A 72,089-nucleotide genomic window follows, 5' to 3' on the forward strand; every position below is an offset into this window, starting at 1 on the left:
GATAACTATACATATCACAGATAACTGTACATATCACAGATAACTGTACACATCACACATAACTGTACCCACCACAGATAACTGCATACATCACAGATAACTGCTCACATCACAGATAACTGCACACACCACAGATAACTGCACACACCACAGATAGCTGTACACATCACAGATAACTGCACACATCACAGATAACTGTACCCATAACAGATGACTGTGCACATCACAGATAACTGCACTCATCACAGATAACTGCACACATCACAGATAACTGCACTCATCACAAATAACTGCACACATCACAGATAACTGTACCCATCACAGATAACTGCACACATCACAGACAACTGCACTCATCACAGATAACTGCACCCATAACAGATAACTGTGCACATCACAGATAACTGCTCACACCACAGATAACTGCGCACACCACAGATAGCTGCACACATCACAGATAAATGTACACATCACAGATAACTGCACCCATCACAAGTAACTGCACACATCACAGATAACTGTAACCATAACAGATAACGGCACCCATAACAGATAACTGCATACACCACAGATAACTGTACACATCACAGATAACTGTACCTGTCACAGATAACTGCACACATCACAGATAACTGTACCCATAACAGATAACTGTACCCATAACAGATAACTGCACCCATCACATATAACTGTACACATCACAGATAACAGCACCCATCACAGATAACTGCACACATCACAGATAACTGTACCCATTACAGAAAGCTGCACCCATCACAGATAACTGCATACACCACAGATAACTGTACCCATCACAGATAACTGCACACATCACAGATAACGGTACCCATAACAGATAACTGCACCCATCACAGATAACTGTACACACCGCAGATAACTGTGCACATCACAGATAACTGTACCCACCACAGATAACTGCATACATCACAGATAACTGTACACATCACAGATACCTGTATCCACCACAGATAACTGCATACATCACAGATAATGTCACACTGCACAGATAACTGTACATATCACATATAACTGTGCGCATCACAGATAACTGTACACACCACCGATAACTGTACACATCACTGATAACTGGACCCATCACAGATAACTGCACACATCACAGATGACAGCACCCATCACAGATAACTGCACACATCACAGATAACTGTACACATAACAGATAACTGCACCCATCACAGAGAACTGCACACTCCACAGATAACTGTACACATCACAGATAACTGTACACATCACAGATAACTGGACCCACCACAGATAACTGCATACATCACAGATAAATGTACACATCACAGATAACTGCTCACACCACAGATAACTGTACACATCACAGATAACTGTACATATCACAGATAACTGTGCACATCACATATAACTGTAAACATCACAGATAACTGTACCTATAACAGATAACTGCACCCATCACAGATAACTGCTCACAGCACAGATAACTGTACACATCACAGATAAATGTGCACATCACAGATAACTGTACCTATCACAGATAACTGTACATATCACAGATAACTGTACACATCACACATAACTGCACCCACCACAGATAACTGCATACATCACAGATAACAGCTCACATCACATATAACTGTACCCATCACAGATAAATGTGCACATCACATATAACTGTAAACATCACAGATAACTGTACCTATAACAGATAACTGCACCCATCACAGATAACTGCTCACAGCACAGATAACTGTACACATCACAGATAACTGTACACATCACAGATAACTGGACCCACCACAGATAACTGCATACATCACAGATAAATGTACACATCACAGATAACTGCTCACACCACAGATAACTGTACACATCACAGATAACTGTACATATCACAGATAACTGTGCACATCACATATAACTGTAAACATCACAGATAACTGTACCTATAACAGATAACTGCACCCATCACAGATAACTGCTCACAGCACAGATAACTGTACACATCACAGATAAATGTGTACATCACAGATAACTGTACCTATCACAGATAACTGTACATATCACAGATAACTGTACACATCACACATAACTGTACCCACCACAGATAACTGCATACATCACAGATAACAGCTCACATCACATATAACTGTACCCATCACAGATAAATGTGCACATCACATATAACTGTAAACATCACAGATAACTGTACCTATAACAGATAACTGCACCCATCACAGATAACTGCTCACAGCACAGATAACTGTACACATCACAGATAAATGTGCACATCACAGATAACTGTACCTATCACAGATAACTGTACATATCACAGATAACTGTACACATCACACATAACTGTACCCACCACAGATAACTGCATACATCACAGATAACAGCTCACATCACAGATAGCTGCACACACCACAGATAACTGTGCACATCACAGATAAATGTACACATCACAGATAACTGCACCCATCACAGATAAATGTACACATCACAGATAACTGTACATATCACAGATAACTGTGCACATCACATTTAACTGTACACATCACAGATAACAGCACCCATCACAGATAACTGCACACATCACAGATAACTGTACCCATCACAGATAAATGTGCACACATCACAGATAACTGTAAACATCACAGATAACTGTACCTATAACAGATAACTGCACCCATCACAGATAACTGCTCACAGCACAGATAACTGTACACATCACAGATAAATGTGCACATCACAGATAACTGTACCTATCACAGATAACTGTACATATCACAGATAACTGTACACATCACACATAACTGTACCCACCACAGATAACTGCATACATCACAGATAACAGCTCACATCACAGATAGCTGCACACACCACAGATAACTGTACACATCACAGATAACTGTACACATCACAGATAACTGCACACATCACAGATGACAGCACCCATCACAGATAACTGCACACATCACAGATAACTGTACCCATAACAGAAAACTGCACACATCACAGATAACTGCACACATAACAGATAACTGCACCCATCACAGATAACTCCACACCACAGATAACTGTGCACATCACAGATAACTGAACACATCACAGATAACTGGACCCATAACAGATAACTGTACACATCACAGATAACTGCTCAAACCACAGATAACTGTACACAACACAAATAACTGTACACACCACAGATAACTGTACCCATCACAGATAACTGCACACATCACAGATAACTGCTCACGCCACAGATGACTGTACCCATCACAGATAGCTGCACACACCACAGATAACTGTACACATCACAGATAACTGTACCCACCACAGATAACTGCATACATCACAGATAACTGCTCACATCACAGATAGCTGCACACACTACAGATAGCTGTACACATCACAGATAACTGCACACATCACAGATAACTGCACACATCACAGATAACTGCACTCATCACAAATAACGGCACACATCACAGATAACTGTACCCATAACAGATAACTGCACACATCACATACAACTGTACACATAACAGATAACTGCATCCATCACAGATAACTGCACACACCACAGATAACTGTGCACATCACAGATAACTGTACCTACCACAGATTACTGCATACATCACAGATAACTGTACACATCACAGATACATGTATCCACCACAGATAACTGCATACATCACAGATAACGTCACACATCACAGATAACTGCACACACCACAGATAACTGTACACATAACAGATAACTGTACACATCACACTTAACTGCATACATCACAGATAACTGTACACATCACAGATAACTGCTCACACCACTAATAACTGTAAACATCACAGATAACTGTACATATCACATATAACTGTGCGCATCACAGATAACTGTACACACCACCGATAACTGTACACATCACTGATAACTGTACCCATCACAGATAACTGCACCCATCACAGATAAATGTACACATCACATATAACTGTGCACATCACATGTCACTGTACACATCACAGATAACAGCACCCATCACAGATAACTGTACCAAAAACAGATAACGGCACCCATCACAGATAACTGCATACACCACAGATAACTGTACCCATCACAGATAACTGCACACATCACACATAACTGCACCCATAACAGATAACTGCAACTATCACAGATAACTGCACACACCACAGATAACTGTGCACATCACAGATAACTGTACACCACAAAGATAACTGTACCCACCACAGATAAGTGCAAACATCACAGATAACTGTACACATCACAGATACCTGTATCCACCACAGATAACTGCATACATCACAGATAATGTCACAGATCACAGATAACTGCACACATCACAGATAACTGTACCCATATCAGATAACTGCACCCATCACAGATAACAGCACACACCACAGATAACTGTGCACATCACAGATAACTGTACGCATCACAGATAACTGTACCCACCACAGATAACTGCTTACATCACAGATAACTGTACACATCACAGATACCTGTATCCACCACAAATAACTGCTTAAACCACAGATAACTGCACACATCACAGATAACTGCACACACCACAGATAACTGCACACACCTCAGATAACTGAACACATTACAGATAACTGTACCCATATCAGATAACTGCACCCATCACAGATAACGGCACACACCACAGATAACTGTGCACATCACAGATAACTGTACGCATCACAGATAACTGTACCCACCACAGATAACTGCTTACATCACAGATAACTGTACACATCACAGATACCTGTATCCACCACAAATAACTGCTTAAACCACAGATAACTGCACACATCACAGATAACTGCACACACCACAGATAACTGCACACACCACAGATAACTGCACACATCACAGATAACTGTACACATCACAGATAACAGCACACATCACAGATAACTGTACACATCACAGATAACTGTACACATCACAGACAACTGTACACACCACAGATAACAGTACACATCAGAGATAACTGCACACACCACAGCTAACTGTACCCATCACTGATAACTGCATACACCACAGCTAACTGTACCCATCACAGATAACAGCACACATCACAGATAACTGCACACATCACAGATAACTGTACCCATAACAGATAACTGCATCCATCACAGATAACTGCACACACCACAGATAACTGTGCACATCACAGATAACTGTGCCCACCACAGATTACTGCATACATCACAGATAACTGTACACATCACAGATACATGTATCCACCACAGATAACTGCATACATCACAGATAACGTCACACATCACACATAACTGCACACACCACAGATAACTGTGCACATAACAGATAACTGTACACATCACACTTAACTGCATACATCACAGATAACTGGACACATCACAGATAACTGCTCACACCACTGATAACTGTACACATCACAGATAACTGTACATATCACATATAACTGTGCGCATCACAGATAACTGTACACACCACCGATAACTGCACACACCACAGATAACTGTACCCATCACAGATAACTGCACCCATCACAGATAAATGTACACATCACAGATAACTGTGCATATCACATATAACTGTGCACATCACAGATAACTGCACCCATCACAGATAACTGCACACACCACAGATAACTGTGCACATCACAGATAACTGTACACCTCAAAGATAACTGTGCACATCACAGATAACTGTACACATCAAAGATAACTGTATCCACCACAGATAACTGTGCACATCACAGATAACTGTACCAATAACAGATAACTGCACCCATCACAGATAACTGCATACACCACAGATAACTGTACCCATCACAGATAACTGCACACATCACAGATAACTGCACACATCACAGATAACTGCACCCATCACAGATAACTGCACACACCACAGATAACTGTGCACATCACAGATAACTGTACACCTCAAAGATAACTGTACCCACCACAGATAACTGCAGACATCACAGATAACTGTGCACAACACAGATACCTGTCTCCACCACAGATAACTGCATACATTACAGATAATGTCACAGATCACAGATAACTGCACACATCACAGATAACTGTACCCATATCAGATAACTGCACCCATCACAGATGACGGCACACACCACAGATAACTGTGCACATCACAGATAACTGTAAACATCACAGATAACTGTCCCCACCACAGATAACTGCTTACATCATAGATAACTGTACACATCACAGATACCTGTATCCACCACAAATAACTGCTTAAACCACAGATAACTGCACACATCACAGATAACTGCACACACCACAGATAACTGCACACACCACAGATAACTGCACACATCACAGATAACTGTACACATCACAGATAACAGCATACATCACAGATAACTGTACACATCACAGATAAATGTACACATCACAGACAACTGTACACACCACAGATAACAGTACACATCAGAGATAACTGCACACACCACAGCTAACTGTACCCATCACTGATAACTGCATACACCACAGCTCACTGTACCCATCACAGATAACAGCACACATCACAGATAACTGCATACATCACAGATAACTCGACACATCACAGGTAACTGCTCACACCGCAGATAACTGTACACATCACAAATAACTGTACATATCACAGATAACTGTGCACATCACAGATAACTGGACACACCAGAGATAACTGTACACATCACTGATAACTGTACCCATCACAGATAACTGCTCACAGCACAGATAACTGTACACATCACAGATAAATGTGCACATCACAGATAACTGTACCTATCACAGATAACTGTACATATCACAGATAACTGTACACATCACACATAACTGTACCCACCACAGATAACTGCATACATCACAGATAACAGCTCACATCACAGATAGCTGCACACACCACAGATAACTGTACACATCACAGATAACTGTACACATCACAGATAACTGCACACATCACAGATGACAGCACCCATCACAGATAACTGCACATATCACAGATAACTGTACCCATGACAGAAAACTGCACACATCACAGATAACTGCACACAAAACAGATAACTGCACCCATCACAGATAACTGCACACCACAGATAACTGTGCACATCACAGATAACTGAACACATCACAGATAACTGGACCCATAACAGATAACTGTACACATCACAGATAACTGCTCAAACCACAGATAACTGTACACAACACAAATAACTGTACACACCACAGATAACTGTACCCATCACAGATAACTGCACACATCACAGATAACTGCTCACGCCACAGATGACTGTACCCATCACAGATAACTGCACACACCACAGATAACTGTACACATCACAGATAACTGTACCCACCACAGATAACTGCATACATCACAGATAACTGCTCACATCACAGATAGCTGCACACACCACAGATAGCTGTACACATCACAGATAACTGCACACATCACAGATAACTGCACACATCACAGATAACTGCACTCATCACAAATAACGGCACACATCACAGATAACTGTACCCATAACAGATAACTGCACACATCACATACAACTGTACACATAACAGATAACTGCATCCATCACAGATAACTGCACACACCACAGATAACTGTGCACATCACAGATAACTGTACCCACCACAGATTACTGCATACATCACAGATAACTGTACACATCACAGATACATGTATCCACCACAGATAACTGCATACATCACAGATAACGTCACACATCACAGATAACTGCACACACCACAGATAACTGTACACATAACAGATAACTGTACACATCACACTTAACTGCATACATCACAGATAACTGTACACATCACAGATAACTGCTCACACCACTAATAACTGTAAACATCACAGATAACTGTACATATCACATATAACTGTGCGCATCACAGATAACTGTACACACCACCGATAACTGTACACATCACTGATAACTGTACCCATCACAGATAACTGCACCCATCACAGATAAATGTACACATCACATATAACTGTGCACATCACATGTCACTGTACACATCACAGATAACAGCACCCATCACAGATAACTGTACCAAAAACAGATAACGGCACCCATCACAGATAACTGCATACACCACAGATAACTGTACCCATCACAGATAACTGCACACATCACACATAACTGCACCCATAACAGATAACTGCAACTATCACAGATAACTGCACACACCACAGATAACTGTGCACATCACAGATAACTGTACACCACAAAGATAACTGTACCCACCACAGATAAGTGCAAACATCACAGATAACTGTACACATCACAGATACCTGTATCCACCACAGATAACTGCATACATCACAGATAATGTCACAGATCACAGATAACTGCACACATCACAGATAACTGTACCCATATCAGATAACTGCACCCATCACAGATAACAGCACACACCACAGATAACTGTGCACATCACAGATAACTGTACGCATCACAGATAACTGTACCCACCACAGATAACTGCTTACATCACAGATAACTGTACACATCACAGATACCTGTATCCACCACAAATAACTGCTTAAACCACAGATAACTGCACACATCACAGATAACTGCACACACCACAGATAACTGCACACACCTCAGATAACTGAACACATTACAGATAACTGTACCCATATCAGATAACTGCACCCATCACAGATAACGGCACACACCACAGATAACTGTGCACATCACAGATAACTGTACGCATCACAGATAACTGTACCCACCACAGATAACTGCTTACATCACAGATAACTGTACACATCACAGATACCTGCATCCACCACAAATAACTGCTTAAACCACAGATAACTGCACACATCACAGATAACTGCACACACCACAGATAACTGCACACACCACAGATAACTGCACACATCACAGATAACTGTACACATCACAGATAACAGCACACATCACAGATAACTGTACACATCACAGATAACTGTACACATCACAGACAACTGTACACACCACAGATAACAGTACACATCAGAGATAACTGCACACACCACAGCTAACTGTACCCATCACTGATAACTGCATACACCACAGCTAACTGTACCCATCACAGATAACAGCACACATCACAGATAACTGCACACATCACAGATAACTGTACCCATAACAGATAACTGCATCCATCACAGATAACTGCACACACCACAGATAACTGTGCACATCACAGATAACTGTGCCCACCACAGATTACTGCATACATCACAGATAACTGTACACATCACAGATACATGTATCCACCACAGATAACTGCATACATCACAGATAACGTCACACATCACAGATAACTGCACACACCACAGATAACTGTGCACATAACAGATAACTGTACACATCACACTTAACTGCATACATCACAGATAACTGGACACATCACAGATAACTGCTCACACCACTGATAACTGTACACATCACAGATAACTGTACATATCACATATAACTGTGCGCATCACAGATAACTGTACACACCACCGATAACTGCACACACCACAGATAACTGTACCCATCACAGATAACTGCACCCATCACAGATAAATGTACACATCACAGATAACTGTGCATATCACATATAACTGTGCACATCACAGATAACTGCACCCATCACAGATAACTGCACACACCACAGATAACTGTGCACATCACAGATAACTGTACACCTCAAAGATAACTGTGCACATCACAGATAACTGTACACCTCAAAGATAACTGTATCCACCACAGATAACTGTGCACATCACAGATAACTGTACCAATAACAGATAACTGCACCCATCACAGATAACTGCATACACCACAGATAACTGTACCCATCACAGATAACTGCACACATCACAGATAACTGCACACATCACAGATAACTGCACCCATCACAGATAACTGCACACACCACAGATAACTGTGCACATCACAGATAACTGTACACCTCAAAGATAACTGTACCCACCACAGATAACTGCAGACATCACAGATAACTGTGCACAACACAGATACCTGTATCCACCACAGATAACTGCATACATTACAGATAATGTCACAGATCACAGATAACTGCACACATCACAGATAACTGTACCCATATCAGATAACTGCACCCATCACAGATGACGGCACACACCACAGATAACTGTGCACATCACAGATAACTGTACGCATCACAGATAACTGTACCCACCACAGATAACTGCTTACATCATAGATAACTGTACACATCACAGATACCTGTATCCACCACAAATAACTGCTTAAACCACAGATAACTGCACACATCACAGATAACTGCACACACCACAGATAACTGCACACACCACAGATAACTGCACACATCACAGATAACTGTACACATCACAGATAACAGCATACATCACAGATAACTGTACACATCACAGATAAATGTACACATCACAGACAACTGTACACACCACAGATAACAGTACACATCAGAGATAACTGCACACACCACAGCTAACTGTACCCATCACAGATAACTGCATACATCACAGATAACTCGACACATCACAGGTAACTGCTCACACCGCAGATAACTGTACACATCACAAATAACTGTACATATCACAGATAACTGTGCACATCACAGATAACTGGACACACCAGAGATAACTGTACACATCACTGATAACTGTACCCATCACAGATAACTGCATACATCACAGATAATTGTACATATCACAGACAACTGCACACACCACAGATAGCTGGACACATCACAGATAAATGGACACATCACAGATAACTGGACCCATAACAGATAACTGTACACATCACAGATAACTGCTCAAACCACAGATAACTGTACACAACACAAATAACTGTACACACCACAGATAACTGTACCCATCACAGATAACTGCACACATTACAGATAACTGCTCACGCCACAGATGACTGTACCCATCACAGATAACTGCACACACCACAGATAACTGTACACATCACAGATAACTGTACCCACCACAGATAACTGCATACATCACAGATAACTGCTCATATCACAGATAGCTGCAGACACCACAGATAACGGCACACACCACTGATAGCTGTACACATCACAGATAACTGCACACATCACAGATAACTGCACTCATCACAGATAACTGCACTCATCACAAATAACTGCACAGATAACTGTACCCATAACAGATAACTGTGAACATCACGGATAACTGAACCCATCACAGATAACTGCACACATCACAGATAACTGCACTCATCACAGATAACTAACCCAAAACAGATAACTGTGCACATCACGGATAACTGAACCCATCACAGATAACTGCACACATCACAGATAAATGTACACATCACAGACAACTGTACACACCACAGATAACAGTACACATCAGAGATAACTGCACACACCACAGCTAACTGTACCCATCACTGATAACTGCATACACCACAGCTCACTGTACCCATCACTGATAACAGCACACATCACAGATAACTGCATACATCACAGATAACTCGACACATCACAGGTAACTGCTCACACCGCAGATAACTGTAAACATCACAAATAACTGTACATATCACAGATAACTGTGCACATCACAGATAACTGGACAAACCAGAGATAACTGTACAGATCACTGATAACTGTACCCATCACAGATAACTGCATACATCACAGATAATTGTACATATCACAGACAACTGCACACCACAGATAACTGGACACATCACAGATAACTGGACACATCACAGATAACTGCACACATCACAGATAACTGGACCCATAACAGATAACTGTACACATCACAGATAACTGCTCAAACCACAGATAACTGTACACAACACAAATAACTGTACACACCACAGATAACTGTACCCATCACAGATAACTGCACACATTACAGATAACTGCTCACGCCACAGAAGACTGTACCCATCACAGATAACTGCACACACCACAGATAACTGTACACATCACAGATAACTGTACCCACCACAGATAACTGCATACATCACAGATAACTGCTCATATCACAGATAGCTGCAGACACCACAGATAACTGCACACACCACTGATAGCTGTACACATCACAGATAACTGCACACATCACAGATAACTGCACTCATCACAGATAACTGCACTCATCACAAATAACTGCACAGATAACTGTACCCATAACAGATAACTGTGCACATCACGGATAACTGAACCCATCACAGATAACTGCACACATCACAGATAACTGCACTCATCACAGATAACTAACCCAAAACAGATAATTGTGCACATCACAGATAACTGCTCACACCACAGATAACTGCACACACCACAGATAGCTGCACACATCACAGATAACTGTACACATCACAGATAACTGAAACCATAACAGATAACTGCACCCATCACACATAACTGCATACACCACAGATAACTGTACACATCACAGATAACTGTGCACATCACAGATAACTGTAGTCATAACAGATAACTGCACCCATCACAGATAACTGCATACACCACAGATAACTGTACACATCACAGATAACTGTACACATCACAGATAACTGCACACATCACAGATGACAGCACCCATCACAGATAACTGCACACATCACAGATAACTGTACCCATAACAGAAAGCTGCACACATCACAGATAACTGCACACATAACAGATAACTGCACCCATCACAGATAACTGCACACCACAGATAACTGTGCACATCACAGATAACTGAACACATCACAGATAACTGGACCCATAACAGATAACTGTACACATCACAGATAACTGCTCAAACCACAGATAACTGTACACAACACAAATAACTGTACACACCACAGATAACTGTACCCATCACAGATAACTGCACACATCACAGATAACTGTACACATCACAGATAACTGTACCCACCACAGATAACTGCATACATCACAGATAACTGCTCACATCACAGATAGCTGCACACACCACAGATAGCTGTACACATCACAGATAACTGCACACATCACAGATAACTGCACACATCACAGATAAATGCACTCATCACAAATAACGGCACACATCACAGATAACTGTACCCATAACAGATAACTGCACACATCACATACAACTGTACCCATAACAGATAACTGCATCCATCACAGATAACTGCACACACCACAGATAACTGTGCACATCACAGATAACTGTACCCACCACAGATTACTGCATACATCACAGATAACTGTACACATCACAGATACATGTATCCACCACAGATAACTGCATACATCACAGATAACGTCACACATCACAGATAACTGCACACACCACAGATAACTGTACACATAACAGATAACTGTACACATCACACTTAACTGCATACATCACAGATAACTGTACACATCACAGATAACTGCTCACACCACTAATAACTGTAAACATCACAGATAAATGTACATATCACATATAACTGTGCGCATCACAGATAACTGTACACACCACCGATAACTGTACACATCACTGATAACTGTACCCATCACAGATAACTGCACCCATCACAGATAAATGTACACATCACATATAACTGTGCACATCACATGTCACTGTACACATCACAGATAACAGCACCCATCACAGATAACTGTACCAATAACAGATAACTGCACCCATCACAGATAACTGCATACACCACAGATAACTGTACCCATCACAGATAACTGCACACATCACAGATAACTGCACCCATAACAGATAACTGCACCTATCACAGATAACTGCACACACCACAGATAACTGTGCACATCACAGATAACTGTACACCACAAAGATAACTGTACCCACCACAGATAACTGCAAACATCACAGATAACTGTACACATCACAGATACCTGTATCCACCACAGATAACTGCATACATCACAGATAATGTCACAGATCACAGATAACTGCACACATCACAGAGAACTGTACCCATATCAGAGAACTGCACCCATCACAGATAACGACACACCACAGATAACTGTGCACATCACAGATAACTGTACGCATCACAGATAACTGTACCCACCACAGATAACTGCTTACATCACAGATAACTGTACACATCACAGATACCTGTTTCCACCACAAATAACTGCTTAAACCACAGATAACTGCACACATCACAGATAACTGCACACACCACAGATAACTGCACACACCTCAGATAACTGAACACATTACAGATAACTGTACCCATATCAGATAACTGCACCCATCACAGATAACGGCACACACCACAGATAACTCTGCACATCACAGATAACTGCACGCATCACAGATAACTGTACCCACCACAGATAACTGCTTACATCACAGATAACAGTACACATCACAGATACCTGTATCCACCACAAATAACTGCTTAAACCACAGATAACTGCACACATCACAGATAACTGCACACACCACAGATAACTGCACACATCACAGATAACTGTACACATCACAGATAACAGCACTCATCACAGATAACTGTACACATCACAGATAACTGTACACATCACAGACAACTGTACACACCACAGATAACAGTACACATCAGAGATAACTGCACACACCACAGCTAACTGTACCCATCACTGATAACTGCATACACCACAGCTAACTGTACCCATCACAGATAACAGCACACATCACAGATAACTGCATACATCACAGATAACTCTACACATCACTGGTAACTGCTCACACCGCAGATAACTGTACTCATCACAAATAACTGTACATATCACAGATAACTGTGCACATCACAGATAACTGGACACACCAGAGATAACTGTACACATCACTGATAACTGAACCCATCACAGATAACTGCATACATCACAGATAATTGTACATATCACAGATAGGTGCACACCACAGATAACTGTACACATCACAGATAACTGTACACATCACAGATAACTGCACACATCACAGATAACTGGACCCATAACAGATAACTGTACACATCACAGATAACTGCTCAAACCACAGATAACTGTACACAACACAAATAACTGTACACACCACAGATAACTGTACCCATCACAGATAACTGCACACATTACAGATAACTGCTCACGCCACAGATGACTGTACCCAGCACAGATAACTGCACACACCACAGATAACTGTACACATCACAGATAACTGTACCCATCACAGATAACTGCATACATCACAGATAACTGCTGACATCACAGATAGCTGCACACACCACAGATAGCTGTACACATCACAGATAACTGCACACATCACAGATAACTGTACACATCACAGATAACTGCACACATCACAGATAAATGCACACACCACAGATAGCTGTACACATCACAGATAACTGCACACATCACAGATAACTGCACACATCACAGATAACTGCACTCATCACAAATAACTGCACACATCACAGATAACTGTACCCATAACAGATAACTGTGCACATCACGGATAACTGTCCCCATCACAGATAACTGCACACATCACAGATAACTGCACTCATCACAGATAACTAACCCATAACAGATAACTGTGCACATCACAGATAACTGCTAACGCCACAGATAACTGCACACACCACAGATAGCTGCACACGTCACAGATAACTGTACACATCACAGGTAACTGCACCCATCACAGATAACTGTACACATCACAGATAACTGAAACCATAACAGGTAACTGCACCCATCACAGATAACTGCATACACCACAGATAACTGTACACATCACAGATAACTGTGCACATCACAGATAACAGTACCTATCACAGATAACTGCACACATCACAGATAACTGTACCCATAACAGATAACTGCACCCATCACAGATAACTGCATACACCACAGATAACAGTACACATCACAGATAACTGTGCACATCACAGATAACAGTACCTATCACAGATAACTGCACACATAACAGATAACTGTGCACATCACAGATAACTGTACCCATAACAGATAACTGCACCCATCACAGATAACTGCATACACCACAGATAGCTGTACACATCACAGATAACTGTACACATCACAGATAACTGCACACATCACAGATGACAGCACCCATCACAGATAACTGCACACATCACTGATAACTGTACCCATAACAGAAAGCTGCACACATCACAGATAACTGCACACATAACAGATAAATGTGCACATCACAGATAACTGTGCACATCACAGATAACTGTACCCACCACAGATTACTGCATACATCACAGATAACTGGACACATCACAGATACATGTATCCACCACAGATAACTGCATACATCACAGATAACGTCACACATCATAGATAACTGCACGCACCACAGATAACTGTGCACATCACAGATAACTGTAAACATCAGACATAACTGCATACATCACAGATAACTGTACACATCACAGATAACTGCTCACACCACAGATAACTGTACACATCACAGATAACTATACATATCACAGACAACTGTGCACATCACAGATAACTGTACACACCACCGATAACTGTACACATCACTGATAACTGTACCCATCACAGATAGCTGCACCATCACAGATAAATGTACACATCACAGATAACTGTGCATATCACATATAACTGTGCACATCACATATCACTGTACACACCACAGAAAACTGTACACATCACCGATAACTGTACCCATCACAGATAACTGCACCCATCACAGATAAATGTACACATCACAGACAACAGCACCCATCACAGATAACTGTACCAATAACAGATAAATGTACACATCACAGATAACTGTACACATCACAGATAACTGTGCACATCACATATAACTGTAAACATCACAGATAACTGCACACATCACAGATAACTGTACCAATAACAGATAACTGCACCCATCACAGATAAATGCAGACACCACAGATAACTGTACCCATCACAGATAACTGCAATCATCACAGATAACTGCTCACATCACAGATAGGTGCACACACCACAGATAAATGCACACACCACAGATAGCTGTGCACATCACAGATAACTGCACACATCACAGATAACTGCACACATCACAGATAACTGCACTCATCACAAATAACTGCACACATCACAGATAACTGTACCCATAACAGATAACTGTGCACATCACGGATAACTGTACCCATCACAGATAACTGCACACATCACAGATAACTAACCCATAACAGATAACTGTGCACATCACAGATAACTGCTCACACCACAGATAACTGCACACACCACAGATAGCTGCACACATCACATATAACTGTACACATCACAGATAACTGCACCCATCACAGATAACTGCACACATCACAGATAACTGAAACCATAACAGATAACTGCACCCATCACAGACAACTGCTTACACCACAGATAACTGTACACGTCACAGATAACTGTGCACATCACAGATAACAGTACCTATCACAGATAACTGCACACATCACAGATAACTGCACCCATCACAGATAACTGCACACATCACAGATAACTGTGCACATCACAGATAACTGTACCCACCACAGATTACTGCATACATCACAGATAACTGGACACATCACAGATACATGTATCCACCTCAGATAACTGCATACATCACAGATAAGGTCACACATCATAGATAACTGCACGCACCACAGATAACTGTGCACATCAAAGATAACTGTAAACATCACACATAACTGCATACATCACAGATAACTGTACACATCACAGATAACTGCTCACACCACAGATAACTGTACACATCACAGATAACTGTACATATCACAGATAACTGTGCACATCACAGATAACTGTACACACCACCGATAACTGTACACATCACTGATAACTGTACCCATCACAGATAACTGCACCCATCACAGATAAATGTACACATCACAGATAAATGTGCATATCACATATAACTGTGCACATCACATATCACTGTACACACCACAGAAAACTGCACACATCACTGATAACTGTACCCATCACAGATAAATGTACACATCACAGATAACTGTACACATCACAGATAACTGTACACATCACATATAACTGTACACATCACAGACAACAGCACCCATCACAGATAACTGCAAATATCACAGATAACTGTACCCATCACAGATAAATGTACACATCACAGATAACTGTACACATCACAGATAACTGTGCACATCACATATAACTGTAAACATCACAGATAACTGCACGCATCAGAGATAACTGTACCAATAACAGATAACTGCACCCATCACAGATAACTGCAGACACCACAGATAACTGTACCCATCACAGATAACTGCATACATCACAGATAACTGCTCACATCACAGATAGCTGCACACACCACAGATAAATGCACACACCACAGATAGCTGTGCACATCACAGATAACTGCACACATCACAGATAACTGCACACATCACAGATAACTGTACTCATAACAGATAACTGCACACATCACAGATATCTGAAACCATAACAGATAACTGCACCCATCACAGACAACTGCTTACACCACAGATAACTGTACACGTCACAGATAACTGTGCACATCACAGATAACAGTACCTATCACAGATAACTGCACACATCACAGATAACTGCACACATCACAGATAACTGTACCCATCACAGATAACTGCACACATCACAGATAACTGCACACATCACAGATAACTGCACCCATCACAGATAACTGCACACATCACAGATAACTGTGCACATCACAGATAACTGTACCCACCACAGATTACTGCATACATCACAGATAACTGGACACATCACAGATACATGTATCCACCACAGATAACTGCATACATCACAGATAACGTCACACATCATAGATAACTGCACACACCACAGATAACTGTGCACATCAAAGATAACTGTAAACATCACACATAACTGCATACATCACAGATAACTGTACACATCACAGATAACTGCTCACACCACAGATAACTGTACACATCACAGATAACTGTACATATCACAGATAACTGTGCACATCACAGATAACTGTACACACCACCGATAACTGTACACATCACTGATAACTGTACCCATCACAGATAGCTGCACACACCACAGATAACTGCACACACCACAGATAGCTGTACACATCACAGATAACTGCACACATCACAGATAACTGCACACATCACAGATAACTGCACTCATCACAAATAACGGCACACATCACAGATAACTGTACCCATAACAGATAACTTCACACATCACATACAACTGTACCCATAACAGATAACTGCATCCATCACAGATAACTGCACACACCACAGATAACTGTGCACATCACAGATAACTGTACCCACCACAGATTACTGCATACATCACAGATAACTGTACACATCACAGATACATGTATCCACCACAGATAACTGCATACATCACAGATAACGTCACACATCACACTTAACTGCATACATCACAGATAACTGTACACATCACAGATAACTGCTCACACCACTAATAACTGTACACATCACAGATAACTGTACATATCACATATAACTGTGCGCATCACAGATAACTGTACACACCACCGATCACTGTACACATCACTGATAACTGTACCCATCACAGATAACTGCACCCATCACAGATAAATGTACACATCACATATAACTGTGCACATCACATGTCACTGTACACATCACAGATAACAGCACCCATCACAGATAACTGTACCAATAACAGATAACTGCACCCATCACAGATAACTGCATACACCACAGATAACTGTACCCATCACAGATAACTGCACACATCACAGATAACTGCACCCATAACAGATAACTGCACCCATCACAGATAACTGCACACACCACAGATAACTGTGCACATCACAGATAACTGTACACCACAAAGATAACTGTACCCACCACAGATAACTGCACACATCACAGATAACTGTACCCATATCAGATAACTGCACCCATCACAGATAACGGCACACACCACAGATAACTGTGCACATCACAGATAACTGTACGCATCACAGATAACTGCACCCACCACAGATAACTGCTTACATCACAGATAACTGTACACATCACAGATACCTGTATCCACCGCAAATAACTGCTTAAACCACAGATAAATGCACACATCACAGATAACTGCACACACCACAGATAACTGCACACACCTCAGATAACTGAACACATTACAGATAACTGTACCCATATCAGATAACTGCACCCATCAGAGATAACGGCACACACCACAGATAACTGTGCACATCAGAGATAACTGTACGCATCACAGATAACTGTACCCACCACAGATAACTGCTTACATCACAGATAACTGTACACATCACAGATACCTGTATCCACCACAAATAACTGCTTAAACCACAGATAACTGTACACATCACAGATAACTGCACACACCACAGATAACTGCACACACCACAGATAACTGCACACATCACAGATAACTGTACACATCACAGATAACAGCACACATCACAGATAACTGTACACATCACAGATAACTGTACACATCACAGACAACTGTACACACCACAGATAACAGTACACATCAGAGATAACTGCACACACCACAGCTAACTGTACCCATCACTGATAACTGCATACACCACAGCTCACTGTACCCATCACAGATAACAGCACACATCACAGATAACTGCATACATCACAGATAACTCGACACATCACAGGTAACTTCTCACACCGCAGATAACTGTACACATCACAAATAACTGTACATATCACAGATAACTGCTCAAACCACAGATAACTGTACACAACACAAATAACTGTACACATCACAGATAACTGTACCCATCACAGATAACTGCACACATCACAGATAACTGCTCACGCCACAGATGACTGTACCCATCACAGATAACTGCACACACCACAGATAACTGTACACATCACAGATAACTGCACACATCACAGATAACTGCATACATCACAGATAACTCGACACATCACAGGTAACTTCTCACATCACAGATAACTGCACCCATCACAGATAACTGCATACATCACAGATAACTGTACACATCACAGATAACTGTACACATCACAGATAACTGCTCAAACCACAGATAACTGTACACAACACAAATAACTGTACACACCACAGATAACTGTACCCATCACAGATAACTGCACACATCACAGATAACTGCTCACGCCACAGATGACTGTACCCATCACAGATAACTGCACACACCACAGATAACTGTACACATCACAGATAACTGTACCCACCACAGATAACTGCATACATCACAGATAGCTGCTCACATCACAGATAGCTGCACACACCACAGATAACTGCACACACCACAGATAGCTGTACACATCACAGATAACTGCACACATCACAGATAACTGCACACATCACAGATAACTGCACTCATCACAAATAACGGCACACATCACAGATAACTGTACCCATAACAGATAACTGCACACATCACATACAACTGTACCCATAACAGATAACTGCATCCATCACAGATAACTGCACACACCACAGATAACTGTGCACATCACAGATAACTGTACCCACCACAGATTACTGCATACATCACAGATAACTGTACACATCACAGATACATGTATCCACCACAGATAACTGCATACATCACTGATAACGTCACACATCACACTTAACTGCATACATCACAGATAACTGTACACATCACAGATAACTGCTCACACCACTAATAACTGTACACATCACAGATAACTGTACATATCACATATAACTGTGCGCATCACAGATAACTGTACACACCACCGATAACTGTACACATCACTGATAACTGTACCCATCACAGATAACTGCACCCATCACAGATAAATGTACACATCACATATAACTGTGCACATCACATGTCACTGTACACATCACAGATAACAGCACCCATCACAGATAACTGTACCAATAACAGATAACTGCACCCATCACAGATAACTGCATACACCACAGATAACTGTACCCATCACAGATAACTGCACACATCACAGATAACTGCACCCATAACAGATAACTGCACCCATCACAGATAACTGCACACACCACAGATAACTGTGCACATCACAGATAACTGTACGCATCACAGATAACTGTACCCACCACAGATAACTGCTTACATCACAGATAACTGTACACATCACAGATACCTGTATCCACCACAAATAACTGCTTAAACCACAGATAACTGCACACATCACAGATAACTGCACACACCACAGATAACTGCACACACCTCAGATAACTGAACACATTACAGATAACTGTACCCATATCAGATAACTGCACCCATCACAGATAATGGCACACACCACAGATAACTGTGCACATCACAGATAACTGTACGCATCACAGATAACTGTACCCACCACAGATAACTGCTTACATCACAGATAACTGAACACATCACAGATACCTGTATCCACCACAAATAACTGCTTAAACCACAGATAACTGCACACATCACAGATAACTGCACACACCACAGATAACTGCACACACCACAGATAACTGCACACATCACAGATAACTGTACACATCACAGATAACAGCACACATCACAGATAACTGTACACATCACAGATAACTGTACACATCACAGATAACTGTACACACCACAGATAACAGTACACATCAGAGATAACTGCACACACCACAGCTAACTGTACCCATCACTGATAAATGCATACACCACAGCTAACTGTACCCATTACAGATAACAGCACACATCACAGATAACTGCATACATCACAGATAACTCGACACATCACTGGTAACTGCTCACACCGCAGATAACTGCACACATCACAAATAACTGTACATATCACAGATAACTGTGCACATCACAGATAACTGGACACACCAGAGATAACTGTACACATCACTGATAACTGTACCCATCACAGATAACTGCATACATCACAGATAATTGTACATATCACAGATTGCTGCACACCACAGATAACTGTACACATCACAGATAACTGTACACATCACAGATAACTGCACACATCACAGATAACTGGACCCATAACAGATAACTGTACACATCACAGATAACTGCTCAAACCACAGATAACTGTACACAACACAAATAACTGTACACACCACAGATACCTGTACCCATCACAGATAACTGCACACATTACAGATAACTGCTCACGCCACAGATGACTGTACCCATCACAGATAACTGCACACACCACAGATAACTGTACACATCACAGATAACTGTACCCACCACAGATAACTGCATACATCACAGATAACTGCTCACATCACAGATAGCTGCACACACCACAGATAACTGCACACACCACAGATAGCTGTACACATCACAGATAACTGCACACATCACAGATAACTGCACACATCACAGATAACTGCACTCATCACAAATAACGGCACACATCACAGATAACTGTACCCATAACAGATAACTGCACACATCACATACAACTGTACCCATAACAGATAACTGCATCCATCACAGATAACTGCACACACCACAGATAACTGTGCACATCACAGATAACTGTACCCACCACAGATTACTGCATACATCACAGATAACTGTACACATCACAGATACATGTATCCACCACAGATAACTGCATACATCACAGATAACGTCACACATCACACTTAACTGCATACATCACAGATAACTGTACACATCACAGATAACTGCTCACACCACTAATAACTGTACACATCACAGATAACTGTACATATCACATATAACTGTGCGCATCACAGATAACTGTACACACCACCGATAACTGTACACATCACTGATAACTGTACCCATCACAGATAACTGCACCCATCACAGATAAATGTACACATCACATATAACTGTGCACATCACATGTCACTGTACACATCACAGATAACAGCACCCATCACAGATAACTGTACCAATAACAGATAACTGCACCCATCACAGATAACTGCATACACCACAGATAACTGTACCCATCACAGATAACTGCACACATCACAGATAACTGCACCCATAACAGATAACTGCACCCATCACAGATAACTGCACACACCACAGATAACTGTGCACATCACAGATAACTGTACACCACAAAGATAACTGTACCCACCACAGATAACTGCACACATCACAGATAACTGTACCCATATCAGATAACTGCACCCATCACAGATAACGGCACACACCACAGATAACTGTGCACATCAAAGATAACTGTACGCATCACAGATAACTGTACCCACCACAGATAACTGCTTACATCACAGATAACTGTACACATCACAGATACCTGTATCCACCACAAATAACTGCTTAAACCACTGATAACTGCACACATCACAGATAACTGCACACACCACAGATAACTGCACACACCTCAGATAACTGAACACATTACAGATAACTGTACCCATATCAGATAACTGCACCCATCACAGATAATGGCACACACCACAGATAACTGTGCACATCACAGATAACTGTACGCATCACAGATAACTGTACCCACCACAGATAACTGCTTACATCACAGATAACTGAACACATCACAGATACCTGTATCCACCACAAATAACTGCTTAAACCACAGATAACTGCACACATCACAGATAACTGCACACACCACAGATAACTGCACACACCACAGATAACTGCACACATCACAGATAACTGTACACATCACAGATAACAGCACACATCACAGATAACTGTACACATCACAGATAACTGTACACATCACAGATAACTGTACACACCACAGATAACAGTACACATCAGAGATAACTGCACACACCACAGCTAACTGTACCCATCACTGATAAATGCATACACCACAGCTAACTGTACCCATTACAGATAACAGCACACATCACAGATAACTGCATACATCACAGATAACTCGACACATCACTGGTAACTGCTCACACCGCAGATAACTGCACACATCACAAATAACTGTACATATCACAGATAACTGTGCACATCACAGATAACTGGACACACCAGAGATAACTGTACACATCACTGATAACTGTACCCATCACAGATAACTGCATACATCACAGATAATTGTACATATCACAGATTGCTGCACACCACAGATAACTGGACCCATAACAGATAACTGTACACATCACAGATAACTGCTCAAACCACAGATAACTGTACACAACACAAATAACTGTACACACCACAGATACCTGTACCCATCACAGATAACTGTACACATCACAGATAACTGCACACATCACAGATAACTGGACCCATAACAGATAACTGTACACATCACAGATAACTGCTCAAACCACAGATAACTGTACACAACACAAATAACTGTACACACCACAGATACCTGTACCCATCACAGATAACTGCACACATTACAGATAACTGCTCACGCCACAGATGACTGTACCCATCACAGATAACTGCACACACCACAGATAACTGTACACATCACAGATAACTGTACCCACCACAGATAACTGCATACATCACAGATAACTGCTCACATCACAGATAGCTGCACACACCACAGATAAATGCACACACCACAGATAGCTGCACACATCACAGATAACTGCACACATCACAGATAACTGCACTCATCACAAATAACTGCACACATCACAGATAACTGTACCCATAACAGATAACTGTGCACATCACGGATAACTGTACCCATCACAGATAACTGCACACATCACAGATAACTGCACTCATCACAGATAACTAACCCATAAAAGATAACTGTGCACATCACAGATAACTGCTCACACCACAGATAACTGCACACACCACAGATAGCTGCACACATCACAGATAACTGTACACATCACAGATAACTGCACACATCACGGATAACTGCACACATCACAGATGACAGCACCCATCACAGATAACTGCACACATCACTGATAACTGTACCCATAACAGAAAGCTGCACACATCACAGATAACTGCACACATAACAGATAATTGCACCCATCACAGATAACTGCACACATCACAGATAACTGTGCACATCACAGATAACTGTACCCACCATAGATTACTGCATACATCACAGATAACTGGACACATCACAGATACATGTATCCACCACCGATAACTGCATACATCACAGATAACTGCACACACCACAGATAACTGTGCACATCACAGATAACTGAAACATCACACATAACTGCATACATCACAGATAACTGTACACATCACAGATAACTGCTCAAACCACAGATAACTGTACATATCACAGATAACTGTGCACATCACAGATAATTGTACACACCACCGATAACTGTACACATCACTGATAACTGTACCCATCACAGATACCTGCACCCATCACAGATAAATGTACACATCACAGATGACTGTGCATATCACATATAACTGTGCACGTCACATATCACTGTACACACCACAGAAAACTGTACACATCACTGATAACTGTACCCATCACAGATAAATGTACACATCACAGATAACTGTAAACATCACAGATACCTGTACACATCACATATAACTGTACACATCACAGACAACAGCACCCATCACAGATAACTGCAAATATCACAGATAACTGTACCCATCACAGATAAATGTACTCATCACAGATAACTGCACACATCACAGATAACTGCACCCATAACAGATAACAGCACACATCACAGATAACTGCGCACACCACAGATAAATGCACACACCACAGATAGCTGTGCACATCACAGATAACTGCACACATCACAGATAACTGCACACATCACAGATAACTGCACTCATCACAAATAACTGCACACATCACAGATAACTGTACCCATAACAGATAACTGTGCACATCACGGATAACTGTACCCATCACAGATAACTGCACACATCACAGATAACTGCACTCATCACAGATAACCAACCCATAACAGATAACTGTGCACATCACAGATAACTGCTCACACCACAGATAACTGCACACACCTCAGATAACTGAACACATTACAGATAACTGTACCCATATCAAATAACTGCACCCATCACAGATAACTGCACACACCACAGATAACTGCACACACCTCAGATAACTGAACACATTACAGATAACTGTACCCATATCAGATAACTGCACCCATCACAGATAACGGCACACACCACAGATAACTGTGCACATCACAGATAACTGTACGCATCACAGATAACTGTACCCACCACAGATAACTGCTTACATCACAGATAACTGTACACATCACAGATACCTGTATCCACCACAAATAACTGCTTAAACCACAGATAACTGCACACATCACAGATAACTGCACACACCACAGATAACTGCACACACCACAGATAACTGCACACATCACAGATAACTGTACACATCACAGATAACAGCACACATCACAGACAACTGTACACACCACAGATAACAGTACACATCAGAGATAACTGCACACACCACAGCTAACTGTATCCATCACTGATAACTGCATACACCACAGCTAACTGTACCCATCACAGATAACAGCACACATCACAGATAACAGCATACATCACAGATAACTCGACACATCACTGGTAACTGCTCACACCGCAGATAACTGTACACATCACAAATAACTGTACATATCACAGATAACTGTGCACATCACAGATAACTGGACACACCAGAGATAACTGTACACATCACTGATAACTGTACCCATCACAGATAACTGCATACATCACAGATAATTGTACATATCACAGATTGCTGCACACCACAGATAACTGTACACATCACAGATAACTGTACACATCACAGATAACTGCACACATCACAGATAACTGGACCCATAACAGATAACTGTACACATCACAGATAACTGCTCAAACCACAGATAACTGTACACAACACAAATAACTGTAAACACCACAGATAACTGTACCCATCACAGATAACTGCACACATTACAGATAACTGCTCACGCCACAGATGACTGTACCCATCACAGATAAATGCACACACCACAGATAACTGTACACATCACATATAACTGTACCCACCACAGGTAACTGCATACATCACAGATAACTGCTCACATCACAGATAGCTGCACACACCACAGATAAATGCACACACCACAGATAGCTGTACACATCACAGATAACTGCACACATCACAGATAACTGCACACATCACAGATAACTGCACTCATCACAAATAACTGCACACATCACAGATAACTGTACCCATAACAGATAACTGTGCACATCACGGATAACTGTACCCATCACAGATAACTGCACACATCACAGATAACTGCACTCATCACAGATAACTAACCCATAAAAGATAACTGTGCACATCACAGATAACTGCTCACACCACAGATAACTGCACACACCACAGATAGCTGCACACATCACAGATAACTGTACACATCACAGATAACTGCACACATCACAGATAACTGCACACATCACAGATAACTGAAACCATAACAGATAACTGCACCCATCACAGATAACTGCATACACCACAGATAACTGTAGACATCACAGATAACTGTGCACATCACAGATAACAGTACCTATCACAGATAACTGCACACATCACAGATAACTGCACACATCACAGATAACTGTACCCATAACAGATAACTGCACCCATCACAGATAACTGCATACACCACAGATAACTGTACACATCACAGATAACTGTACACATCACAGATAACTGCACACATCACAGATGACAGCACCCATCACAGATAACTGCACACATCACTGATAACTGTACCCATAACAGAAAGCTGCACACATCACAGATAACTGCACACATAACAGATAACTGCACCCATCACAGATAACTGCACACATCACAGATAACTGTGAAAATCACAGATAACTGTACCCACCACAGATTACTGCATACATCACAGATAACTGGACACATCACAGATACATGTATCCACCACAGATAACTGCATACATCACAGATAACGTCACACATCATAGATAACTGCACGCACCACAGATAACTGTGCACATCACAGATAACTGTAAACATCACACATAACTGCATACATCACAGATAACTGTACACATCACAGATAACTGCTCACACCACAGATAACTGTACACATCACTGATAACTGTACACTTATCACAGATAAGTGCACCCATCACAGATAAATGTACACATCACAGATGACTGTGCATATCACATATAACTGTGCACGTCACATATCACTGTACACACCACAGAAAACTGTACACATCACTGATAACTGTACCCATCACAGATAAATGTACACATCACAGATAACTGTACACATCACAGATAACTGTACACATCACATATAACTGTACACATCACAGACAACAGCACCCATCACAGATAACTGCAAATATCACAGATAACTGTACCCATCACAGATAAATGTACTCATCACAGATAACTGCACACATCACAGATAACTGCACCCATAACAGATAACAGCACCCATCACAGATAACTGCATACATCACAGATAACTGTACACATCACAGATAACTGCTCACACCACAGATAACTGTACACATCACAGATAACTGTACATATCACAGATAACTGTGCACATCACAGATAACTGTACACACCACCGATAACTGTACACATCACTGATAACTGTACCCATCACAGATAACTGCACCCATCACAGATAAATGTACACATCACAGATAACTGTACACATCACATATAACTGTACACATCACAGACAACAGCACCCATCACAGATAACTGCAAATATCACAGATAACTGTACCCATCACAGATAAATGTACACATCACAGATAACTGTACACATCACAGATAACTGTGCACATCACATATAACTGTAAACAACACAGATAACTGCACACATCACAGATAACTGTACCAATAACAGATAACTGCACCTATCACAGATAACTGCAGACACCACAGATAACTGTACTCATCACAGATAACTGCACACATCACAGATAACTGCACCCATAACAGATAACAGCACCCATCACAGATAACTGTGCACATCACAGATAACTGGACACATCAAAGATAACTGTACACATCACAGATAACTGCAGACATCACAGATAACTGTGCACATCACATATAACTGTAAACATCACAGATAACTGCACACATCACAGATAACTGACACCATAACAGGTAACTGCACCCATCACAGATAACTGCATACACCACAGATAACTGTACCCATCACAGATAACTGCACACACCACAGATAACTGTACACATCACAGATAACTGTACCCACCACAGATAACTGCATACATCACAGATAACTGCTCACATCACAGACAGCTGCACACATCACAGATAACTGCACACATCACAGATAACTGCACACATCACAGATAACTGCACTCATCACAAATAACTGTACACATCACAGATAACTGTACCCATAACAGATAACTGTGCACATCACGGATAACTGTACCCATCACAGATAACTGCACACATCACAGATAACTGCACTCATCACAGATAACTAACCCATAACAGATAACTTTGCACATCACAGATAACTGCTCACACCACAGATAACTGCACACACCACAGATAGCTGCACACATCACAGATAACTGTACACATCACAGATAACTGCACCCATCACAGATAACTGCACACATCACAGATAACTGAAACCATAACAGAAAACTGCACCCATCACAGATAACTGCATACACCACAGATAACTGTACAAATCACAGATAACTGTGCACATCACAGATAACATTACCTATCACAGATAACTGCACACATCACAGATAACTGCACACATCACAGATAACTGTACCCATAACAGATAACTGCACCCATCACAGATAACTGCATACACCACAGATAACTGTACACATCACAGATAACTGCACACATCACAGATGACAGCACCCATCACAGATAACTGCACACATCACTGATAACTGGACCCATAACAGAAAGCTGCACACATCACAGATAACTGCACACATAACAGATAACTGCACCCATCACAGATAACTGCACACATCACAGATAACTGTGCACATCACAGATAACTGTACCCACCACAGATTACTGCATACATCACAGATAACTGGACACATCACAGATACATGTATCCACCACAGATAACTGCATACATCACAGATAACGTCACACATCATAGATAACTGCACACACCACAGATAACTGTGCACATCACAGATAACTATAAACATCACACATAACTGCATACATCACAGATAACTGTACACATCACAGATAACTGCTCACACCACAGATAACTGTACACATCACAGATAACTGTAGATATCACAGATAACTGTGCACATCACAGATAACTGTACACACCACCGATAACTGTACACATCACTGATAACTGTACCCATCACAGATAACTGCACCCATCACAGATAAATGTACACATCACAGATAACTGTGCATATCACATATAACTGTGCACATCACATATCACTGTACACACCACAGAAAACTGTACACATCACTGATAACTGTACCCATCACAGATAACTGCACCCATCACAGATAAATGTACACATGCAGATAACTGTACACATCACAGATAACTGTACACATCACATATAACTGTACACATCACAGACAACAGCACCCATCACAGATAACTGCAAATATCACAGATAACTGTACCCATCACAGTTAAATGTACACATCACAGATAACTGTACACATCACAGATAACTGTGCACATCACATATAACTGCAAACATCACAGATAACTGCACACATCACAGATAACTGTACCAATAACAGATAACTGCACCCATCACAGATAACTGCAGACACCACAGATAATTGTACCCATCACAGATAACTGCACACATCACAGATAACTGCACTCATAACAGATAACAGCACCCATCACAGATAACTGCGCACATCACAGATAACTGTGCACATCACAGATAACTGTACACATCAAAGATAACTGTACCCACCACAGATAACTGCAGACAACACAGATAACTGTGCACATCACATATAACTGTAAACATCACAGATAACTGCACACATCACAGATAACTGCACCCATCACAGATAACTGCATACACCACAGATAACTGCACACATCACAGATAACTGTGCACATCACAGATAACAGTACCTATCACAGATAACTGTAAACATCACAGATAACTGCACACATCACAGGTAACTGTACCAATAACAGATAACTGCACCCATCACAGATAACTGCACCCATCACAGATAACTGCACACACCACAGGTAACTGTGCACATCACAGATAACGGTACACCTCAAAGTTAACTGTACCCACCACAGATAACTGCATACATCACAGATAACTATACACATCACAGATACCTGTATCCACCACAGATAACTGCATGCATCACAGATAACGTCACAGATCACAGATAACTGCACACATCACAGATAACTGTACCCATAACAGATAACTGCACCCATCACAGATACCTGTATCCACCACAAATAACTGCTTACACCACAGATAACGGCACACATCACAGATAACTGCACACACCACAGATAACTGCACACACCACAGATAACTGCACAGATCACAGATAACTGTACACATCACAGATAACTACATACATCGCAGATAACTGCACACATCACAGATAACTGCACACATCACAGATAACTGCACACATCACAGATACCTATATCCACCACAAATAACGGCTTACATCACAGATAACTGTACACATCACAGATACCTGTATCCACCACAAATAACTGCTTAAACCACAGATAACTGCACACATCACAGATAACTGCACACACCACAGATAACTGCACACACCACAGATAACTGAACACATCACAGATAACTGTACACATCACAGATAACAGCATACATCACAGATAACTGTACACATCACAGATAACTGTACACATCACAGACAACTGTACACACCACAGATAACAATACACATCAGAGATACTTGCACACACCACAGCTAACTGTACCCATCACTGATAACTGCATACACCACAGCTAACTGTACCCATCACAGATAACAGCACACATCACAGATAACTGCATACATCACAGATAACTCTACACATCACAGGTAACTGCTCACACCGCAGATAACTGTACACATCACAAATAACTGTAAGTATCACAGATAACTGTGCACATCATAGATAACTGGACACACCAGAGATAACTGTACACATCACTGATAACTGTACCCATCACAGATAACTGCATACATCACAGATAATTGTACATATCACAGATAACTGCACACCACAGATAACTGTGCACATCACTGATAACTGTACACATCACAGATAACTGCACACATCACAGATAACTGGACCCATAACAGATAACTGTACACATCACATATAACTGCTCAACCCGCAGATAACTGTACACAACACAAATAACTGTACACACCACAGATAACTGTACCCATCACAGATAACTGCACACATCACAGATAACTGGTCACGCCACAGATGACTGTACCCATCACAGATAACTGTACCCACCACAGATAACTGCATACATCACAGATAACTGCTCACATCACAGATAGCTGCACACACCACAGATAACTGCACACACCACAGATAGCTGTACACATCACAGATAACTGTACCCACCACAGATAACTGCACAAACCACAGATAACTGTACACATCACAGATAACTGTACCCACCACAGATAACTGCACACACCACAGATAACTGCACACACCACAGATAGCTGTACACATCACAGATAACTGCACACATCACTGATAACTGCACACATCACAGATAACTGCACTCATCACAGATAACTAACCCATAACAGATAACTGTGCACATCACAGTTAACTGCTCACACCACAGATAACTGCACACACCACAGATAGCTGCACACATCACAGATAACTGTACACATCACAGATAACTGCACCCATCACAGATAACTGCACACATCACAGATAACTGAAACCATAACAGATAACTGCACCCATCACAGAGAACTGCATACACCACAGATAACTGTACACATCACAGATAACTGTGCACATCACAGATAACAGTACCTATCATAGATAACTGCACACATCACAGATAACTGCACACATCACAGATAACTGTACCCATAACAGATAACTGCACCCATCACCGATAACAGCATACACCACAGATAACTGTACACATCACAGATAACTGTACACATCACAGATAACTGCACAGATCACTGATAACTGTACCCATAACAGAAAGCTGCACACATCACAGATAACTGCACACATAACAGATAACTGCACCCATCACAGATAACTGCACACATCACAGATAACTGTGCACATCACAGATAACTGTACCCACCATAGATTACTGCATACATCACAGATAACTGGACACATCACAGATACATGTATCCACCACAGATAACTGCATACATCACAGATAACTGCACACACCACAGATAACTGTGCACATCACAGATAACTGAAACATCACACATAACTGCATACATCACAGATAACTGTACACATCACAGATAACTGCTCACACCACAGATAACTGTACACATCACAGATAACTGTACATATCACAGATAACTGTGCACATCACAGATAACTGTACACACCACCGATAACTGTACACATCACTGATAACTGTACCCATCACAGATAACTGCACCCATCACAGATAAATGTACACATCACAGATAACTGTACACATCACAGATAACTGTACACATCACATATAACTGTACACATCACAGACAACAGCACGCATCACAGATAACTGCAAATATCACAGATAACTGTACCCATCACAGATAAATGTACACATCACAGATAACTGTACACATCACAGATAACTGTGCACATCACATATAACTGTAAACAACACAGATAACTGCACACATCACAGATAACTGTACCAATAACAGATAACTGCACCTATCACAGATAACTGCAGACACCACAGATAAATGTAATCATCACAGATAACTGCACACATCACAGATAACTGCACCCATAACAGATAACAGCACCCATCACAGATAACTGTGCACATCACAGATAACTGGACACATCAAAGATAACTGTACACATCACAGATAACTGCAGACATCACAGATAACTGTGCACATCACATATAACTGTAAACATCACAGATAACTGCACACATCACAGATAACTGACACCATAACAGATAACTGCACCCATCACAGATAACTGCATACACCACAGATAACTGTACCCATCACAGATAACTGCACACACCACAGATAACTGTACACATCACAGATAACTGTACCCACCACAGATAACTGCATACATCACAGATAACTGCTCACATCACAGACAGCTGCACACATCACAGATAACTGCACACATCACAGATAACTGCACTCATCACAAATAACTGCACACATCCCAGATAACTGTACCCATAACAGATAACTGTGCACATCACGGATAACTGTACCCATCACAGATAACTGCACACATCACAGATAACTGCACTCATCACAGATAACTAACCCATAACAGATAACTTTGCACATCACAGATAACTGCTCACACCACAGATAACTGCACACACCACAGATAGCTGCACACATCACAGATAACTGTACACATCACAGATAACTGCACCCATCACAGATAACTGCACACATCACAGATAACTGAAACCATAACAGAAAACTGCACCCATCACAGATAACTGCATACACCACAGATAACTGTACAAATCACAGATAACTGTGCACATCACAGATAACATTACCTATCACAGATAACTGCACACATCACAGATAACTGCACACATCACAGATAACTGTACCCATAACAGATAACTGCACCCATCACAGATAACTGCATACACCACAGATAACTGTACACATCACAGATAACTGCACACATCACAGATGACAGCACCCATCACAGATAACTGCACACATCACTGATAACTGTACCCATAACAGAAAGCTGCACACATCACAGATAACTGCACACATAACAGATAACTGCACCCATCACAGATAACTGCACACATCACAGATAACTGTGCACATCACAGATAACTGTACCCACCACAGATTACTGCATACATCACAGATAACTGGACACATCACAGATACATGTATCCACCACAGATAACTGCATACATCACAGATAACGTCACACATCATAGATAACTGCACACACCACAGATAACTGTGCACATCACAGATAACTATAAACATCACACATAACTGCATACATCACAGATAACTGTACACATCACAGATAACTGCTCACACCACAGATAACTGTACACATCACAGATAACTGTACATATCACAGATAACTGTGCACATCACAGATAACTGTACACATCACCGATAACTGTACACATCACTGATAACTGTACCCATCACAGATAACTGCACCCATCACAGATAAATGTACACATCACAGATAACTGTGCATATCACATATAACTGTGCACATCACATATCACTGTACACACCACAGAAAACTGTACACATCACTGATAACTGTACCCATCACAGATAACTGCACCCATCACAGATAAATGTACACATGCAGATAACTGTACACATCACAGATAACTGTACACATCACATATAACTGTACACATCACAGACAACAGCACCCATCACAGATAACTGCAAATATCACAGATAACTGTACCCATCACAGTTAAATGTACACATCACAGATAACTGTACACATCACAGATAACTGTGCACATCACATATAACTGTAAACATCACAGATAACTGCACACATCACAGATAACTGTACCAATAACAGATAACTGTACACATCACAGATAACTGCAGACATCACAGATAACTGTGCACATCACATATAACTGTAAACATCACAGATAACTGCACACATCACAGATAACTGACACCATAACAGATAACTGCACCCATCACAGATAACTGCATACACCACAGATAACTGTACCCATCACAGATAACTGCACACACCACAGATAACTGTACACATCACAGATAACTGTACCCACCACAGATAACTGCATACATCACAGATAACTGCTCACATCACAGACAGCTGCACACATCACAGATAACTGCACACATCACAGATAACTGCACACATCACAGATAACTGCACTCATCACAAATAACTGCACACATCCCAGATAACTGTACCCATAACAGATAACTGTGCACATCACGGATAACTGTACCCATCACAGATAACTGCACACATCACAGATAACTGCACTCATCACAGATAACTAACCCATAACAGATAACTTTGCACATCACAGATAACTGCTCACACCACAGATAACTGCACACACCACAGATAGCTGCACACATCACAGATAACTGTACACATCACAGATAACTGCACCCATCACAGATAACTGCACACATCACAGATAACTGAAACCATAACAGAAAACTGCACCCATCACAGATAACTGCATACACCACAGATAACTGTACAAATCACAGATAACTGTGCACATCACAGATAACATTACCTATCACAGATAACTGCACACATCACAGATAACTGCACACATCACAGATAACTGTACCCATAACAGATAACTGCACCCATCACAGATAACTGCATACACCACAGATAACTGTACACATCACAGATAACTGCACACATCACAGATGACAGCACCCATCACAGATAACTGCACACATCACTGATAACTGGACCCATAACAGAAAGCTGCACACATCACAGATAACTGCACACATAACAGATAACTGCACCCATCACAGATAACTGCACACATCACAGATAACTGTGCACATCACAGATAACTGTACCCACCACAGATTACTGCATACATCACAGATAACTGGACACATCACAGATACATGTATCCACCACAGATAACTGCATACATCACAGATAACGTCACACATCATAGATAACTGCACACACCACAGATAACTGTGCACATCACAGATAACTATAAACATCACACATAACTGCATACATCACAGATAACTGTACACATCACAGATAACTGCTCACACCACAGATAACTGTACACATCACAGATAACTGTACATATCACAGATAACTGTGCACATCACAGATAACTGTACACATCACCGATAACTGTACACATCACTGATAACTGTACCCATCACAGATAACTGCACCCATCACAGATAAATGTACACATCACAGATAACTGTGCATATCACATATAACTGTGCACATCACATATCACTGTACACACCACAGAAAACTGTACACATCACTGATAACTGTACCCATCACAGATAACTGCACCCATCACAGATAAATGTACACATGCAGATAACTGTACACATCACAGATAACTGTACACATCACATATAACTGTACACATCACAGACAACAGCACCCATCACAGATAACTGCAAATATCACAGATAACTGTACCCATCACAGTTAAATGTACACATCACAGATAACTGTACACATCACAGATAACTGTGCACATCACATATAACTGTAAACATCACAGATAACTGCACACATCACAGATAACTGTACCAATAACAGATAACTGTACACATCACAAATAACTGCAGACATCACAGATAACTGTGCACATCACATATTACTGTAAACATCACAGATAACTGCACACATCACAGATAACTGACACCATAACAGATAACTGCACCCATCACAGATAACTGCATACACCACAGATAACTGTACCCATCACAGATAACTGCACACACCACAGATAACTGTACACATCACAGATAACTGTACCCACCACAGATAACTGCATACATCACAGATAACTGCTCACATCACAGACAGCTGCACACATCACAGATAACTGCACACATCACAGATAACTGCACACATCACAGATAACTGCACTCATCACAAATAACTGCACACATCCCAGATAACTGTACCCATAACAGATAACTGTGCACATCACGGATAACTGTACCCATCACAGATAACTGCACACATCACAGATAACTGCACTCATCACAGATAACTAACCCATAACAGATAACTTTGCACATCACAGATAACTGCTCACACCACAGATAACTGCACACACCACAGATAGCTGCACACATCACAGATAACTGTACACATCACAGATAACTGCACCCATCACAGATAACTGCACACATCACAGATAACTGAAACCATAACAGAAAACTGCACCCATCACAGATAACTGCATACACCACAGATAACTGTACAAATCACAGATAACTGTGCACATCACAGATAACATTACCTATCACAGATAACTGCACACATCACAGATAACTGCACACATCACAGATAACTGTACCCATAACAGATAACTGCACCCATCACAGATAACTGCATACACCACAGATAACTGTACACATCACAGATAACTGCACACATCACAGATGACAGCACCCATCACAGATAACTGCACACATCACTGATAACTGGACCCATAACAGAAAGCTGCACACATCACAGATAACTGCACACATAACAGATAACTGCACCCATCACAGATAACTGCACACATCACAGATAACTGTGCACATCACAGATAACTGTACCCACCACAGATTACTGCATACATCACAGATAACTGCACACATCACAGATACATGTATCCACCACAGATAACTGCATACATCACAGATAACGTCACACATCATAGATAACTGCACACACCACAGATAACTGTGCACATCACAGATAACTATAAACATCACACATAACTGCATACATCACAGATAACTGTACACATCACAGATAACTGCTCACACCACAGATAACTGTACACATCACAGATAACTGTACATATCACAGATAACTGTGCACATCACAGATAACTGTACACATCACCGATAACTGTACACATCACTGATAACTGTACCCATCACAGATAACTGCACCCATCACAGATAAATGTACACATCACAGATAACTGTGCATATCACATATAACTGTGCACATCACATATCACTGTACACACCACAGAAAACTGTACACATCACTGATAACTGTACCCATCACAGATAACTGCACCCATCACAGATAAATGTACACATGCAGATAACTGTACACATCACAGATAACTGTACACATCACATATAACTGTACACATCACAGACAACAGCACCCATCACAGATAACTGCAAATATCACAGATAACTGTACCCATCACAGTTAAATGTACACATCACAGATAACTGTACACATCACAGATAACTGTGCACATCACATATAACTGTAAACATCACAGATAACTGCACACATCACAGATAACTGTACCAATAACAGATAACTGCACCCATCACAGATAACTGCAGACACCACAGATAACTGCACCCATCACAGATAACTGCACACATCACAGATAACTGCACTCATAACAGATAACAGCACCCATCACAGATAACTGCGCACATCACAGATAACTGTGCACATCACAGATAACTGTACACATCAAAGATAACTGTACCCACCACAGATAACTGCAGACATCACAGATAACTGTGCACATCACATATAACTGTAAACATCACAGATAACTGCACACATCACAGATAACTGCACCCATCACAGATAACTGCATACACCACAGATAACTGCACACATCACAGATAACTGTGCACATCACAGATAACAGTACCTATCACAGATAACTGTAAACATCACAGATAACTGCACACATCACAGGTAACTGTACCAATAACAGATAACTGCACCCATCACAGATAACTGCACCCATCACAGATAACTGCACACACCACAGATAACTGTGCACATCACAGATAACGGTACACCTCAAAGTTAACTGTACCCACCACAGATAACTGCATACATCACAGATAACTATACACATCACAGATACCTGTATCCACCACAGATAACTGCATGCATCACAGATAACGTCACAGATCACAGATAACTGCACACATCACAGATAACTGTACCCATAACAGATAACTGCACCCATCACAGATACCTGTATCCACCACAAATAACTGCTTACACCACAGATAACGGCACACATCACAGATAACTGCACACACCACAGATAACTGCACACACCACAGATAACTGCACACATCACAGATAACTGCACACATCACAGATAACTGCACACATCACAGATACCTATATCCACCACAAATAACGGCTTACATCACAGATAACTGTACACATCACAGATACCTGTATCCACCACAAATAACTGCTTAAACCACAGATAACTGCACACATCACAGATAACTGCACACACCACAGATAACTGCACACACCACAGATAACTGCACACATCACAGATAACTGTACACATCACAGATAACAGCATACATCACAGATAACTGTACACATCACAGATAACTGTACACATCACAGACAACTGTACACACCACAGATAACAATACACATCAGAGATACTTGCACACACCACAGCTAACTGTACCCATCACTGATAACTGCATACACCACAGCTAACTGTACCCATCACAGATAACAGCACACATCACAGATAACTGCATACATCACAGATAACTCTACACATCACAGGTAACTGCTCACACCGCAGATAACTGTACACATCACAAATAACTGGACACACCAGAGATAACTGTACACATCACTGATAACTGTACCCATCACAGATAACTGCATACATCACAGATAATTGTACATATCACAGATAACTGCACACCACAGATAACTGTGCACATCACTGATAACTGTACACATCACAGATAACTGCACACATCACAGATAACTGGACCCATAACAGATAACTGTACACATCACATATAACTGCTCAACCCACAGATAACTGTACACAACACAAATAACTGTACACACCACAGATAACTGTACCCATCACAGATAACTGCACACATCACAGATAACTGCTCACGCCACAGATGACTGTACCCATCACAGATAACTGTACCCACCACAGATAACTGCATACATCACAGATAACTGCTCACATCACAGATAGCTGCACACACCACAGATAACTGCACACACCACAGATAGCTGTACACATCACAGATAACTGTACCCACCACAGATAACTGCACACACCACAGATAACTGTACACATCACAGATAACTGTACCCACCACAGATAACTGCACACACCACAGATAACTGCACACACCACAGATAACTGTACACATCACAGATAACTGTACCCACCACAGATAACTGCACACATCACAGATAACTGCACACATCACTGATAACTGCACACATCACAGATAACTGCACTCATCACAAATAACTGCACACATCACAGATAACTGTACCCATAACAGATAACTGCACACATCACATATAACTGTACCCATAACAGATAACTGCATCCATCACAGATAACTGCACACACCACAGATAACTGTGCACATCACAGATAACTGTACCCACCACAGATACATATTTCCACCACAGATAACTGCATACATCACAGATAACTGTACACATCACAGATACATGTTTCCAGCACAGATAACTGCATACATCACAGATAACGTCACACATCACAGATAACTGCAGACACCACAGATAACAGTACACATAACAGATAACTGTACACATCACACTTAACTGCATACATCACAGATAACTGTACACATCACAGATAACTGCTCACACCACTGATAACTGTACACATCACAGATAACTGTACATATCACATATAACTGTGCACATCACAGATAACTTTACACACCACAGATAACTGTACACATCACTGATAACTGTACCCATCACAGATAACTGCACCCATCACAGATAAATGTACACATCACAGATAACTGTGCATATCACATATAACTGTGCACATCACATATCACTGTACACATCACAGATAACAGCACCCATCACAGATAACTGTACCAATAACAGATAACTGCACCCATCACAGATAACTGAATACACCACAGATAACTGCACCCATAACAGATAACTGCACCCATCACAGATAACTGCATACATCACAGATAACTGCACCCATAACAGATAACTGCACCCATCACAGATAACTGCACACATCACAGATAACTGCATACATCACAGATAACTGCACCCATAACAGATAACTGCATACATCACAGATAACTGCACCCATAACAGATAACTGCACCCATCACAGATAACTGCATACATCACAGAAAACTGCACCCATAACAGATAACTGTACCCATCACAGATAACTGCATACATCACAGATAATGTCACAGATCACAGATAACTGCACACATCACAGATAACTGTACCCATATCAGATAACTGCACCCATCACAGATAACTGCACACACCACAGATAACTGTGCACATCACAGATAACTGTACACATCACAGATTACTGTACCCACCACAGATAACTGCTTACATCACAGATAACTGTACACATCACAGATACCTGTATCCACCACAAATAACTGCTTAAACCACAGATAACTGCACACATCACAGATTACAGCACACACCACAGATAACTGCACACACCACAGATAACTGCACACATCACAGATAACTGTACACATCACAGATAACAGCATACATCACAGATAACTGTACACATCACAGATAACTGTACACTTCACAGACAACTGTACACACCACAGATAACAGTACACATCAGAGGTAACTGCACACACCACAGCTAACTGTACACATCACTGATAACTGCATACACCACAGCTCACTGTACCCATCACAGATAACAGCACACATCACAGATAACTGCATACATCACAGATAACTCTACACATCACAGGTAACTGCTCACACCGCAGATAACTGTACACATCACAAATAACTGTACATATCACAGATAACTGTGCACATCACAGATAACTGTACACATCACAGATAACTGTAAACATCACTGATAACTGTACCCATCACAGATAACTGCATATATCACAGATAATTGTACATATCACAGATAACTGCACACCATAGATCACTGTACACATCACAGATAACTGTACACATCACAGATAACTGAACACATCACAGATAACTGGACCCATAACAGATAACTGTACACATCACAGATAACTGCTCAAACCACAGATAACTGTACACAACACAAATAACTGTACACACCACAGATAACTGCACACATCACAGATAACTGCTCACGCCACAGATGACTGCACACATCACAGATAACTGCACACACCACAGATAACTGTACACATCACAGATAACTGTACCCACCACAGATAACTGCATACATCACAGATAACTGCTCACATCACAGATAACTGCACACACCACAGATCGCTGTACACATCACAGATAACTGCACACATCACAAATAACTGCACACATCACAGATAACTGTACCCATAACAGATAACTGTACACAACACAAATAACTGTACACATCACAGATAACTGTACCCATCACAGATAACTGCACACATCACAGATAACTGCACTCATCACAGATAACTAACCCATAACAGATAACTGTGCACATCACAGATAACTGCTCACACCACAGATAACTGCACACACCACAGATAGCTGCACACATCACAGATAACTGTACACATCACAGATAACTGCACCCATCACAGATAACTGCACACATCACAGATAACTGCACACATCACAGATAACTGAAACCATAACAGATAACTGCACCCATCACAGATAACTGCATACACCACAGATAACTGTACACATCACAGATAACTGTGCACATCACAGATAACAGTACCTATCACAGATAACTGCACACATCACAGATAACTGCACCCATAACAGATAACTGCACCCATCACAGATAACTGCATACACCACAGAAAGATGTACACATCACAGATAACTGTACACATCACAGATAACAGCACACATCACAGATGACAGCACCCATCACAGATAACTGCACACATCACAGATAACTGTACCCATAACAGAAAGCTGCACACATCACAGATAACTGCACACATAACAGATAACTGCACCCATCACAGATAACTGCACACACCACAGATAACTGTGCACATCACAGATAACTGTACCCACCACAGATTACTGCATACATCACAGATAACTGCTCACGCAACAGATGACTGTACCCATCATAGATAACTGCACACACCACAGATAACTGTACACATCACAGATAACTGTACCCACAACAGATAACTGCATACATCACAGATAACTGCTCACATCACAGATAGCTGCACACACCACAGATAACTGCACACACCACTGATAGCTGTCCACATCACAGATAACTGCACACATCACAGATAACTGCACACATCACAGATAACTGCACTCATCACAAATAACTGCACACATCACAGATAACTGTACCCATAACAGATAACTGTGCACATCACGGATAACTGTACCCATCACAGATAACTGCACACATCACAGATAACTGCACTCATCACAGATAACTAACCCATAACAGATAACTGTGCACATCACAGATAACTGCTCACACCACAGATAACTGCACACACCACAGATAGCTGCACACATCACAGATAACTGCACACATCACAGATAACTGAAACCATAACAGATAACTGCACCCATCACAGATACTGCATACACCACAGATAACTGTACACATCACAGCTAACTGTGCACATCACAGATAACAGTACCTATCACAGATAACTGCACACATCACAGATAACTGCACCCATAACAGATAACTGCACCCATCACAGATAACTGCATACACCACAGAAAAATGTACACATCACAGATAACTGTACACATCACAGATAACTGCACACATCACAGATGACAGCACCCATCACAGATAACTGCACACATCACAGATAACTGTACCCATAACAGAAAGCTGCACACATCACAGATAACTGCACACATAACAGATAACTGCACCCATCACAGATAACTGCACACACCACAGATAACTGTGCACATCACAGATAACTGTACCCACCACAGATTACTGCATACATCACAGATAACTGTACACATCACAGATACATGTATCCACCACAGATAACTGCATAGATCACAGATAACGTCACACATCATAGATAACTGCACACACCACAGATAACTGTGCACATCACAGCTAACTGTAAACATCACACATAACTGCATACATCACACATAAATGTACACATCACAGATAACTGCTCACACCACAGATAACTGTACACATCACAGATAACTGTACATATCACAGATAACTGTGCACATCACAGATAACTGTACACACCACCGATAACTGTACACATCACTGATAACTGTACCCATCACAGATAACTGCACACATCACAGATAAATGTACACATCACAGAAAACTGTGCATATCACATATAACTGTGCACATCACATATCACTGTACACACCACAGAAAACTGTACACATCACTGATAACTGTACCCATCACAGATAACTGCACCCATCACAGATAAATGTACACATCACAGATAACTGTGCACATCACATATAACTGTACACATCACAGACAACAGCACCCATCACAGATAACTGCAAATATCACAGATAACTGTACCCATCACAGATAAATGTACCCATCACAGATAACTGTACCCCGCAGATAAATGTACCCATCACAGATAACTGTACCCATCACAGATAAATGTACCCATCACAGATAACTGTACACATCACAGATAACTGTGCACATCACATATAACTGTAAACATCACAGATAACTGCACACATCACAGATAACTGTACCAATAACAGATAACTGCACCCATCACAGATAACTGCAGACACCACAGATAACTGTACCCATCACAGATAACTGCAGACATCACAGATAACTGCTCACATCACAGATAACTGCGCACACCACAGATAACTGTGCACATCACAGATAACTGTACACATCAAAGATAACTGTACCCACCACAGATAACTGCAGACATCACAGATAACTGTACACATCACAGATACATGTATCCACCACAGATAACTGCATACATCACAGATAACGTCACACATCATAGATAACTGCACACACCACAGATAACTGTACACATCACAGATAACTGTAAACATCACACATAACTGCATACATCACAGATAACTGTACACATCACAGACAACTGCTAACACCACAGATAACTGTACACACCACCGATAACTGTACACATCACTGATAACTGTACCCATCACAGATAACTGCATCTATCACAGATAAATGGACACATCACAGATAACTGTGCATATCACATATAACTGTGCACATCACACATCACTGTACACACCACAGATAAATGTACCCATCACTGATAACTGTACCCATCACAGATAAATGTACCCATCACAGATAACTGTACCCATCACAGATAAATGTACACATCACAGATAACTGTAGACATCACAGATAACTGTGCACATCACATATAACTGTAAACATCACAGATAACTGCACACATTACAGATAACTGTACCAATAACAGATAACTGCACCCATCACAGATAACTGCAGACACCACAGATAACTGTACCCATCACAGAAAACTGCTCACATCACAGATAACTGCGCACACCACAGATAACTGTGCACATCACAGATAACTGTACACATCAAAGATAACTGTACCCACCACAGATAACTGCAGACATCACAGATAACTGTACACATCACAGATACATGTATCCACCACTGATAACTGCATACATCACAGATAACGTCACACATCATAGATAACTGCACACACCACAGATAACTGTACACATCACAGATGACTGTAAACATCACACATAACTGCATACATCACAGATAACTGTACACATCACAGATAACTGCTCACACCACAGATAACTGTACACATCACAGATAGCTTTACATATCACAGATAACTGTGCACATCACAGATAACTGTCCACACCACCGATAACTGTACACATCACTGATAACTGTACCCATCACAGATAACTGCATCTATCACAGATAAATGTACACATCACAGATAACTGTGCATATCACATATAACTGTGCACATCACACATCACTGTACACACCACAGAAAACTGTACACATCACTGATAACTGTACCCATCACAGATAACTGCACCCATCACAGATAAATGTTCACATCACAGATAACTGTACACATCACAGATAACTGTGCACATCACATATAACTGAACACATCACAGATAACTGGACCCATAACAGATAACTGTACACACCACAGATAACTGCACACATCACAGATAACTGCTCACGCCACAGATGACTGTACCCATCACAGATAACTGCACACACCACAGATAACTGTACACATCACAGATAACTGTACCCACCACAGATAACTGCATACATCACAGATAACTGCTCACATCACAGATAGCTGCACACACCACAGATAACTGCACACACCACAGATAGTTGTCCACATCACAGATAACTGCACACATCACAGATAACTGCACACATCACAGATAACTGCACTCATCACAAATAACTGCACACATCACAGATAACTGTACCCATAACAGATAACTGTGCACATCACGGATAACTGTACCCATCACAGATAACTGCACACATCACAGATAACTGCACTCATCACAGATAACTAACCCATAACAGATAACTGTGCACATCACAGATAACTGCTCACACCACAGATAACTGCACACACCACAGATAGCTGCACACATCACAGATAACTGCACACATCACAGATAACTGAAACCATAACAGATAACTGCACCCATCACAGATAACTGCATACACCACAGATAACTGTACACATCACAGCTAACTGTGCACATCACAGATAACAGTACCTATCACAGATAACTGCACACATCACAGATAACTGCACACATCACAGATAACTGCACCCATAACAGATAACTGCACCCATCACAGATAACTGCATACACCACAGAAAAATGTACACATCACAGATAACTGTACACATCACAGATAACTGCACACATCACAGATGACAGCACCCATCACAGATAACTGCACACATCACAGATAACTGTACCCATAACAGAAAGCTGCACACATCACAGTTAACTGCACACATAACAGATAACTGCACCCATCACAGATAACTGCACACACCACAGATAACTGTGCACATCACAGATAACTGTACCCACCACAGATTACTGCATACATCACAGATAACTGTACACATCACAGATACATGTATCCACCACAGATAACTGCATAGATCACAGATAACGTCACACATCATAGATAACTGCACACACCACAGATAACTGTACACATCACAGCTAACTGTAAACATCACACATAACTGCATACATCACACATAAATGTACACATCACAGATAACTGCTCACACCACAGATAACTGTGCACATCACAGATAACTGTACATATCACAGATAACTGTGCACATCACAGATAACTGTACACACCACCGATAACTGTACACATCACTGATAACTGTACCCATCACAGATAACTGCACACATCACAGATAAATGTACACATCACAGAAAACTGTGCATATCACATATAACTGTGCACATCACATATCACTGTACACACCACAGAAAACTGTACACATCACTGATAACTGTACCCATCACAGATAACTGCACCCATCACAGATAAATGTACACATCACAGATAACTGTGCACATCACATATAACTGTACACATCACAGACAACAGCACCCATCACAGATAACTGCAAATATCACAGATAACTGTACCCATCACAGATAAATGTACCCATCACAGATAACTGTACCCATCACAGATAAATGTACCCATCACAGATAACTGTACCCATCACAGATAAATGTACCCATCACAGATAACTGTACACATCACAGATAACTGTGCACATCACATATAACTGTAAACATCACAGATAACTGCACACATCACAGATAACTGTACCAATAACAGATAACTGCACCCATCACAGATAACTGCAGACACCACAGATAACTGTACCCATCACAGATAACTGCAGACATCACAGATAACTGCTCACATCACAGATAACTGCGCACACCACAGATAACTGTGCACATCACAGATAACTGTACACATCAAAGATAACTGTACCCACCACAGATAACTGCAGACATCACAGATAACTGTACACATCACAGATACATGTATCCACCACAGATAACTGCATACATCACAGATAACGTCACACATCATAGATAACTGCACACACCACAGATAACTGTACACATCACAGATAACTGTAAACATCACACATAACTGCATACATCACAGATAACTGTACACATCACAGACAACTGCTCACACCACAGATAACTGTACACACCACCGATAACTGTACACATCACTGATAACTGTACCCATCACAGATAACTGCATCTATCACAGATAAATGTACACATCACAGATAACTGTGCATATCACATATAACTGTGCACATCACACATCACTGTACACACCACAGATAAATGTACCCATCACTGATAACTGTACCCATCACAGATAAATGTACCCATCACAGATAACTGTACCCATCACAGATAAATGTACACATCACAGATAACTGTAGACATCACAGATAACTGTGCACATCACATATAACTGTAAACATCACAGATAACTGCACACATTACAGATAACTGTACCAATAACAGATAACTGCACCCATCACAGATAACTGCAGACACCACAGATAACTGTACCCATCACAGAAAACTGCTCACATCACAGATAACTGCGCACACCACAGATAACTGTGCACATCACAGATAACTGTACACATCAAAGATAACTGTACCCACCACAGATAACTGCAGACATCACAGATAACTGTACACATCACAGATACATGTATCCACCACTGATAACTGCATACATCACAGATAACGTCACACATCATAGATAACTGCACACACCACAGATAACTGTACACATCACAGATAACTGTAAACATCACACATAACTGCATACATCACAGATAACTGTACACATCACAGATAACTGCTCACACCACAGATAACTGTACACATCACAGATAACTGTACATATCACAGATAACTGTGCACATCACAGATAACTGTCCACACCACCGATAACTGTACACATCACTGATAACTGTACCCATCACAGATAACTGCATCTATCACAGATAAATGTACACATCACAGATAACTGTGCATATCACATATAACTGTGCACATCACACATCACTGTACACACCACAGAAAACTGTACACATCACTGATAACTGTACCCATCACAGATAACTGCACCCATCACAGATAAATGTACACATCACAGATAACTGTACACATCACAGATAACTGTGCACATCACATATAACTGTAAACATCACAGATAACTGCACACATCACAGATAACTGTACCAATAACAGATAACTGCACCCATCACACATAACTGCAGACACCACAGATGACTGTACCCATCACAGATAACTGCACACATCACAGATAACTGCACCCATAACAGATAACAGCACCCATCACAGATAACTGCGCACACCACAGATAACTGTGCACATCACAGATAACTGTACACATCAAAGATAACTGTACCCACCACAGATAACTGCAGACATCACAGATAACTGTGCACATCACATATGACTGTAAACATCACAGATAACTGCACACATCACAGGTAACTGCACCAATAACAGATAACTGCACCCATCACAGATAACTGCACCCATCACAGATAACTGCACACACCACAGATAACTGTGCACATCACAGATAACTGTACACCTCAAAGATAACTGTACCCACCACAGATAACTGCATACATCACAGATAACTATACACATCACAGATACCTGTATCCACCACAGATAACTGCATGCATCCCAGATAAATGTACGCACCACAGATTACTGCATACATCACAGATAACTGCACACATCACATATAACTGTAAACATCACAGATAACTGCACACATTACAGATAACTGTACCAATAACAGATAACTGCACCCATCACAGATAACTGCAGACACCACAGATAACTGTACCCATCACAGAAAACTGCTCACATCACAGATAACTGCGCACACCACAGATAACTGTGCACATCACAGATAACTGTACACATCAAAGATAACTGTACCCACCACAGATAACTGCAGACATCACAGATAACTGTACACATCACAGATACATGTATCCACCACTGATAACTGCATACATCACAGATAACGTCACACATCATAGATAACTGCACACACCACAGATAACTGTACACATCACAGATAACTGTAAACATCACACATAACTGCATACATCACAGATAACTGTACACATCACAGATAACTGCTCACACCACAGATAACTGTACACATCACAGATAACTGTACATATCACAGATAACTGTGCACATCACAGATAACTGTCCACACCACCGATAACTGTACACATCACTGATAACTGTACCCATCACAGATAACTGCATCTATCACAGATAAATGTACACATCACAGATAACTGTGCATATCACATATAACTGTGCACATCACACATCACTGTACACACCACAGAAAACTGTACACATCACTGATAACTGTACCCATCACAGATAACTGCACCCATCACAGATAAATGTACACATCACATATAACTGTACACATCACAGATAACTGTGCACATCACATATAACTGTAAACATCACAGATAACAGCACCCATCACAGATAACTGCGCACACCACAGATAACTGTGCACATCACAGATAACTGTACACATCAAAGATAACTGTACCCACCACAGATAACTGCAGACATCACAGATAACTGTGCACATCACATATGACTGTAAACATCACAGATAACTGCACACATCACAGGTAACTGCACCAATAACAGATAACTGCACCCATCACAGATAACTGCACCCATCACAGATAACTGCACACACCACAGATAACTGTGCACATCACAGATAACTGTACACCTCAAAGATAACTGTACCCACCACAGATAACTGCATACATCACAGATAACTATACACATCACAGATACCTGTATCCACCACAGATAACTGCATGCATCCCAGATAAATGTACCCACCACAGATTACTGCATACATCACAGATAACTGCACACATCACAGATAACTGTACACACCACAGATAACAGTACACATCACAGATAACTGCACACACCATAGCTAACTGTACCCATCACTGATAACTGCTTACACCACAGCTAACTGTACCCATCACAGATAACAGCACACATCACAGATAACTGCATACAACTGCATGCATCACAGATAACGTCACAGATCACAGATAACTGCACACATCACAGATAACTGTACCCATAACAGATAACTGCACATATCACAGATAACTGCATACATCACAGATAAATGTACACATCACGGATAGCTGCTCACACCGCAGATAACTGTACACATCACAAATAACTGTACATATCACAGATAACTGTGCACATCACTGATAACTGTACCCATCACAGATAACTGCACACCACAGATAACTGTACACATCACAGATAACTGCACACATCACAGATAACTGCACACATCACAGATAACTGGACCCATAACAGATTACTGTACACATCACAGATAACTGCTCACACCACAGATAACTGTACACAACACAAATAACTGTACACACCACAGATAACTGTACCCATCACAGATAACTGTAACCATAACAGATAACTGCACACATCACAGATAACTGCATACACCACAGATAACTGTACACATCACAGATAACTGTGCACATCACAGATAACAATACCGATCACAGATAACTGCACACATCACAGATAACTGCACACATCACAGATAACTGCACCCATAACAGATAACTGCACACATCACAGATAACTGCATAGACCACAGATAACTGTACACATCACAGATAACTGCACACATCACAGATATACGTACCCATAACAGATAACTGCACCCATCACAGATAACTGCACACACCACAGATATCTGCACACATCACAGATAACTGTGCATATCACATATAACTGTGCACATCACATATCACTGTACACACCACAGATAACTGTACACATCACTGATAACTGTACCCATCACAGATAACTGCACACATCACAGATAAATGTACACATCACATATAACTGTACACATCAAAGATAACAGCACCCAACACAGATAACTGCACATATCACAGATAACTGTACCCATCACAGATAAATGTACACATCACAGATAACTGTACACATCACAGATAACTGTGCACATCACATATAACTGTAAACATCACAGATAACTGCATACATCACAGATAACTGTACCAATAACAGATAACTGCACACATCACAGATAACTGCAGACACCACAGATAACTGTACCCATCACAGATAACTGCACACATCACAGATAACTGCACCCATAAAAGATAACTGCACCCATCACAGATAACTGCACACACCACAGATAACTGTGCACATCACTGATAACTGTACACATCACAGATACCTGTATCCACCACAGATAACTGCATACATCACAGATAACGTCACAGATCACAGATAACTGCACACATCACAGATAACCGTACACATAACAGATAACTGCACCCATCACAGATAACTGCACACACCACAGATAACTGTGCACATCACTGATAACTGTAAACATCACAGATAACTGTACCCACCACAGATAGCTGCTGAATTCACAGATAAATGCAGAAATCACAGATTCCTGTATCCACCACAAATAACTGCATACACCACAGATAACTGCACACATCACAGATAACTGCACAAACCACAGATAACTGCACACACCACCGATAACTGCACACATCACAGATAACTGTACACATCCCAGATAACTGTACACACCACAGATAACAGTACACATCAGAGATAACTGCACACACCACAGCTAACTGTACCCATCACTGATAACTGCATACACCACAGATAACTGCACACATCACAGATAACTGGTCACACCGCAGATAACTGTACACATCACAAATAAATGTACATATCACAGATAACTGTGGACATCACTGATAACTGTACACACCACAGATAACTGTACACATCACTGATAACTGTACCCATCACAGATAACTGCATACATCACAGATAACTATCCATATCACAGATAACTGCACACCACAGATAACTGTACACATCACAGATAACTGCACCCATCACAGATAACAGTATCCACCACAGATAACTGTACACATCACTGATAACTGTACCCATCACAGATAACAGCATACATCACAGATAACTGTACATATCACAGATAACTGCACACATCAAAGATAACTGCACACATCACAGATAACTATCCATATCACAGATAACTGCACACCACAGATAACTGTACACATCACAGATAACTGTACACATCACAGATAACTGCACCCATCACAGATAACTGGACACATAACAGATAACTGTACACATCACAGATAACTGCTCACACCACAGATAACTGTACACAACACAAATAACTGCACACACCACAGATAACTGTACCCATCACAGATAACAGTATCCACCACAGATAACTGCTCACATCACTGATAACTGTACCCATAACAGATAACAGCATACATCACAGATAACTGTACATATCACAGATAACTGCACACATCAAAGATAACTGCACACATCACAGATAAGTGCTCACACCACAGATAACTGTAGAAACCTCAGATAACTGTACACATCACAGAAACTCTACATATCACAGATAACTGCACACATCACAGATAACTGTACCCATAACAGATAACTGTACCCATCACAGATACCTGCACACATCACAGATAACTGCTCACACCACAGATAACTGTACACTTCAAAGATAACTGTACCCATCACAGATGACTGCATACATCACAGATAACTGTACACATCACAGATAACTGTACATATCACAGATAACTGTCCCCATCACAGATAACTGCACACACCACAGATAACTGTACACATCACAGATAACTGTACACATCACAGATAACTGCACCCATCACAGATAACTGCACACATCACAGATAACTGTACACATCACAGGTAACTGTACACATCACAGATAACTGCACCCATCACAGATAACTGCACACATCACAGATAACTGTACCCATAACAGATAACTGCACACACCACAGATAACTGTACACATCACAGATAACTATTAACATCAAAGATAACTGCACACATCACAGATAACTGTACACATCAAAGATAACTGCACACATCACAGATAACTGTACACATCACAGATAACTGTACACATCACAGATAACTGTACCCATGACAGAAAACTGCACAGATCACAGATATCTGTACACATCACAGATAACTGTACACATCACTGATAACTGTACCCATCACAGATAACTGCATACATCACAGAAAACTGTACATATCACAGATAACTGAACCCATCACTGATAACTGTACCCATCACAGATAACTGCACACATCACAGATAACTGTACACATCACAGATAACTGTACACATCACCGATAACTGCACACATCACAGATAACTGAACCCATAACAGATAACTGTACTCATCACAGATAACTGCTCACACCACAGATAACTGCACACATCACAAATAACTGTACACACCACAGATAACTGTACCCATCACAGATGACGGTAGACATCACAGATAACTGCTCACACCACAGATAACTGTACACATCACAGATAACTGTACCCATCACAGATAACTGCAAACATCACAGATATCTCTACCCATAACAGATAACTGTACCCATCACAGATAACTGCACCGACCACAGAAAACTGTATAAATCATAGATAACTGTACCCATCACAGATAACTGCACACATCACAGATAACTGCACCCATCACAGATAACTGCACCCATCACAGATAACTGCTCACACCACAGATAACTGTACACTACTCAGATAACTGTACACATCACAGATAACTGTACATATCACAGATAACTGCACACATCACAGATAACTGTACCCATAACAGATAACTGTACCCATCACAGATAACTGCATCCATCACAGATAACTGCACACACCACAGATAACTGTACACTTCACAGATAACTGTACACATCAAAGATAACTGCACCCACCACAGATAACTGCTTACATCACAGATAACTGTACACATCAAAGATACCTGTATCAACTACAAATAACTGCACACACCACAGATAACTGTACACTTCAGAGATAACTGTACCCATCACGGATAACTGCATATATCACAGATAACTGTACACATCACAGATAACTGTACACATCACAGATAACTGCACACACCACAGATAACTGCACACACCACAGATAACTGCACACATCACAGATAACTGTACACATCAGAGATAACTGCACACACCACAGCTAACTGGACCCATCACAGATAACAGCACACATCACAGATAACTGCATACATCACATATAACTGCACACATCACAGATAACTGCTCACACCGCAGATAAATGTACACATCACAAATAACTGTACATATCACAGATAACTGTGCACATCACCGATAACTGTACACACCACAGATAACTGTACACATCACTGATAACTGTACCCATCACAGATAACTGCAGACATCACAGATAACTCTACATATCACAGATAACTGCACACAACAGATAACTGAACACATCACAGATAACTGTACACATCGCAGATAACGGCAGACATCACAGATAACTGGACCCATAACAGATAACAGTACACATCACAGATAACTGCTCACACCACAGATAACTGTGCACAACACAGATAATTGTACACACCACAGATAACTGTACCCATCACAGATAACTGTACACACCACAGATAACTGTACACATCACTGATAACTGTACCCATCACAGATAACTGCATCCATCACAGATAACTGTACATATCACAGATAACTGCAAACATCACAGATAACTGCACCCATCAGAGATAACTGTCCCCATCAGAGATAACTGCAACATCACAGATAACTGCACTCATCACCGATAACTGCATACACCACAGATAACTGTACACTTCAAAGATAACTGTACCCATCACAGATGACTGCATACATCACAGATAACTGTACACATCACAGATAACTGTACATATTACAGATAACTGTACCCATCACAGATAACTGAACACATCACAGATAACTGCACCCATCACAGATAACTGTACCCATAACAGATAACTGTACACATCACAGATAACTTTTCACACCACAGATAACTGTACACATCACAAATAACTGTACATATCAAAGATAACAGTACCCATCACAGTTAACTGCACACACCACAGATAACTGCACACATCACAGATAACTGTACCCATAACAGATAACTGCACCCGTCACAGATAACTGCACACATCACAGATAGCTGTACACATCACAGATAACTGTACACATCACAGATAACTGCACCCATCACAGATAACTACACACACCACAGATAACTGTACACTTCAAAGATAACTGTACCCATCACAGATGACTGCATACATCACAGATAACTGTACACATCACAGATAACTGTACATATTACAGATAACTGTACCCATCACAGATAACTGAACACATCACAGATAACTGCACACATCACAGATAGCTGTACCCATAACAGATAACTGTACACATCACAGATAACTTTTCACACCACAGATAACTGTACACATCACAAATAACTGTAGATATCACAGATAACAGTATCCATCACAGTTAACTGCACACACCACAGATAACTGCACACATCACAGATAACTGTACCCATAACAGATAACTGCACCCGTCACAGATAACTGCACACATCACAGATAACTGTACCCATAAAAGATAACTGCAGACATCACAGATAACTGTACACACCACAGATAACTGCACACATCACTGATAACTGTACCCATCACAGATAACTGCATACATCACTAATAACTGTAGATATCAGAGATAACTGTACCCTTCACAGATAACTGTACACATCACAGATAACTGCTCACACCAAACATAACTGTACCAATCACAGATAACTGCAAACATCACAGATAACTGTACCCATAACAGATAACTGTACCCATCACAGATAACTGCACCGACCGCAGATAACTGTACACATCACAGATAACTGTACCCATCACAGATAACTGCAAACATCACAGATAACTGCACCCATCACAGATAACTGCTCACACCACAGATAACTGTACACAACTCAGAAAACTGTACACATCACAGATAACTGTACATATCACAGATAACTGCACACATCACAGATACCTGTACACATAACAGATAACTGTACCCATCACAGATAACTGCACCCATCACAGATAACTGCACACACCACAGATAACTGTACACTTCACAGATAACTGTACCCATCACAGATAACAGCATACATCACAGATAACTGCACCCACCACAGATAACTGCTCACACCACAGATAACTGTACACTACTCAGATAACTGTACACATCACAGATAACTGTACATATCACAGATAACTGCACACATCACAGATAACTGTACCCATAACAGATAACTGTACGCATCACAGATAACTGCACCCATCACAGATAACTGCACACACCACAGATAACTGCACACACCACAGATAACAGCACACATCACAGATAACTGTACACATCAGAGATAACTGCACACACCACAGCTAACTGGACCCATCACAGATAACAGCACACATCACAGATAACTGCATACATCACATATAACTGCACACATCACAGATAACTGCTCACACCGCAGGTAAATGTACACATCACAAATAACTGTACATATCACAGATAACAGTGCACATCACCGATAACTGTACACACCACAGATAACTGTACACATCACTGATAACTGTACCCATAACAGATAACTGCAGACATCACAGATAACTCTACATATCACAGATAACTGCACACCACAGATAACTGAACACATCACAGATAACTGTACACATCGCAGATAACTGCAGACATCACAGATAACTGGACCCATAACAGATAACAGTACACATCACAGATAACTGCTCACACCACAGATAACTGTGCACAACACAAATAATTGTACACACCACAGATAACTGTACCCATCACAGATAACTGTACACACCACAGATAACTGTACACATCACTGATAACTGTACCCATCACAGATAACTGCATCCATCACAGATAACTGTACATATCACAGATAACTGCAAACATCACAGATAACTGCACCCATCACAGATAACTGTCCCCATCAGAGATAACTGCAACATCACAGATAACTGCACTCATCACAGATAACTGCACACACCACAGATAACTGTACACTTCAAAGATAACTGTACCCATCACAGATGACTGCATACATCACAGATAACTGTACACATCACAGATAACTGTACATATTACAGATAACTGTACCCATCACAGATAACTGAACACATCACAGATAACTGCACACATCACAGATAACTGTACCCATAACAGATAACTGTACACATCACAGATAACTTTTCACACCACAGATAACTGTACACATCACAAATAACTGTACATATCACAGATAACAGTACCCATCACAGTTAACTGCACACACCACAGATAACTGCACACATCACAGATAACTGTACCCATAACAGATAACTGCACCCGTCACAGATAACTGCACACATCACAGATAGCTGTACACATCACAGATAACTGTACACATCACAGATAACTGCACCCATCACAGATAACTACACACACCACAGATAACTGTACACTTCAAAGATAACTGTACCCATCACAGATGACTGCATACATCACAGATAACTGTACACATCACAGATAACTGTACATATTACAGATAACTGTACCCATAACAGATAACTGCACCCGTCACAGATAACTGCACACATCACAGATAACTGTACCCATAAAAGATAACTGCACACATCACAGATAACTGTACACACCACAGATAACTGCACACATCACTGATAACTGTACCCATCACAGATAACTGCATACATCACAAATAACTGTAGATATCACAGATAACTGTACCCTTCACAGATAACTGTACACATCACAGATAACTGCTCACACCAAACATAACTGTACCAATCACAGATAACTGCAAACTTCACAGATAACTGTACCCATAACAGATAACTGTACCCATCACAGATAACTGCACCGACCGCAGATAACTGTACACATCACAGATAACTGTACCCATCCACAGATAACTGCACACATCACAGATAACAGCACACATCACAGATAACTGCATACATCACATATAACTGCACACATCACAGATAACTGCTCACACCGCAGGTAAATGTACACATCACAAATAACTGTACATATCACAGATAACAGTGCACATCACCGATAACTGTACACACCACAGATAACTGTACACATCACTGATAACTGTACCCATAACAGATAACTGCAGACATCACAGATAACTCTACATATCACAGATAACTGCACACCACAGATAACTGAACACATCACAGATAACTGTACACATCGCAGATAACTGCAGACATCACAGATAACTGGACCCATAACAGATAACAGTACACATCACAGATAACTGCTCACACCACAGATAACTGTGCACAACACAAATAATTGTACACACCACAGATAACTGTACCCATCACAGATAACTGTACACACCACAGATAACTGTACACATCACTGATAACTGTACCCATCACAGATAACTGCATCCATCACAGATAACTGTACATATCACAGATAACTGCAAACATCACAGATAACTGCACCCATCACAGATAACTGTCCCCATCAGAGATAACTGCAACATCACAGATAACTGCACTCATCACAGATAACTGCACACACCACAGATAACTGTACACTTCAAAGATAACTGTACCCATCACAGATGACTGCATACATCACAGATAACTGTACACATCACAGATAACTGTACATATTACAGATAACTGTACCCATCACAGATAACTGAACACATCACAGATAACTGCACACATCACAGATAACTGTACCCATAACAGATAACTGTACACATCACAGATAACTTTTCACACCACAGATAACTGTACACATCACAAATAACTGTACATATCACAGATAACAGTACCCATCACAGTTAACTGCACACACCACAGATAACTGCACACATCACAGATAACTGTACCCATAACAGATAACTGCACCCGTCACAGATAACTGCACACATCACAGATAGCTGTACACATCACAGATAACTGTACACATCACAGATAACTGCACCCATCACAGATAACTACACACACCACAGATAACTGTACACTTCAAAGATAACTGTACCCATCACAGATGACTGCATACATCACAGATAACTGTACACATCACAGATAACTGTACATATTACAGATAACTGTACCCATAACAGATAACTGCACCCGTCACAGATAACTGCACACATCACAGATAACTGTACCCATAAAAGATAACTGCACACATCACAGATAACTGTACACACCACAGATAACTGCACACATCACTGATAACTGTACCCATCACAGATAACTGCATACATCACAAATAACTGTAGATATCACAGATAACTGTACCCTTCACAGATAACTGTACACATCACAGATAACTGCTCACACCAAACATAACTGTACCAATCACAGATAACTGCAAACTTCACAGATAACTGTACCCATAACAGATAACTGTACCCATCACAGATAACTGCACCGACCGCAGATAACTGTACACATCACAGATAACTGTACCCATCACAGATAACTGCACACATCACAGATAACTGCATCCATCACAGATAACTGCAAACATCACAGATAACTGCACCCATCACAGATAACGGCTCACACCACAGATAACTGTACACAACTCAGATAACTGTACACATCACAGATAACTGTACATATCACAGATAACTGCACACATCACAGATACCTGTACCCATAACAGATAACTGTACCCATCACAGATAACTGCACCCATCACAGATAACTGCACACACCACAGATAACTGTACACTTCACAGATAACTGCACCCATCACAGATAACAGCATACATCACAGATAACTGTACACATCACAGATAACTGTACACATCACAGATAACTGCTCAAACCACAGATAACTGTACACAACACAAATAACTGTACACATCACAGATAACTGTACCCATCACAGATAACTGCACACATCACAGATAACTGCTCACGCCACAGATGACTGTACCCATCACAGATAACTGCACACACCACAGATAACTGTACACATCACAGATAACTGTACCCACCACAGATAACTGCACACACCTCAGATAACTGCACACATCACAGATAACTGCACTCATCACAAATAACTGCATTCATCACAGATAACTACACACACCACAGATAACTGTGCACATCACAGATAACTGTACCCACCACAGATTACTGCATACATCACAGATAACTGGACAAATCACAGATACATGTATCCACCACAGATAACTGCATACATCACTGATAACGTCACACATCACAGATAACTGCATACACCACAGATAACTGTACACATCACAGATAACTGTACACATCACACTTAACTGCATACATCACAGATAACTGTACACATCACAGATAACTGCTCACACCACTGATAACTGTACACATCACAGATAACTGTACATGTCACATATAACTGTGCACATCACAGTTAACTGTACACACCACCGATAACTGTACACATCACTGATAACTGTACCCATCAATGATAACTGCACCCATCATAGATAAATGTACACATCACAGATAACTGTGCATATCACATATAACTGAGCACATCACATATCACTGTACACATCACAGATAACAGCACCCATCACAAATAACTGTACCAATAACAGATAACTACACCCATCACAGATAAATGCATACACCACAGATAACTGTACCCATCACAGATAACTGCACACATCACAGATAACTGGACCCATAACAGATAACTGCACCCATCACAGATAACTGCACACACCACAGATAACTGTGCACATCACAGATAACTGTACACCTCAAAGATAACTGTACCCACCACAGATAACTGCACACAGCAAAGATAACTGAAACCATAACAGATAACTGCACCCATCACAGATAACTGCATGCACCACAGATAACTGTACACATCACAGATAACTGTGCACATCACAGATAACAGTACCTATCATAGATAACTGCACACATCACAGATAACTGCACACATCACAGATAACTATACCCATATCAGATAACTGCACCCATCACAGATAACTGCAGACACCACAGATAACTGTACACATCACAGATAACTGTACACATCACAGATAACTGCACACATCACAGATGACAGCACCCATCACAGATAACTGCACACATCACAGATAACTGTACCCATAACAGAAAGCTGCACACATCACAGATAACTTCACACATAACAGATAACTGCACCCATCACAGATAACTGCACACACCACAGATAACTGTGCACATCACAGATAACTGTACCCACCACAGATTACTGCATACATCACAGATAACTGTACACATCACAGAAACATGTATCCACCACAGATAACTGCATACATCACAGATAACGTCACACATCATAGATAACTGCACACACCACAGATAACTGTACACATCACAGATAACTGTAAACATCACACATAACTGCATACATCACAGATAACTGTACACATCACAGATAACTGCTCACACCACAGATAACTGTACACATCACAGATAACTGTACATATCACAGATAACTGTGCACATCACAGATAACTGTACACACAACCGATAACTGTACAGATCACTGATAACTGTACCCATCACAGATAACTGCACCCATCACAGATAAATGTACACATCACAGATAACTGTGCATATCACATATAACTGTGCACATCACATATCACTGGACACACCACAGAAAACTGTACACATCACTGATAACTGTACCCATCACAGATAACTGCACCAATCACAGATAAATGTACACATCACAGATAACTGTACACATCACAGATAACTGTGCACATCACATATAACTGTACACATCACAGACAACAGCACCCATCACAGATAACTGCAAATATCACAGATAACTGTACCCATCACAGATAAATGTACACATCACAGATAACTGTACACATCACAGATAACTGTGCACATCACATATAACTGTAAACATCACAGATAACTGCACACATCACAGAAAACTGTACCAATAACAGATAACTGCACCCATCACAGATAACTGCAGACACCATAGATAACTGTACCCATCACAGATAACTGCACACATCACAGATAACTGCACCCATAACAGATAAAAGCACCCATCACAGATAACTGCGCACACCACAGATAACTGTGCACATCACAGATAACTGTACACATCAAAGATAACTGTACCCACCACAGATAACTGCAGACATCACAGATAACTGTGCACATCACATATAACTGTAAACATCACAGATAACTGCACACATCACAGATAACTGCACACACCACAGATAACTGTGCACATCACAGATAACTGTACACCTCAAAGATAACTGTACCCACCACAGATAACTGCATACATCACAGATAACTATACACATCACAGATACCTGTATCCACCACAGATAACTGCTTACACCACAGATAACTGTACCCATAACAGATAACTGTACCCATAACAGATAACTGCACCCATCACAGATAACTGCACCCATCACAGATAACTGCTTACATCACAGATAACTGTACACATCACAGATACCTGTACCCATAACAGATAACTGCACCCATCACAGATAACTGCTTACATCACAGATAACTGTACACATCACAGATAACTGTACCCATAACAGATAACTGCACCCATCACAGATAACTGCACCCATCACAGATAACTGCACCCATCACAGATAACTGCTTACATCACAGATAACTGCACCCATCACAGATGACGTCACAGATCACAGATAACTGCACACATCACAGATAACTGTACCCATAACAGATAACTGCACCCATCACAGATAACTGCTTACATCACAGATAACTGTACACATCACAGATACCTGTATCAACCACAAATAACTGCTTACACCACAGATAACGGCACACATCACAGATAACTGCACACATCACAGATAACTGCACACATCACAGATAACTGGACCCATAACAGATAACTGTCCACATCACAGATAACTGCTCAAACCACAGATAACTGCACACATCACAGATAACTGCTCACGCCACAGATGACTGTACCCATCACAGATAACTGCACACACCACAGATAACTGTACACATCACAGATAACTGTACCCACCACAGATAACTGCATACATCACAGATAGCTGCACACACCACAGATAACTGCACACACCACAGATAAATGCACACACCACAGATAGCTGCACACATCACAGATAACGGTACCCATAACAGATAACTGTGCACATCACGGATAACTGTACCCATCACAGATAACTGCACACATCACAGATAACTGCACTCATCACAGATAACTAACCCAGAACAAATAACTGTGCACATCACAGTTAACTGCTCACACCACAGATACCTGCACACACCACAGATAGCTGCACACATCACAGATAACTGTACACATCACAGATAACTGCACCCATCACAGATAACTGCACACATCACAGATAACTGAAACCATAACTGATAACTGCACCCATCACAGATAACTGTGCACATCACAGATAACAGTACCTATCACAGATAACTGCACACATCACAGATAACTGTACACATAACAGATAACTGCACCCATCACAGATAACTGCTTACACCACAGATAACTGTACACATCACAGATAACTGTACACATCACAGATAACTGCACACATCACAGATAACTGTACCCATAACAGAAAGCTGCACACATCACAGATAACGGCACACATAACAGATAACTGCACCCATCACAGATAACTGCACACACCACAGATAACTGTGCACATCACAGATAACTGTACCCACCACAGATTACTGCATACATCACAGATAACTGGACACATCACAGATACATGTATCCACCACAGATAACTGCATACATCACTGATAACGTCACACATCACAGATAACTGCACACACCACAGATAACTGTACACATCACAGATAACTGTACACATCACACTTAACTGCATACATCACAGATAACTGTACACATCACAGATAGCTGCTCACACCACTGATAACTGTACCCATCACAGATAACTGTACATATCACATATAACTGTGCACATCACAGATAACTGTACACATCACTGATAACTGTACCCATCACAGATAACTGCACCCATCACAGATAAATGTACACATCACAGATAACTGTGCATATCATATATAACTGTGCACATCACATATCACTGCACATTTCACAGATAACAGCACCCATCACAGATAACTGTACCAATAACAGATAACTGCACCCATCACAGATAACTGCATACACCACAGATAACTGTACCCATCACAGATAACTGCACACATCACAGATAACTGCACCCATAACAGATCACTGCACCCATCACAGATAACTGCACACACCACAGATAACTGTGCACATCACAGATAACTGTACACCTCAAAGATAACTGTACCCACCACAGATAACTGCATGCATCACAGATAACTGCTCACCCCACAGATGACTGTACCCATCACAGATAACTGCACACACCACAGATAACTGCTCACGCCACAGATGACTGTACCCATCACAGATAACTGCACACACCACAGATAACTGTACACATCACAGATAACTGTACCCACCACAGATAACTGCATACATCACAGATAACTGCTCACATCACAGATAGCTGCACACACCACAGATAACTGCACACACCACAGATAGCTGTACACATCACAGATAACTGCACACATCACAGATAACTGCACTCATCACAGATAACTAACCCATAACAGATAGCTGTGCACACCACAGATAACTGCTCACACCACAGATAACTGCACACACCACAGATAGCTGCACACATCACAGATAACTGTACACATCACAGATAACTGCACCCATCACAGATAACTGCACACATCACAGATAACTGAAACCATAACAGATAACTGCACCCATCACAGATAACTGCATGCACCACAGATAACTGTACACATCACAGATAACTGTGCACATCACAGATAACAGTACCTATCATAGATAACTGCACACATCACAGATAACTGCACACATCACAGATAACTATACCCATAACAGATAACTGCACCCATCACAGATAACTGCATACACCACAGATAACTGTACACATCACAGATAACTGTACACATCACAGATAACTGCACACATCACAGATGACAGCACCCATCACAGATAACTGCACACATCACAGATAACTGTACCCATAACAGAAAGCTGCACACATCACAGATAACTTCACACATAACAGATAACTGCACCCATCACAGATAACTGCACACACCACAGATAACTGTGCACATCACAGATAACTGTACCCACCACAGATTACTGCATACATCACAGATAACTGTACACATCACAGAAACATGTATCCACCACAGATAACTGCATACATCACAGATAACGTCACACATCATAGATAACTGCACAAACCACAGATAACTGTACACATCACAGATAACTGTAAACATCACACATAACTGCATACATCACAGATAACTGTACACATCACAGATAACTGCTCACACCACAGATAACTGTACACATCACAGATAACTGTACATATCACAGATAACTGTGCACATCACAGATAACTGTACACACAACCGATAACTGTACACATCACTGATAACTGAACCCATCACAGATAACTGCACCCATCACAGATAAATGTACACATCACAGATAACTGCATATCACATATAACTGTGCACATCACATATCACTGTACACACCACAGAAAACTGTACACATCACTGATAACTGTACCCATCACAGATAACTGCACCAATCACAGATAAATGTACACATCACAGATAACTGTACACATCACAGACAACAGCACCCATCACAGATAACTGCAAATATCACAGATAACTGTACCCATCACAGATAAATGTACACATCTCAGATAACTGTACACATCACAGATAACTGTGCACATCACATATAACTGTAAACATCACAGATAACTGCACACATCACAGAAAACTGTACCAATAACAGATAACTGCACCCATCACAGATAACTGCAGACACCATAGATAACTGTACCCATCACAGATAACTGCACACATCACAGATAACTGCACCCATAACAGATAAAAGCACCCATCACAGATAACTGCGCAAACCACAGATAACTGTGCACATCACAGATAACTGTACACATCAAAGATAACTGTACCCACCACAGATAACTGCAGACATCACAGATAACTGTGCACATCACATATAACTGTAAACATCACAGATAACTGCACACATCACAGGTAACTGTACCAATAACAGATTACTGCACCCATCACAGATAACTGCACCCATCACAGATAACTGCACACACCACAGATAACTGTGCACATCACAGATAACTGTACACCTCAAAGATAACTGTACCCACCACAGATAACTGCATACATCACAGATAACTATACACATCACAGATACCTGTATCCACCACAGATAACTGCATGCATCACAGATGACGTCACAGATCACAGATAACTGCACACATCACAGATAACTGTACCCATAACAGATAACTGCACCCATCACAGATAACTGCTTACATCACAGATAACTGTACACATCACAGATACCTGTATCAACCACAAATAACTGCTTACACCACAGATAACGGCACACATCACAGATAACTGCACACATCACAGATAACTGCACACATCACAGATAACTGGACCCATAACAGATAACTGTCCACATCACAGATAACTGCTCAAACCACAGATAACTGTGCACAACACAAATAACTGTACGCACCACTGATAACTGTACCCATCACAGATAACTGCACACATCACAGATAACTGCTCACGCCACAGATGACTGTACCCATCACAGATTACTGCACACACCACAGATAACTGTACACATCACAGATAACTGTACCCACCACAGATAACTGCATACATCACAGATAACTGCACACACCACAGATAGCTGTACACATCACAGATAACTGCACACATCACAGATAACTGCACACATCACAGATAACTGCACTCATCACAAATAACTGCACACATCACAGATAACTGTGCACATCACGGATAACTGTACCCATCACATATAACTGCACACATCACAGATAACTGCACTCATCACAGAGAACTAACCCATAACAGATAACTGTGCACATCACAGATAACTGCTCACACCACAGATAACTGCACACACCACAGATAGCTGCACACATCACAGATAACTGTACACATCACAGATAACTGCACCCATCACAGATTAGATTTAGATTAGAGATACAGCACTGAAACAGGCCCTTCGGCCCACCGAGTCTGTGCCGACCATCAACCACCCATTTATACTAATCCTACATTCCTACCAAACATCCCCACCTGTCCCTATATTTCCCTACCACCTACCTATACTAGTGACAATTTATAATGGCCAATTTACCTACCAACCTGCAAGTCTTTTGGCTTGTGGGAGGAAACCGGAGCACCCGGAGAAAACCCACGCAGACGCAGGGAGAACTTGCAAACTCCACACAGACAGTACCCAGAATCGAACCCGGGTCCCTGGAGCTGTGAGGCTGCAGTGCTAACCACTGCGCCACTGTGCCGCCCTATAGCTGCACACATCACAGATAACTGAAACCATAACAGATAACTGCACCCATCACAGATAACTGCATACACCACAGATAACTGTACACATCACAGATAACTGTGCACATCACAGATAACAGTACCTATCACAGATAACTGCACATATCACAGATAACTGCACACATCACAGATAACTGTACCCATAACAGATAACTGCACCCATCACAGATAACTGCATACACCACAGATAACTGTACACATCACAGATAACTGTACACATCACAGATAACTGCACACATCACAGATGACAGCACCCATCACAGATAACTGCACACATCACAGATAACTGTACCCATAACAGAAAGCTGCACACATCACAGATAACTGCACACATAACAGATAACTGCACCCATCACAGATAACTGCACACACCACAGATAACTGTGCACATCACAGATAACTGTACATATCACAGATAACTGTGCACATCACAGATAACTGTACACACAACCGATAACTGTACACATCACTGATAACTGAACCCATCACAGATAACTGCACCCATCACAGATAAATGTACACATCACAGATAACTGTGCATATCACATATAACTGTGCACATCACATATCACTGTACACACCACAGAAAACTGTACACATCACTGATAACTGTACCCATCACAGATAACTGCACCAATCACAGATAAATGTACACATCACAGATAACTGTACACATCACAGACAACAGCACCCATCACAGATAACTGCAAATATCACAGATAACTGTACCCATCACAGATAAATGTACACATCACAGATAACTGTACACATCACAGATAACTGTGCACATCACATATAACTGTAAACATCACAGATAACTGCACACATCACAGAAAACTGTACCAATAACAGATAACTGCACCCATCACAGATAACTGCAGACACCATAGATAACTGTACCCATCACAGATAACTGCACACATCACAGATAACTGCACCCATAACAGATAAAAGCACCCATCACAGATAACTGCGCAAACCACAGATAACTGTGCACATCACAGATAACTGTACACATCAAAGATAACTGTACCCACCACAGATAACTGCAGACATCACAGATAACTGTGC

Source organism: Heterodontus francisci, chromosome 12 (assembly GCF_036365525.1).
Source record: "Heterodontus francisci isolate sHetFra1 chromosome 12, sHetFra1.hap1, whole genome shotgun sequence".
Lineage (NCBI taxonomy): Eukaryota > Metazoa > Chordata > Chondrichthyes > Heterodontiformes > Heterodontidae > Heterodontus > Heterodontus francisci.